General features: G+C 43.2%; 2 pseudogenes; one reads left to right on the top strand and one right to left on the bottom strand.

Moving 5' to 3' along the window:
* Nucleotides 1–33,301: 33,301 nt before the first annotated feature.
* Nucleotides 33,302–66,951, bottom strand: LOC148542967 (TOG array regulator of axonemal microtubules protein 1-like; annotated as a pseudogene).
* On the top strand, nt 56,097–56,214 carry LOC148542968 (5S ribosomal RNA; annotated as a pseudogene).
* Nucleotides 66,952–72,089: the final 5,138 nt, after the last annotated feature.

Here is a 72,089-nt window from a genome sequence, read left to right as displayed (position 1 = left end):
TGCCGCCCACTCGTGTCGCTTAGCATAGTCATCCAGCTACCTCGGTGCAACGTTTTGGACATAAAAACACTATTGTGAGGTGTGAGGTGTTCAGAATAGACTGGAAATGAGTGGAAATTAAGGTTATTGAGGTTAATAATAGCATAGGAGCAGAAAAGCCTACAAATTCTGTGATTTTAGCTGTTTTTATGCTTTTTTTAAAAAAAATACAGATCCAAAACACAAAACCCAGAACCCAAAACACGGAAGGGTGGTTTTGGCAAAACCAATCCAGATCCAAAACACGAAGAAAGATCCAGATCCAAAACCAAAACACAAAACACGAAAAGTGGCCGGTGCACACCCCTAGTATATATATATATATATATATATATATATATATGTACACACACACATAAATATATACACACACACACACATATAAATATATATATATTTATATGTGTGTGTGTACATATATATATATATATACACACACATAAATATATATATATATATTTATATGTGTGTGTGTGTGTATATATATTTATATGTGTGTGTGTACATATATATATATATACACATATATGTGTGTGTATATATATATATATGTGTGTGTGTATATATTTATATGTGTGTGTACATATATATATATATATATATATATACACACACACATATATATATATATATATATATATATATACACACACACACATATATATATATATATATTATATATATATATATACACACACACATATATGTGTGTGTGTGTATATATATATATGTACACACACATATAAATATATATATATATATATATGTGTGTGTGTATATATATATATATATATATGTGTGTGTGTGTGTGTGTGTGTGTGTGTATATATATTTATATGTGTGTACTGTACATATATATATACATACACACACGCACATTATATATGTATATATATATATACACACATATATATATATATATACTGTATATATATTAAATATATTCATATATATATCTAAAATGCATTTGATGGACAGGACAGTCACACTCACAGTGACTCTGAGACTGACACTCACACAGGCTCACACCACAGATACTCAGTGGCGGCAACGGCGCTCAGGCTCTTCCTTCAGTACAGCTGAGCCAGCCTTGCAGACTCACACGGAGTCACTGACTCACTGCAGTCACAGTGACTCACAGAGAGACACCAGAGCAGGCAGTCACCTGTCCCTCTACCTTGTCAGCGGCCTCCGTGCAGGCTGCACCCACACAAACATGGATGCCCAGCCCAGCCCCGGCTGCACCGCGCCCCACGCTCACCTCTTCCTTCCTGCTGCGTACTCCTTCCCCACAGCCAGGCCCCGCCCGCCGCTGCTGCACGGAGCCGCTGTCACACTGTCTGTGTACAACGCACACAGACAGTGTGCGCTATGATGCATCAACCCGACCACGCCATGCCCCGGGTCCGGGTAATCTGTACCCGCTCCCCCCCCCTCTCGGCGCCCCTGCCAACATCACTGCCGGAATAGCGTCACAGAATGCCGTGCAAACGACATTCTGCAGCCAGTGCACAGGGACAAAAGTGCAAGCATGTGCACAGTGTCATATTCGGAAGCTGGAAGGAGGCTACGAGGGAGGAATTGTAAGATCCCCTTCCTGCAAATGCACCTCCATAGGCAAAAATGGTTTACATCTTAGATGGCTTAAATAAAAGCTTCATTTTTCAGAGCTTGGTACATAGGGATCAGACTGCAGTCCCCAATGACATTAATGGAGACTGTGGTCTGTAGCCATACTTAGCCCTCTATAGGAGATTTCTTTGAAAATCTCCTGCATTAGGCTGTTAGTACATAGTTGGGATACAATCAGGGGTTAAAGTGGGCAGGAACGGGGTGGAACTGAGTTCCGTCAACTCTAATGGTACAGAACTAGTTCCACCTCCACCAAGTCCCTGCACAGAAGTCTCACAGATAGAGAGTAGGCAGCGGGAGAGATGAGTTCCACCACCTCTACAGGACCACTGCAAGCCCTGGATACAATTATGCAGAGATTGCAGTTTCTCCAAAATTTTGTGAAAACCAGCTTGATAAATCAGCCCCTTAGACTCATCTTATGAATCTCTTATGAACAAAGGGCTCAGCAATGATGTTTTAGAGAAATCCTCCTCCTTTCTCAAGCTAACTATACATATGTGTCTATCTATCTATCTATCTATCTATCTATCTATCTATCTATCTATCTATCTATCTATCTATCTATGGGCCTGATCCACTTGATTGCTATTGTGATCGCAGCTGCGATTATGCACTCAGGTCTGCTGCGAACATATACTAATGACTGCAATCGCAAAGCTAGTATAGTGACACCCATTACAGCTTTCGTACATCCGTAAACCTGTACATTGGTAACATCGGCCCTCACGCAGGGCCAGATTAACAATGGGGCCGGTGGAGCTGTAGTTCCAGGCCACCCATTGAAAATAGGCCCACAGGATCCCCTGTAGTGCAGTAGTGTTGACAGGAAAAAAATGTTTTCTTGTTACCACCGACAGCTTTCTGAAGCCCAGCACTTTAACCATTTGGCCAACATCAGCATCGCCTATTTACTCCACTTTTCCCACCCGCCAACCCTTGCAACCCCTGGGGCCACCCGAAGCTCCACCCCATGGCTGTTTGAAGCTCCGCCCCTGGGCCACCCGAAGCTCTGCCCTCGGGCCATCCGAAACTTCGCCCCTATGCACCTACATTGAGCCAACAGGAGGTATGCACCTGATTAAACGATTCTGCAGCAGGATTTTGCACTAGTTATAGAATCACAGGAGATTGCTATTTAGGATACCACATTGTTATCATATCCATTAGTGCCACTGTTAGCATCGTGATGTTTATCAGCAATTGTGCCCTATCAGGAACTGTAACCTGGAGTTTCATATAGACACTTATTTGTCTGTACTGTGAATTATCTCCAGTTTCCCCACCTTTCATCAATGGGAGCCCAATCCATCGCAGAACCTGTTTTAACTACACAAGGCTATGTTAGCTTCTTATTCTCATTAGCCTTGTTTTAACTACAGTATTCCTGCTCAGGCTTTACCATCCCCAGACTTATATTATCCACCATTTTCGGCAAGTATACAGTCACTGTCATCTCTACCACTTTTGAGATCCCATTATGTAGAGCAGGGGTGAGGAACCTTTCTTCTGCCCAGGGCCATTTTGATATATATAACATTATTTGCAGGCCTGGTGCTGGCCATGCCCCCTCCGTGTGAGCTCACATGGGGACAGGGCCACAAGGTGCTGGTTATGCCCCCTCCGTGTGATGTCACACAGGGACGGGGCTACAATTGCCTGTGATTACAAAAATGCCCGGAGCATCCTGAGGATGCTCGGGGCAGCTGTAAGGGCAGCGGTGTGACTGTGTGAAGCATCCTAAGGATGCTCCAGGTGGCACTGCTGCATAGATTGTGGCTGCAGGGTGCCATCCTAAGCACCCTTGAAGTCAGGTGAGGCTAACAGAAAAAGCTCAGAGGGCCAGACCAAAAGATTTCAAGGGTCTTATACAGCCCCTGGGCCTGAGGTTCTCCATCCCTGATGTAGAGCAACCATCCACTTTTAAAAAAAATTTTTTAGCTCATTAATTCAGTTATTTATATTTCATTCTGGATCATTGCTATTGTATTTGTAAATGTGTATTTTTTAGCTCTAGTAAAACCAATCATTTAATTCCAATTGACCCTATTTTTTCTCTAAGCGCCACCTTATATATTATATTCTGTTTGTTGGGAGAGGAGTGGCAATTCTCTCACTCAGGTTGGCAACTGAGATCCTATAGAGCTTTTAATGTGTTTGGGCTCATATGTCACCTATTTGTTTTATTATTCCCTTTTGTTAACGTAAACCTAAACCTAGAAATAAACACTCCGACACATATATGGAATTAAAAGAGGTCACAGTCAGAATTTATTGATCTAATTGAAATTTTAGAATAGGTGTCAGGAAGAAAGCAGTGATCCGAGGCCACAGCCCAATGAATACTAATACTAAATATTAGGGGCGGATCCCCGCCCTGTGCAGACCGACCTGATGCAGTACTATCCCTCCTTAATTGGCACAGTCTTGCCCCTCCCTTGGAATGGAGACCAGGTCCCCCCTTTAGGCAGTGACCAACTTGCCACTCTCAAAGGAAAGATGCTACCCCAGGCACTCCTGCGCCAATAATAGGCCACCCAAGAGCGCTGCTTCCCGCCAAGCTGCACCTCTATCTGTTGGGAGAAACAACAGAGAAATGCACAATCCAACAAAAATAATAAATTATACAAACCAGCTCAATTGGGTGGGTAAGGTTGAATAAACTGGAAAGAGAGAGATGGTTTCTCTCACCAGGCCCGCCAGCAAACTCTGACCCTCATGAACATTAAAGTAAACCGCAGAGGTCACTGATGAATAGCTGTAGCCCCACGCCCGTGAGGTGTACCCCATCAGGCCTATAAAAGCTCTCCTCCTCGTAACGCAAACATGGGTTCCATATAACACATCTGCCAACAATACTAACAAAATGTGCAATTGCCATATTGGCCTTCCGACGGACTTGATCTAATGCCGTGCCACCCTGGGATCCTTTCCAAAACCACCATGGTACAATGTCCGACCATGCAACCCCAACATCAGGCCAATGATTGACGAGCATGTGCAAGTAATCCCTAATAGTATGTATTAGCTCAGTGCCCTTGCACATGCTCAAGTCATTGCCTCCCAAGTATATGACTATCCAGTCAGAGGCCCCAAACTTCTCTTCTGCTGCCCATAAGGCATTTAGCAGGCACTTCCATGAACTACACCCGACAGCACTCCTGGACAACCCTGTATGAAATTTCACCTAGTCAGTAATTGGTACTTACAGAACAACAAACTAGGCCAAGGATAGGGAAACAATAGTTGGGTGACTCAGATTAAGGTGAAAAACATAAAAGCTCTTTGAGGACAAAACTAAAAATCCCTTCAACCTCCAAAGCGGCAGTAGGCATAAGGCCCCTGGGTTTCCCAACAAACTCGCAAGGAGCACATCTAATTGTGCAATTTATCCTCTCTTAAATAGGTTTTATAAACTGATGATTTCCACCGACCTAACTATTTCAATGTGTCGACGGAAGTAACTGCAACCGCTGCGCAACTTCTGCCCCTATCCTAAATGAATGAGTCCCGAAATGCTCCGCAGGCAATCCCAAAGCAATAAGCCAATTGAAAATCACCCTCGTAAACTGAAACCTGGACAAAGGGGTCAGATTAGCTTGGATTAACCACTGCGCGCCTCCAGGTGGGCAAACATTATTACAGCACCCTGCAAGAGCAACTGGGCAAATCACGGGATCTGCATGCACTGGAATAGAGATCCATCGCTCCCTGGCCAGCTGATCCATCTTAGACCTATGTATTTTGCATAAAATTTATGCCAGCTTAACTACTACATTATTCAACATTAAACCTATCAGCATGGAAGTCTTATTAGCCGCAACTAGCTCATCAATTCTAAAAGCCCAAAAGTAAGCTAATGAAAAGGCTAAACTAAAAAGTGCTTACCCAAAGCAACCCCCATTACCTCCCCCATTCTTGGAAGCCAAGAAACCTTGCCAATCGTCCCAGGCCTCCATGTAGGTCTTTAAGGCACTAGGACCCAGTGACTTAAACTTGATGCCTTTGATGCCGGCACGATGATCCGTCAGACACGGGAGGGACAGATTAAACCATGTAAACTAGCGAAAAGCGCAAGTGATCAAAACCTGTCCCACTGAAAACGAGATAAGGTGTCCGCTATTTCATTTGCAACACCCGGAACATGCCGCACATTAAACTCAATATTCCTTTGCAAGCAAAGAAGTGTCAAATGCCTCAATAACCACAAGGCCGGGGCTGGTTCCACCCTTTGATTATTGACAGCCAGCACCATGCCTAAGTTATCACACCAAAACAGGATTCACCTATTGCAAAGCTTGTCAGCCCACAGCTCAACTGCCACTACAATCGGGAAAAGCTCCAGAAGCAGGATGGTCTTGGTTAGGCCCAGAACCCTCCAAGAATTCGGTCAAGGCTTAGCATCGGAACCGGATGCATCCGTAAACAATTGAAGTTCGGAATTGGGTTCCGGTGCCGGGAGCCATATCCGGACACCCTTGAATTTGCTCAGAAACACCATCCAAATGCGCAGATCCTCTCTCAGATCCTACAATATGTGGATGAGGTGGTGAGGCTTCCTAACCCCTGCTGTGGCTCTCTCCAGACATCTACAGAAAACCCAACCTATAGGTATGACTCTAGAGGTGAAATTGAGGAGACCCAAAAATGACTGCAACTGTTTCAGTGAGACCTTTTTCACTAAAAAGAATGCTTCTAGCAACTCCCCCAAACGCTGCACCTTCTCCATAGGCAAGCGGCATAATATGCAAGCTAGCAAGGTATTGATTTCTATACCTAACTAAGACAGGTATAACTGGACCCTCTGTCTTGTCGCGAGCAACCTGGACGCCCATAATGGCGAACAAGACCTGCAAGGAAAAAAGTATATCCTTGCAAACCCAGGTATCTGCTGGCCCCACTAACAGAAAATCATCCAGGTAGTGGAACACACCAGTATGTCCTGTACCCGCCTGGACGCACCACTGCAAAAAGGAACTAAAACACTCGAAGAAAGAAAAAGAAATGGAACAGCATCAACATAATAGAGCCCCGCTACTTTAAACCCCATATATTTAAATGACTCTGTGTGAAGGGGCAACAGCAGAAAGGTATATTAATATCCACCTTAGCTAGTAAAGCCCTCCTTCCGAAACCTTGTACTATTTCCAGGGCCTGTTTAAAAGATTGGTAAGCCTGATATTGGCTGGAGTTATCTTGTCATAGAACACATAACTATATGATGACACCAATAATCTCTAATCCATTAAATAAGGAATCTCCCAATAATGATTAGTGCCCGCATAGACAGTAATCATAGAGGAGATCTATAATGAATAAGGTTGGACTAGTGAAGTTCATTAAGGATATATATTTCCAAGATGTAATTAAGGTGAGTTTTAGTGGATGATAGCTATATTCCCTATGTAATTAATGCTGGCAGTTTCTCATTTCATTATGCCAGAATATGCAATATAAATAATTGTATACATCAAATGTCTATGATGTAATCACTTACATATAATGTATGTGCACTTTATCACTAGCGCTGTTAATCCCTCATTTTATTCCATCAAATTAGATGATACATACAGCTTATTACAGTTGTAATCGTTATATTTATCGGAGGTACAGCAATTTAAAGTGTGTCTATTTATTTAGAGCTGATAATCATGGATCACAACAATGTAACATTTATTACACGGTCATCTAATGAGATTGCCGTTACAAAGTGTCGACGCTTCACTGCTTGTTACCTATCAGAGATGTAACAATTTAGAATATTTCTATTTATTTAGAGCTGGTATTCACGGATTACAGCAATGTAACATTTATTAAATGGTCATCCAATGAATTTGCCGTTACAAAGTGTTGACGCTTCACTGCTTGTTACCTAGGTGGTTCATACAGCCTAATATAGTGATAATTGCAACAGGGGGGTATTCAATGCTATTGCACCCTCACCTAGCATATATAATAACGCAACTTATTTACATTAGTTGTGCGCTAATAATCATCACATTTGAAGAAATCACATTAATGTGATATTTCTTTATTCATCCTTTTAAGGAGGCTTCCGTATCAAGTTATAAATGTAACATTAATTGCTTTATCAGTCACTGACACATATAGTGATGTTGGTAGTAGAAAGGCTATAAGGCGTAAATCATTTTTGTTTGGTTATATCATTCACCACTCAAGCCGTCTACTGTAAGTACTAGTCTCATATTCACAGGCAGTTTCTATAATCATTTCAATTGAGGACATTTGTAGTGGACCCGCTGAAATGCCAACGCGCGCGTTTCACTGCATGAACAGCTTTGTCAAGGCTAAATCCGATTGTCTTACCCGGCAAGATATTTAACAGGACAGAGACCTCCAATCGCGTTCTTAGTCACGTGATACGGCCATCCAATGAGAGCCTTTGTTTATCTCCTATTATGTCAGAGATCATGTGATCCATCCTTTAGTGCAATCATCATACATCATACACTGAATTTCGGTGGTATGTTTAAATGTTTTCTTATGGACTGAATAATACTTACTTGCCCCTATCTCTAGATAGTTTACTCATCATAATAAATACATAAAATATTATCTATATAATAAACGAAGCTCTGATCATTTGATTGGGACTTACTTCATAACGTTGTATCAATAGTATACACCGTGGGACAGATCACCGGACTTATGACAGAGTATAGATAAACAAAAGATCTTATTGGATGGCCGCGCCACGTGACAACAAGTAATAATATGATTGGAGGTTCAGTCCTGCTAAATATATTGCTGGATCGCACTAAAGGATGGATCACTGCGAGTGTAAGGGGGAAAGGAAGGGTAAGAGGGGGTTGAAGCATGTGAGGGGTTTGAGAATATGCAGCTGTGGGGCTGGGTGGCCGGGGAAGAGACAGCTGATATGACTGGTAGTAAGCCACCATCCCTTGTAATTATGGGCTGAACTGGGGTATGCAGCGGCCGTGACGTATTGCACAGGAGTGGGGAATGGTGGCTCATGGTACAGAGGGGGGGGGGGGGCAAAAGTTAAGGGGCAGAAAATTGCAATGGGAGTGTGTGCGGTGGCCCGGTGGCAGGGAAATAAGAAGACCAGCCAGGCTGATGTGATACAATTGGATTAAGCAGGGCAGGATTAATCAGCTGCATGCAAATACCCCCAAAGACAAGGTGGTATAACCCCCACTCATAGTTGCGGGGGAAATATTGGGGAGAAAGTTGGGGGTGGTGCACTTGGGGCCCCAGTGATGTGGGACCCCTCAGGGGACAATACACTAAGGAGGGAGTCACTGGGACTAAAAAGCAGTGGGGGAGAACTGTAGTACAGGAAGGGGCCCCCTTGCTCTTAAAGCAGTGGGGGCAGGGGAGGGGCCGGCGGGACTGCGCTGGCCACCATGAGACGATTGAGGGCTGTCCAAAATGTCCTCCACGTCCCTGTGGGCAGGACCATCCGCGTGTGCATGGTGCAGGTTGGTCTGGTACGGTGGAAGCGGTGCCGGTGAGTGGAGACCACCTGGGCTTTCGCGGCACTGCTGGAGAGCCAGGTGGCCAAAACAGAAGGGGAAGCCGTGGGAGTGACCGACACTCTGGAGCCAGTGGCGGGGGTGCAAGCAGGTGCAGCATAGCGGCCTGCATCGGCCCGCGGGCCGCATCTGACTGGTAATGGAACCGCGGAAGTGAAAGGCCTAGCAGCCTTTATCAAGCACAGTGGGGAGCAGAATGGCAGGGCCGAGCTATGTTGAGGACGCTGGTGATAGCACTGACAGGGGAGAATGGGAAAAAAGGAGCCGAATGCTGAAGGAGGTAAGGGGTGGGGGGCAATCAGGAGAACAAGGAAGGTAGGAAAGGAGAAAGAAAAGGGGAAAGAGAGGGTGGAATTACAAGGGAAAGCGATAATGAAGTGTGAAATTGGAATAAAAAACAAGGGAACACAGACAGCTACAGAACAATGTTTTAAGACACTTAAGGTGCACACCACTGGACCATTGCTCCCTATACTTTATTGTTAAGCAATTTTCCCTTTAAATTTCCCTCTACATATGATTTAGTCTGTGCGATTTGCAAATGATTTGTAAACAATTAAACAATATCGTATCATTCAAAGTGAGTGACAGGTTTCAGATGGGGGTATATACTGGCAGATATGTTTCTTGAGAGGTTGGTGGGGCTTTCATGAGAGAATAAATAGGTGGCGGCCATTATATTCTTTGCATTTATGTTCTGTGGCTAGCATGGTTTGTTTTAAATCTGCTGAACGCTATTGCATTGCTAATTTGCTGTGGTTTGTTTTTGGCTTGACTTTAAACAAACTGTGCTTATTTCTCATCATGGATCCTTCTTATCACTATCGTGTCATGACAGCATATGCTGGAGTCGTGCACTTGGCTGATAGGGAGAGGTCTGAGAAGCTGAGAAGGGTGCACTCATGCTGGACCAAGGAGTGGCTGCTGTAGAGGGATACTCTCACATGCCACTACTTATGGGACTTCTTGAGGACAACCCTGATGACTTCTGCAACTATCTGTGTATGGATGACGTCACCTTCCAGGACTTATTGAGTCTGGTGTTGCCCTACATCCAAAGGCAGGATACGAAGATGCAGAGGGCCATACCAACTGAGGAGAGGCTGATCGCTACCCTGCGGTTCCTGGCAATGGCAGATACCTTGCTGACCTGAAGTTTGGCACCTTGATCTCTGCGCAAACTTTGGGTCAGATCATCTCCGAGACCTGCAGAGAAATATTTACAGTCCTGAAGGCTCAGTATTTCAAGGTAATCATAATTTATATTGTCTCTATTTATCATCTGCTGCCGGTCCCTACTGTAATCCCCCTAAATGTGAATCATGTGCTATCCACATACTATATGCTTGCAGGTCCCCACTGTGTGCTCTAATATGTTATAGATCATGTGCTGGCCCTCTACTATATGCTGCTGGCCCTCACCGTAACCCCCCTAAATTTGAATCATGTGCTGTCCATGTACTAAATGCTTGTAGGTCCCCTCTGTGTGCCCTTATATGTTATAGATCATGTGCTGGCCCTCTACTATATGCTGCTGGCCCCCACTGTAACCCCCCTAAATGTGAATCATGTGCTGTCCACATACTATATGCTTGTAGGTCCCCACTGTCTGCACTAATATGTTATAGATCATGTGCTAGCCTTATACTATTTGCTTCTGGCCCCCACTGTAACCCCCCTAAATTTGAATCATGTGCTGTCCACATACTATATGCTTGCAGGTCCCCACTGTATGCCCTAATATGTTATAGATCATGTGCTGGTCCTCTACTATATGCTTCTGGCCCCCACTGTAACCCCCCCTAAATGTGAATCATGTGCTGTCCACATACTATATGCTTGCAGGTCCCCGCTGTATGCCCTAATATGTTATAGATCATGTGCTGGCCCTCTGCTATATGTTTCTGGCCCCCACTGTAACCCCCCCTAAATGTGAATCATGTGCTGTCCACATACCATATGCTTGTAGGTCCCCGCTGTCTGACCTAATATGTTATAGATCATGTGCTGGCCCTCTTCTATATGCTTCTGGCCCCCACTGTAACCCTACTAAATGTGAATCATGTGCTGTCCACATACTATATGCTTGTAGGTCCCCGCTGTCTGACCTAATATGTTACAGATCATGTGCTGGTGCCCTCTACTATATGCTGCTGGCCCCCACTGTAACCCCCCCTAAATGTGGATTATGTGCTGTCCACATACTATATGTTGCTACCAAACTACTTTTGTCTAACAAATAATATTTGGAAATGCTGGTATGGTACTGTATATGTTCTACTGCAATGTTTTTTTGTTTTGGTATTTATTTATTTTTGTTTTTCTAGTTTCCATCTTCCAGTGACTATTGGTGAATAGTGGCCCAAGATTTTGATGACAAGTGGAATTTCCCAAATTAAGTAACCAGAAAGAAAAAGAATTGTCGTTAAATGATGCACTTAAAATAAAACATAACCTTTATTGTCTGCATCTTAAAATATATCAGTATTCAATGTTAAAACAGAGAAATATAAAAAATAGAATTGTGTTAATAGAAAGGAAAATTGTGTAAATAAAAATATTTATTCTGACCACTTAGAGTTCCTCTTATGACCTAAATTACTGTTTGTTTATTAGTAGTATATTGTCCATAATGTTCCACATTAATGAATAAACACATATGTTTTATCAAATGATCACGTGTGAGTGTTTCTTTTCTCAAAGGGTAATTACTCTGATTGTAATACAGACATTGTTGCTATATGTCTAAATTCATATTCTAAAGAATAAATACAAATTCCTCAGAGATACCATGTGTATAATAAACAAAGTATACAGTGTATAACAAGTTTACACTTTTGTGTCCCTTGTTATGGATTGTCAGAGGGGCATAGTATCAGATCATCCATCAAATGGTTGGCTAATATAAGAACACTAGTAGATGAAATATAGTGTACTTCTTTTCATTCTGTGAAAAACTATAAGTGGAACTTGATGGAATATCAAATTATTTCCAGCCAGGTTCTAATTCATATTTCAAATGACTGCACATTCACCTACTATAAATATATAGGTGCTTTTCTGTAATTTTACTAGTTCATATTCATATACACCTCATTAGTGACTATATAAATCAATATCTTATGTTGTAGGGCAATATATATTGTCGCTTCTCTCTATGGTGGTAGAATTACATTCCCTTTATTTTCATGTGATCATAGGAATATACTAATAACAAGGCTTCATATCCAGGACGGACATCCTGATATACTGATTCGTATTATAGCAATAAGAAGAAGGATCACAGTTTATATAGGGTAGAGAATATTCTTCCTCTGTAGTACAGCTATATTAAATACTAGCTGTGCTACTAAATACCCTTTAAGTACAAAATGGTATACTACCGATTTTACTGTAATGAGAGGGATAGCATTGACTGTACTTATATAGCCCTCTTATATAGCAGCCACGCCCCACCCCAGTGCTCACTGGCTCAGCCAGCTTCACAAGTACCGCCGAGCAGCAGCAGCCAGCAGCACATCGGGGCAACTTGAAATTTACCTTTCCAGTGGCAGCCGGTGTTGTTCTGCACCATCGTGGCCACCAGTGGGGGAGGGGTTACTTTGAGCTGCAGGGTTAGGCAGAGAGGCAGAGCAGTACAACAAGAGGGATAGGGAGCACAGTGCTGGCTATAGCTAGAGGAAGGGGCACTGTGTTGGATGTAAATAGGGGAAAAGGGCACTGTGTTTGATGTTAATAGGGGAAGGGGAACTGTGTGGGATGTGAATAGGGTAAGGGGCATGGTGTATGATGTGATTAGGGGAAGGGGAACTGTGTGGAATGTGAATAGGGGAAGGAGCACTGTGTTTGATGTGAATAGGGGAATGGGCACTGGGGGTCATTCAGACCCGTTCGCGAGCAAAGGACGCTCGCAAACGGGTCGATGTTGCCCCACTGTGCATGCGCACGACGGAGGGAGCTCCATCGTGCGCATGCGCGAGACCCGGACTGCGACAGCCAAGCTGTCGCTCCGGGTCTCGCACCAAAGGGGGCGTGCTGTCGATGTTGATTGACAGCATGCCCCCTTTGGTAGGCGTGCCGGGGGCGTGGCGGACAGACGGAGGCGTTCCCATGGGAACGCCTACCGTCTGAAGCCAGCCCCACTGACATCACTAGTGATGTCAGTGGGAGTGATTTTGGCTCTGATAGAGCCAAAATCACTCCAGGGCTTGCGGCAGCGAGACCCTACCGCAGGGTCTCCGTCGCAAGCCCGATGGTCGCGATGGTCTTGACCATCACGACCATCATCATGGACGCTCGCTATAGCTGTGGGTGGTCACTCACAGCTATACGAGCATCCAGGAGGACGCTCCATTTTCATGGAGGAGGGCCCTGATTCAGAGCGAGCGCTCTGGTCAGAGCGTCCGGCTCTGAATCAAGCCCACTGTGTGGGATGTGAATAGGGGAAGGGGGCACTGTGATGTGAAGAGGGGAAGGGGCACTGTGTGAGATATGAATAGAGGAATGGGCACTGTGTATGATGTGAATAGGGGAGGGGTCACTGTGTATGATGTGAATAGGAGAAGGGGAACTGTGTTAGATGTGAATAGGGGAAGGGGCACTGTGTGGGATGTGAATGGGGGAAGGAGCACTGTGTGGGATGTGAATAGGGGAAGGGGCAGTGTGTGGGATGTAAATAGGGGAAGCGGCACTGTGTGGGATATGAATAGGGGAAGGGACACTGCATGACTTGACTAGAAGGGGGCACTGTGTATGATGTGAATAGGGGAAGGGGCACTGTGTATGATGTGAATAGGGGAAGGGGGCAATGTGCATGATGTGAATAGGGGAATAGGTACTGTGCGGATGTGAATAGGGTAATGGGCACTGTGTGGGATATGAATAGGGGAAGGAACACTGCATGATGTGACTAGAAGGGGGCACTGTGTGGGATGTGATTAGGGGAAGGGGCACTGTGTATGATGTGAATAGGCGAAGGGGACTATTGTGCCCAGAACAATAGTTGCACTGTGTGACCAGAACAATAGTTGCCATTGAAATATATTTAACTAAGATGGACAGGACTGGGAACCGATCAGGTGGAGGGCAGTTGGAACTTAATATTAATTGAGGGAGAAGGGTGTGTGTGGGGGGGGGTTGTCAGGTATGGGGGGCATGGTTGTTATTCAGGGAGAAGGGGGGTTGTCAGGTATAGGGGCTATAGGGGGGTTGTTAGGTATAGGGCAGTTCTGGGACATGATTTTAATTAAGGTAAAGAGGGGTTGCCAGTTTTAGGGGGTCATTCTGGAACATGATTTTAATTGAGGGAGTATGAGGGGTTGTCAGATTTATTGGGACTGTTCTGGGATACAATTTTAATTTAAGGATTTGTCACTTCTAAGACTGATTACAGTAACTTCAAAAGGAGGGTTCATGGTAGCTGAGGTAAAGGAGTGACACAGGGGGCATGATGGGTGAGGTAATGTCTGAGGTAGGTGTCTTGAGCCACCAGTATTTATTAAAACCTCCATAGACCACCAGATTGTGGGGCACTAGACCTGTAGGGATAATCAGGCCTTAGGGCTTTCGGCACTGATAGGCGGGCATTAGGTCCAGGTCATATAAATTTGCATAATCTGTATAAGGGGAACTATTGTGTGGCATAATGTATATAAGGGGCTCTACTACTGTGAGGCATAATCTTTACAAGAAGCACTACTACTATGGGGCATAATCTATATAAGGGTATCTACTACTGAGGGGCATAATCTGTATATGGGGCACTACTACTGTAGGACATAATCTGTATAGGGGCACTTCTACCATGCGGAATAACATGAATAAGACACACTACTGTGTGGTGAAATGTGAATGGGGGCATTTTTGTGTGCCATATGGAGTTTGGGCACTGTGAATTGGGGTTATTATATTACAGTACAGGCACATATAATATAACATGGATCTGGTTTTAATAATGTCACATGGATTTGGGTTTTTCAATGTATTTTATGTGGAACAGGGTTTTTCAAAGTATTTTAGTGGATCTGTCTTTTTCAATGTATTTTATTTGGATATGGCTTTTTCAGTGTATTCTAAGTGGATCATGGGGTTCACTAACCAAACATACGTATCCTTTTAATAAAACCTAAGTGAACTTTACCACATATATGTATATAGCAAATTGTAATCAGGATGTATTGGAGGAGGAGGACCCCAGGCTGGTATCTTGCCCAGGACCCCATGGTGTCTTAATTCCTCTCTGTCTTGCTCTTGGCCATGTTAAAGAAAACGGTGGGCCTGCACTTGTGACAGTCTTAAGGTGCCTACACACATAGTGATGTGCTCACGATCCGACATCGTGCACAATTTCCCTTGAAAACTCTCCTCGGCAGCTCTGCACACGATTTGGTGTTTGCAGTGTCCAATCTTCAAACGATCTATTGTGCATCCAGAGTTTCTCCAGTGCATTGGGTCCCAGATTGGCAGATCTGCCCTACAGCATGGCAGATCTGATGATGCGATGTACGACCTGTGGGGACGCGCATCCCATCGTGATCGTGAGTGGAGACTCACGATTTGGGCATATTTTACACGATCTGTCGTTCGAATTAGGGGTGTGCACCGGCCACTTTTCGTGTTTTGTGTTTTGGTTTTGGATCTGGATCTTTCTTCGTGTTTTGGATCTGGATTGGTTTTGCCAAAACCACCCTTCCGTGTTTTGGGTTCTGGGTTTTGTGTTTTGGATCTGTATTTTTTTGAAAAAAAGCATAAAGACAGCTAAAATCACAGAATTTGTAGGTTTTTCTGCTCCTATGCTATTATTAACCTCAATAACCTTAATTTCCACTCATTTCCAGTCTATTCTGAACACCTCACACCTCACAATAGTGTTTTTATGTCCAAAACGTTGCACCAAGGTAGCTGGATGACTATGCTAAGCGACACGAGTGGGCGGCACAAACACGTGACCCATCTAGGCGTGATACTGCAGTGGCAGACAGGATGGCAGTTTGAAAAACTAGGCCCCAAACTGTACATAATGCAAAGAAAAAAAAGAGGTGCAAGATGGAATTGTCCTTGGGCCCTCCCACCCACCCTTATGTTGTATAAACAGGACATGCACACTTTAAGAAACCAATCATTTCAGCGCCAGGGTCTGCCACACAACTGTGGCTGAAATGATTGGTTCGTTTGGGCCCCACAAAACAAGCTGGCAATTAATGTGTCCCTGCACAAACTGGCTCTACGGAGGCAAGATGTCATCCTCATCCTCCTCATCCACCGATTCCTCACCCTCTTCAGTGTGTACATCCTCATCCTCACCGATGTAATCCTCCACCATTCTGTCAATGGTGACAGTATCATATGCAGTGACAGTAGACATGTCAGAAATTGTTGCCAGGTCCTTCAGTCCGGACCAGATGTCCAAACTTGGTCCTGCCTGCCCTGCATCACCGTCAGTGGGTTGCTTAGGATACCTAAGTTTTTTCCTGGCAGCCCCAGTTGCGGGAGAAAATGAAGAAGGAGCTGTTGACATGTCACGTTCCGCTTCAGCTGACAGTGTGTTCACCAGCAGGTCTTTGCACCTCTGCAGGCTTGTGTCGGCCGGAAAGAGAGACACCACATAGGCTTTAAACCTAGGATCGAGCACGGTGGCCAAAATGTAGTGGTCTGATTTCAACAGATTGACCACCCTGGAATCCTGGCAAAGCGAATGAAGGGCTTCATCCACAAGTCCCACATGCCGAGCGGAATCGCTCAGTCTTAGCTCCTCCTTCACTTTCACCAGCTGCTTCTGCAAAAGCCTGATGAGGGGAATGACCTGACTCAAGCTGGCAGTGTCTGAACTGACTTCACGTGTGGCAAGTTCGAAGGGCTGGAGAACCTTGCACAACACGGAAATCATTCTCCACTGCGCTTGAGTCAGGTGCATACCCCCTCCTTTGCCTATGTCATAGGTGGATGTATAGGCTTGAATGGCCTTTTGCTGCTCCTCCATCCTCTGAAGCATATAGAGGGTTGAGTTCCACCGCGTCACAACCTCTTGCTTCAGGTGATGGCGGGGAAGGTTCAAGAGTGTTTGCTGGCGCTCCAGTCTTCGGCACGCAGTCGCTGAATGGCGAAAGTGGCCTGAAATTTTTCGGCCCACCCAAAGCGTCTCCTGCACGCCCCTGTCGCTTTTCAGAAAATTCTGCACCACCAAGTTTATTGTGTGAGCAAAACATGGGACGTGCTGGAATTTGCCCAGATGTAATGCCCGCACAATATTGGTGGCGTTGTCAGATATCACAAATCCCCAGGAGAGTCTAAGTGGGGTAAGCCACTGGGCGATGATTTCCCTAAGTTTCTCTAAGAGGTTGTCGGCGGTGTGCCTCTTACTGAAACCGGTGATACACAGCGTAGCCTGCCTTGGAACGAGCTGGCGTTTCTGAGATGCTGCGACTGGTGACGCTGCTGCTGTTGCTGCGTAAGGTGATACATCTACCCAGTGAGCTGTCACAGTCATATAGTCCTTAGTCTGCCCTGTTCCACTTGTCCACATGTCCGTGGTTAAGTGGACATTGGGTACAATGGCATTTTTCAGGACACTGAGGACACTTTTTCTGACGTTTCTGTACAGTCTCGGTATCGCCTGCCTAGTGAAGTGGAATCTAGATGGGATTTGGAACCGGGGACACACTACCTCCAGCAATTGTCTAAATCCCACTGCACTAATGGCGGATACCGGACGCACGTCTAACACCAACATAGCAGTCAAGGCCTCAGTTATACGTTTTGCTTCAGGATGACTGCTGTCGTACTTCATCCTCCTCGCTAAGGACTGTTGGAGGGTCAATTGTTTAGTAAAAGTAGTGGTGTTCCTACTTCCTCTCTGGGATGATGAACGACTCCCAGCAGCAGCAACAGCAGCAGCGGCAGCAGGAGGCGTAGCAATGCAGGATCCTCCGGAGGAATCCGGGATAGGAGAGTCAGTCATGCCAGTGACATGGCCTGCAGGACTACTTCCGATCCTGACTAAGGAGGAAATTGACGAGGAGGGAGTTGACGGTGTGGTTTGCAGGCGCTTGGATACAACAGGACAACGGGATTTAGGTGTCCCTGGACTGCTTACGGTCTTAGCCAAAGTTTCTGAACTTGACAGTAACTTATTATGAACGCGCTGCAGGTGCCGTATAAGGGAGGATGTTCCTAGGTGGTTAACGTCCCTACCCCTACTTATTCCACCTTTACATAAGGTACATATGGCAAGACAGTTGTTGTCCGGATTTGGATAGAAATATTGCCAGATCAAAGAGGTGGAATGTTTGGTCTTCTGCCCAGGCATGACCGTGATGGGCTTTTTCATCCCACGGACAACAACTGTCTCCCCCGGAGCCTGATTTAAACAAACCACATCACCATCAGAATCCTCCTCGCCAACTTCCTCCTCAGCGCCAGCTACACCAGTATCCTCATCCTGTTGTACTTCAACAGTGACATCTTCAATTTGCATATCAGCAAGTGGACTGTGGGTGCTCCTTTCAGCACTTGCAGGGGGCGTGCAAATGGTGGAAAGAGCCACCTCTTCCCGTCCAGTGCTGGGAAGGTCAGGCATCGCAACCACCACCACACTTGGACTCTCCTTGGGGATTTGTGATATCTTCTTAGAAAGCACAGTTCTTCGCTGTGCTTTTGCCAGCTTAACTCTTTTGATTTTTTTAGTGGGAGGAGGGCTTCCATCGTCATGTGAAGCTGAACCACTAGTCATGAACATACTAGGGATCGACCTTAGCCATTCCTTGCCACTCCGTGTCGTAAATGGCATATTGGCAAGTTTACGTTTCTCTTCAGCTGATTTAAATGTTTTTTTCAAGGTCATTTTCCTGAACTTTGTCATTTGGGATTGTATGTGCCCTCTATTATGACATTGGGCATCGGCCTTGGCAGACGACGTTGATGGCATGTTATCGTCTATGTCATGACTAGTGGCAGCAGCTTCAGCACTAGGAGGAAGTGGTTCTTGATCTTTCTCTATTTTATTTTTATCGGAGAAAGTTTGGTCCTCCATTTATGTTATATCGATTTGATATATACGTGCGGCTAAACACAGAAAATATTTCTTTATTTTTGCTGGAGAGTAGTGCACTTTGTGGGTTACACCAGCCTTTAAGAAATGAGCCAGCCGGCTCTTTACTTATGGGACACAGGCGCACGCTTGGCGCTGCTCCTTTGTTGATGCACGTGCGGCTACTGTGCACACAATTCACAAACACAGAAAATAATTTTTTTTTTGGTTTGGACTGGAGTGTACTTTGGGGGTTACAGCACCCTTTAACGGTCAAGCCAGCCGGCCCTTTACTTATGACACAGGCGCACGCTTGGCACTACTTTGTTGATGCACGTGCGGCTACTGCGCACACCATTCACAAACACAGAAAATATTTTTTTTTTTGGTTTGGACTGGAGTGTACTTTGGGGGTTACAGCACCCTTTATCGGTCAAGCCAGCCGGCCCTTTACTTATGACACAGGCGCACGCTTGGCACTACTTTGTTGATGCACGTGCGGCTACTGCGCACACAATTCACAAACACAGAAAATAATTTTTTTTTTGGTTTGGACTGGAGTGTACTTTGGGGGTTACAGCACCCTTTAACGGTCAAGCCAGCCGGCCCTTTACTTATGACACAGGCGCACGCCTGGCACTACTTTGTTGATGCACGTGCGGTTACTGCGCACACAATTCACAAACACAGAAAATATATATTTTTTTGGTTTGGACTGGAGTGTACTTTGGGGGTTACAGCACCCTTTAACGGTCAAGCCAGCCGGCCCTTTACTTATGACACAGGCGCACGCTTGGCACTACTTTGTTGATGCACGTGCGGCTACTGCGCACACAATTCACAAACACAGAAAATATATATTTTTTTGGTTTGGACTGGAGTGTACTTTGGGGGTTACAGCACCCTTTAACGGTCAAGCCAGCCGGCCCTTTACTTATGACACAGGCGCACGCTTGGCACTACTTTGTTGATGCACGTGCGGCTACTGCGCACACAATTCACAAACACAGAAAATATATTATTTTTTTAGCACTTGGGGGGAGCACCCCTGATGGACAGAGCACCCCCTGGACAACACTACAGCACCCCTTTAGGACTGGGACACTGCACAGGACTTTGGAGTGGACACAGCCCCTATGGAGAACTGACTGCACAACACAGTCCAGCCAGCCCCTATGGACTTTGAAGTAGTGGACACAGCCCCTATTAACAACAGCAGCATAGCACAACACAGCCAGCCCCTATGGACTTTGAAGTAGTGGACAACAGCAGCACAGCGCAGCACAGCACAGCACAACACTACTCTGCACTACACTATACTACACTACACAGCCCAGCCAGCCCTAACTCCCACCCTCCCTCTTCACTGTCCACAGCCGAGTGAGAAAATGGCGCCGACGCGGGTACCTTATATAGGATCCAAAACCCGCGAGACTTGGAAGGCGGGATGATGACGTTTTGCCTCGATTTCAGATCCGAGTCAGGCGGGAAAAGTCGAGCCTGACTCAGATCTGCCTCGAATCGGGGAGGCTCGGGGGGGTTCGGATTTCAGAAATCCGAACCCGCTCACCCCTAGTTCGAATGCATCGGAATCGTCCTGATTGTGTAAAATATCACTGTGTGTAGGCACCTATAGACTGGTCAGCTCACGGCAGGAATCCTTAGGGAACCACTATGTTATGCAGCAGTTCAAAACCTGACCCTTAGCACTGTATATCCAGTGTGTCTATTCCTGTATCAGAAAAAAACATTGATGGTCATTCGATTTTCATTTCTTTTCTAAAGTATGGTTTCTCTGTGGTTGCCCATCGGTTTGAGCTTTATTAGATATACAGAAACGGAAAACTGACACTTAGTAAATATACCTCTAACATACTGTATCTACTACATTTTTATGTTTGAGCTGTTCCTGCTTTAGTGAAAACCACTTTTAAATAAATGTAAGTTGTATGGATTGTGTACTCCTAGTATTTTCAAAAGAAGCATTATTGTGGATTGAATCAAGCAATTGTGCTAGTCTGCTTATTGGAATGAATAGATGATGCAAGTGAATACTGATCTTGGGTACTTGAGTAGAATCTAAAAATACTATTTGCATTTTGCAAGAAAAGAAACAGTTATTTTTAATAATGGTTATTGAAATATAACATTTTTTAGAAAAAAAAACCCCTAGAGTACAGTGATATATCCCCGTACTGTATGAGCACCAAAGCAGCAATTACAGTGCATCCGGAAAATATTCACAGCGCTTCACTTTTTCCACATTTTGTTATGTTACAACCTTATTCCCAAATGGAATAAATTAATTTTTGTCCTCAAAATTCTACACACAATACCCCATAATGACAATGTGTAAAAGTCTTTTTGAGATTTTTGCAAATTTTATTAAAAAAAAACTAAGAAATCACATGTACATAAGTATTCACAGCCTTTGCCATAAAGCTCAAAATTGAGCTCAGGTGTATCCTGTTTCCACTGATCATCCTTGAGATGTTCCTACAGCTTAATTGGAGTCCACCTGTGGTAAATTCAGTTGATTGGACATGATTTTGAAAGGCATACACCTATCTATATAAGGTCCCACACTTGACAGTGCATGTCAGAGCACAAACCAAGCATGAAGTCCAATGAATTGTCTGTAGACCTCCGAGACAGGATTGTCTCGAGGCACAAATCTGAGGAAGGGTACAGAAAAATATCTGCTGCTTTGAAGGTCCTAATGAGCACAGTGGCCTCCATCATCTGTAAATGGAAGAAGTTCGTAACCACCAGGACTCTTCCTAGAGTTGGCCGGCCGTCTAAACTGAGCAATCGGAGAAGGGCCCTAGACAGGGAGGTGACCAAGAACCCGATGGTCACTCTATCAGGGCTACGGCATTCCTCTGTGGAGAGAGGAGAACCTTCCAGAAGGACAACCACCTCTGCAGCAATGTACCAATCAGGCCTGTATGGTAGAGTGGCCAGACGGAAGCCACTCTTTAGTAAAAAGCACATGGCAGCCCGTCTGGAGTTTGTCAAAATGCACCTGAAGGACTCTCAGACCATGAGAAACAAAATTCTCTGGTCTGATGAGACAAAGATTGTACTCTTTGGTGTGAAGGCCAGGTGTTACGTTTGGAGGAAACCAGGCACCGCTCATCACCAGACCAATACCATCCCTGCAGTAAAGCATGGTTGTGGCAGCATCATGCTTGGCGGATGTTTTTTTTTTAGCGGCAGGAACTGGGAGACTAGTCAAGATAGAGGGAAAGATTAATGCAGCAATGTACAGAGATATCCTGGATGAAAACCTGCTCCAGAGCGCTCTTGACCTCAGACTGGGACGACGGTTTATCTTTCAGCAGGACAACAACCCTAAGCACACAGCCAAGATATCAAAGGAATGGCTTCAGGACAACTCTGTGAATGTCCTTGAGTGTCCCAGCCAGAGCCCAGACTTGAATCCGATTGAACATCTCTGGAGAGATCTGAAAATGGCTGTGCACTGATGCTTCCTATCCAACCTGATGGAGCTTGAGAGTTGCTGCAAAGAGGAATGGGCAAAACTGCCCAAAGATAGGTGTGCCAAGCTTGTGGCATCATATTCCAAAAGACTTGAGGCTGTAATTGCTGCCAAAGGTGCATCAACAAAGTATTGAGCAAAGGCTGTGAATACTTATGTACTGATTTCTTAGTTTTTTTAATTGTTTGCAAAAATCTCAAAAAACTTTTTACACGTTATCATTATGGGGTATTGTGTGTAGAATTTTGAGGACAAAAATTAATTTATTCCATTTTGGAATAAGGCTGTAACATAACAAAATGTGGAAAAAGTGAAGCGCTGTGAATACTTTCCGGATGCACTGTATATTGAGTAACATGCAGGGTCAGCATTTACTGTGCACTTTTCCTAAATTATTTTAAACTCCATTTAAGCTGCTGTTGCCTTAAAATGACTACTGAGATAAAATTGTACAGGTTTTTGAAAACTATTGCATTTGTTTGCATATCGGAATACTATATTATTGTTGCTAATTTACAAACTTAGGACCTGATTCAGAGATGGACATAATTACGGAGCCACATACAAGCGGCTCTGCAATTGCGTCCATCTAAAATGCAAATGCAGCAGAACATGTCTGTGGGAAACGGACACCTCCTTTCTGCATCTGCGATCCCAGAGACTGAGGCCCTCATTCAGAGCCGTTCGGTATTTGCGTTAGTTCGTTCAAAAACAAGGGGTGGCTATTCAAATGATCCGTTCGCACATTGCAGTCTGTTCACACCTCTAAGTCTGAACGAGCGAGCAAAACATACGCTCGTTTATTTGTTAAAAACGCCCCCTGGCCGCTCGCACCATACGTCATGTCCGCTATTTATTAGATTAATCGAGTACATCGAACAGGATATGAACTTCTCGCTATTCTTGTGGTTGGTTTTTTCAACCGCTATTTTGCGAGCAGTTCTGAGTTAAAAAAAACCAAGTGACGTGGTCAATGACGCTGCTGTATTAATTATGCACACCCATAAAATGCCCATTTTGACCTTTAAGCACGCCTGCGTTCTGATCTCCACTCCCCGTTTTCAAGCACCTTCCCCTGTTACCACCCACATACGCCTCATTCTGTCACTCAAAATAGCAGGCACGCGCTATATTGCGTACAAACGATTTTCGCCCGCACTGACTGGTTCGCACATGCGTACTAAAAACCGTACGCATGCGCAGATGTGCGAACATCGCTCGGAATGAGCGTACTGCCGCTAGCGAGTGGCTCTGAATGAGGGCCTGAGGTTGCAGTCTGAGATTACCATCGCAACCAATTGCGACCATCGGTTGTGATGGTTGCTCCTTTTACCAGGCTGCGGTAGCTGAAGCTTACCTTCCTGACCGGGTCCTAGCAGCTTGCGAGGCCAGAAAATCTACGTCCACCACCGCAGACCTTGGCTTCGTCCCACCCGGAAAACGGGGATGACACATTCCCATTTCCGGGAACGCTGCCCAGGAACACCCCAACTCCGCCTCCCAAACTCTGTAGCCTGTCAATCAAACTGGAGCTGGGAGTCACTGTGAACGGAATCACAGTTGGAGGGCTGCACATAGCAATACACATCTTGCGCAGTCCTCTAACAATCAGAGATGTGTGCTAACCATCGGGTTACATCTCTGAATAAGGCACATTTGTGCTATTAGCCTTAAGAACCAATCCGATATCAGCCTTGATTTTCTAATCTCTGCCTAAAAAATGGCAGCCATTATCTGATAGGTTGCTACTGTTTAGAGCAGGGGTTCCCAACCACGGTCCTCAAGGCACACTAACAGTCCAGGTTTTAGGGATAGTCATACTTGAGCACAAGTGACTTAATTAATGTCTCAGTTATTTTAATTTAACCATCTGTGCACAAACATGGATATCACTAAAACCAGGACTGTTAGTGTGCCTTGAGGACCGAGGTTGGGAATCACTGGTTTAGAGCTATATGTTATTAAATAAGTCACCATAAAGCCTTTTTTTAGCCTTGCTGAGGAGATTAATTGCTTCACTTTTCTAATTTAATTGATTTATGTTTTTTTTTTTTTAGCTTTAAAAAAAAAGGTTGTTATTGGATAACTCTGATGCCCTACCATAAGGATGACAACATCCAGATTGGCCGAAAGGTGAAAATATCCTGCCAAGTGGAAGCTGATCCATCAGAAGAGCTTTCATTGAGTTGGTTTAAAAATGGGAGGTCATTACTCAGACAGACCCTGATGTCTCTCAGGCACCACAAACTTGGATATAATTGACTTAAAATTTATGGACTTTGGGACATACACTTGTGTCGCTTCTTTTAAAGGGGGAGGCATACCAGACATCAGCAATGATGTCAATATATCCAGTAGCACAGGTAAGCAGTTTCATTTTTTATTTAATTTATTCAAATGTATCTAATTCCAACTATTGTAATTAAAAATGATTATGATTATTTATATTTTTCTGATAAAATTTAAATATGCCCAATCACCAGAAACCTCCCTTTAGATGTTATAATTATTGGTAGATGCCTACAAGTTGGTAGGTGCATAGTGGATGTGAGCAAAATTAGTCCACAAATTGATTCCAATCCAGAGTAGGTTTTATTAAAGATAACTGGATAAAGGTGATAGAAGATAGACAGCAGTCAATATTATAAGGTATCAATCTATTTTGGGCTAAGTACTGTACAGCTGTATAGCACTGTGACATTCCAATAACATAGTGACAGGTTTGGGCACATGCAGACCCTTTTATAAAGCCAAGTAAACAAGTCTTGCTTCTGCAGTCTAAACGGCCTGACCTATAAGTTTGGTGACTCAAAGCTCAAACATGTGATGTTATTGAGACTGATGAGTCATGTACAGTCAATAACACATAGTTAAAAGACAGCTTGTAGTGTTTAACCAGTTCAATAATGGTTCAATAATGGTCAACCATGTCAATAATAATTACCTCCTTAGAGGCTATAATGTGCTACTTATCCTCTAAAAGGATCCTTTACAGATGGTAAGTGACTCCAAGCACAATAAACAGGTATAACAAAGGTGTCCCGGCCACTCCCAAGTTGATGGTTGACGGTGTTAGAAAATTCTATCTCTGGCATTACGGTATGCTCTGTTGGTGTGACGTTGGGCACTGGTCAATGTATCATTTTAACAAGAAGAGCGAAATCGTCAAGGAATCTTTATGAACCTACTGTAGATGTACAGTAAAAACTTCTTCATTCCTTGGGGCTTGCAGTACCTTGTGTTTTTGTGTGCTAACTGATTACCAGTTGTATCTGTTTTAACAGAATATGGGATAGATGTACTAAGCATTGGAGAGAGCTATAGTGGAGAGAGATAAAGTACCAACCAATCAGCTCCTAATTGTCAGTTTACAGGCTGTGTTTGACAAATAACAGAAGCGGATGGGTTGGTACTTTATCTCCCTCCAAGGCTTAGTACACCTCCCCCTATATTTATTTTTCTTATAATAGTACGCTAGATGGTGCTATTTTTCACCTTTTGCAGTAACTTATTTTTCAAGACCGGAACAATAGTCCATAAGGGGAAAATTAGCTGCCGCATTGGGAGTGTCTGTCTTCTAGGACATTGAAAATTGTTTAGATTAGAAAAAAAATGACAATTCACAATCTTTCTAGGTGTAGCACTGTAGTGCTAATCAATACCCTATTCCTAACATCTATATAATAAGTTGATGTTTTAGGATGACACATATTGCCATGTTTTGAAATATAACTATATTCATTTTATAAGTCCTCTGAGTGCCTCGTGCATTACATTATACCGGATTGAATATTTGTTATAATAGCGGAGGCACCGAGGTGGATGGACATCTATTTAAGAGACCCATTTATCAATGAGTGCTATCATACATAACAAGTTTTAAAACTCATTGTATATGATAAGTGGTGCTCCAGCCAATCAGCTACAACTCTCATGTTTGAAAAATGACAGTTGGGAGCTGATTGGCTGAAGCATCATTTATCATATGCAAAGAATTTTATCACTAGTTAAGATAAATCTCGTTGATAAATGGGCCCCTAAGTTTGGTGGCAGATTCTTTGTGTGACTATATATATATATATATATATATATATATATACAGTCCCAAAATTACCCGCACTCAGCACTGTCCCAAAGCAAATGGCCCTGGTGCTAGTGTATGTTGTAATCCATGCCATCCAAAAGAACACAGCACTCGAAGGGCTCCAGAAAAATGTCACATACCAGTGTCTTTAATGTCTACATTTCAGGGCATCCGCCCTTTCATCAGGGCATACTTGCATAGGTATGTAAGTGTGTCCTGATGAAAGGACGGATGCCCTGAAACATAGACCTTAAAGACACTGGTATATGACATTTTTCTGGAGCCCTTCGAATGCTGTGTTCTTTTGGATGGTGTATATATATATATATATATATATATATAGAAAGAAGAACAACAGCAGCACTCGAGGGACTTCCAAAATGAGACTCAATACACAGTAGTGTTGTGAATTCAACGTTTCAGTCAATGAAAACTTTGATCAAGAACCATTCTTGATAAAAGTCTTCATTGACTGAAACGTTGAATCCACAACACTACTGTGTATTGAGTCTCATTTTGGAAGTCCCTCGAGTGCTGCTGTTGTTCTTCTTTCTGCATGCAAGGTTACCTACACTTGAGATGGTACCAGGGCAAGTATCAAGTTTACATGTGGACTTATATATATATATACACATACATACAAAGATACATACATACATACATACACAAGTTTTTCTGTTTGTTTAACTTATAGTCGAGGTCTCACCGCCCTTTAAAGCGTATCTACTGAAACATGTGGTGCATACACACTGGGCAATAAGGAAAAACAGTACGACTACGACATCATAATCGTGCAGTCTTTCCTGATCCTCAGTCGTTCAGTGTAGGTACCCTCCATCATTCCTGAACATGGCCAATCTGTTGTTATCGGCAGATTGGCCTGCATGTTCAGGCGATGGACAATGTCAGGAACGACCAGCGGGAGCACACTGGTTGTTTCCGACATTATAGTGCACAATTTGTGCATGATTACTACGCTCAGTAAAATCGCCCAGTGTATACGCACCATAATGGTGTGTATCCTCTAGGCCAGTGATTTTCAACCCTTTTCAACTTGAGGCACACAGCACAAGATTTTAAAATTGCCAAGGCACACCATCCGGCGAGGCGGCGTTCGCGACCGATGAAAAAACATACACATTGGCTCCCACATAAAAAAACACACTACATTGGGCTCCACAGGAATAAAACACACACATTGGCCCCAGGAATTAAAACACACATTCATTGGCCCCCACAGAAATAAAACACATACATTGCCCCCCACAGAAAAATATATCATTGGCTGGCCCCCTCAGAAAAAAAAAAAAAAAAACATTTCTCCCACAGGAAAAATAATTATATTGGCTGGCCACGCAGAATAATTATTAACCACATTGCTCCCCACACAAAAAAAACACTGGCTGACCCCTACAGAAATAACCCACATTGCTCCCCACACAGAGCTGTCAGCACAGCAGACTGCGGGCCGGCGGGTGGAGAGAGCGGGATGACTGGCTGGCTGAGCGGGCAGGCCAGCGGACGGAGCGGGCGGGATGACTGGCTGGCTGAGCAGGCAAGCCGTCGGGCGGAGCGGGCAGGATGACTGGCTGGCTGAGCGGACAGGCCGTCGGGTGGAGCGGGTGGGATGACTGGCTGGCTGAGCGGGCAGGCGTGACCTGTGATGTCACGCCGCCGCGCCTACAGAGGTTACGGCCCGGGTGCGCCTCAGCTTAGCTTCCCAGAAGAGCTCAGCGGCAGCGCTACCAGGGCCGCACTGATTGCACTGAAGAAGTCTGATTGGCGGCGGCACACTAAACAATCGCTGGTGGCACACTGGTGTGCCACGGCTCTAGGCGATTAAACAGGCTGATTGAACGATAGCAACATCGTTATCGTTCAATTGCTTGCTAATTGTCCACAATTTGGCCATGTAAATGTCAAAAACGACCAGCGATGTGCATGCCCGCTGGTCGCTTTTGACATCTATCATCGCCCGTACATGCTGGTCAACCTGACGATCACGTCAGGTTCAGCATGTACGGGATGATGGATGTGCCTACAGGGAACGACTGAACGTTCAGTGTAGGCATATGACAGACTGTGAAACGACAGTATGATTACACTGTTGTAATCGTGTTCTCGTTTCACAGTCGGGAAGTGGATACGCACCATTAGAAGATAAAAATTTGCCTTCTTATTTATTTTCTTTTCCTCTGGATGTGGAAGATATTACTTCAACATTATTTTGACACGAGAACCGCTTCTTGAATATTCTTAATTGGGTTTTCATTAAAGATCGCATTGCTAAAGGGATATTTATACAGGTTTTTCAGTAATTGTGAAACAGAGTTCTGTCAGTAGTGTCATATTAAATACACATCCCATCAGAGCCGGCGATTGCTTCTCTCAGTTAAAAAGTGATTTTTGCATTCTGGCTTCCTACCATTAATATTCTATACACGTTGTTAATAATGTTAGCCATTAGATGCTGGAAAGGAAATATAACAGGTTGAGCTATAAATCAATATATGATCCATTGACTTAAGGTGGCCATACATGGTGAGATTCAAAAGTTGGTAAGATCAGTTGTACGATTTCCCTTGAAATTATTCCCTTAAGATCCTGGACAATTTGTTTTGAAAATGCAACGATTTCACATAAGACTTCACATAAGACGTCACATAAGACTTCAAATCATACACGATAGGTTGAGGTCTCACTGCAAAACCATCTGATCTGCTATCCAACTAGACAACGGTGGGGACGCGCATCGGTGTCGCAGAAGACCCAAAATACAACTATTTTCATAAGATCGGTCAGTCCAACCTGTAAAAATAGCCCAAATCGTATGATCAATCGTCCCGTGTATGGCCAGCATTACTTTGTTTGGTATGCAACAAATGTCTCACTATTTCATTGTATATTACTCTGAGCTCCCAATTTTAATACCACAAGTACCAGCTCACACATGGCGTTGGTTTAGGTTGAAGCTCCTTAAGGGGAGATTTTTCTAGTTTAGCTCACAAGTAAGTTGATTTTGATGATCCTCATACATAAGCTCATTGTGACTTATTTTATTACATTTTCACACTGAATGTTGTTGGACAGGTGTTTTGGCTGAGCACAATAGACGGTCATTGTCTTGTTCTACAATAGGTCACCTTTGCTAGAGATGTTTATCTGCAGCTTTAGATCTCCTCCTTGGCCTTGGAAGAGGTCTGAATAACAGGCATTGCCTATAAAGGGTAGCTTTCCACCTTCTCACCTTCTGATTACTTGTATTATTGGTTTGTACGTGGCTTCTTGCAACTTTTGTCATAAGTTATTTTTTTATTTCTCGCACCCAGCTGTGATTTTCAGACCTGTCTTTATAACAATAGACAGAATTGTTTAATATTATTGCCATGGAATACAACGCAAGGCTATATTCCATGAAGAGAGCAGCAGAGTAACATTGTAACCTGTGGTACCGAAAATGTAGTTGATTTGTTTTAAGAGATGGCTGGAGAATCATACAATGAAACATCATCTGCGCCATGCTAATTTCACTGTCACTATGTATTTTACGTCACAGCCCTGCCTTATTTCCCTCTGTCCTTATCTCCTCCTGCAACTGACTATTCCTGGGATAAACCCCATGTCACTGCCCCTCAGTCTGTTCCTCATTATAAATCCCATTCATACACCCAGAAATTCCCTTATGTTCTTGCAACCCGATCAAACCATGAGCCACATCTCTACATCCTTGTATCCAGACTTATATCCCAGCACTCCCAAGTTACTCACCATGAACCCCATATCTTCATCCCTAAATACCCCTTTATGTCCCTGCATCCCCAATTTACTCAACATGAACACAAACCCTGTTCCTACACTCCCTTCCTATTCACCGTATCTCCCATCTCTATGCTCTTGTACCTCCTCTTACATCCCTGCTCCCGTCTTACTTACTATGACCCTATCTCAACGCATCTTTAACCCCCTATGTCTCTGCTCTGCATTTTAGTCACACATACCCTAACTCTATATCCCTGATTCCCCCATTTTATGTCACGTCCCCCAGCTTACTCAGTGTTCACCCTATAATTTCATGCACCCCAGTCTCACAGAAGATGAATCCCATCTCCACACCGCTGAATTCTCCCCATTTGTCCTTGTACCCTCATCTATCTCTCCATGTACCCAATACCCACAATCCTGAATCCCCCTTATTTGTCTTATTTACTATGTACCCCATCTCTACATGCCTCAATCACTTGTTAATTCCATGCACCTCCATCTCACAGAACATGAACAACATTTATATTTCCCTGTCCCCACAGCATACAACACCTAATCACACGTACAGATGGTGACCACCAGGATGAGAGGCGATAGGTGATGTCTCTTACTAGGGCCTGCAAAAGGTTTGACAAGTTCAAATGGTGGACACAAAAATGGTTTACACATTTTTTTGGTAATTTAAACCTAATCCTAACCCTACCCCTGGTGCCTTACCCTAAGCCTCTCTCCTTTTGCCTGACCATGACCCATCCTCAAGTGCCTAACCCTCTCCCTAGTGCCTAACCCTAACCGTCCCCTCTGGCAGCCTAACCTCTAACCTTCCCTCAAGTGCCATCCCTAACTCTTACCTAAACCTGTCGACCTTTTACATTGTTGACGATTACTTCAAAAATACAGTATGCTGCCAATTACAAATTTGCAAACATATGCAGATGGCCAGCAGGACAGCCCAACTGGCAGAACTTAAATGCAATAATATGCAGTTTGGGCCCCCTTGACCCAAGGGCCCATGTGCATCCATTATAGATATGTCACAGCAGTATGTGTAGGTTTAATTGGTTATATTGAGGGATAGGGGGTGTTTGTCCAAGGCATAAACATTCCTAGTTAAGCCCTTGACAGTATCCAATCAGCCATTAGCTTTCTACCAACATGTTAAAGAGCAAAATCAACTCCTCTCACATTCTGATCCAACCACCATAATGTGAGGCCCAGATTGACTCCCACAAAAATCTTTTTATTTTTCCAGGTATGTTTTATCCATCCAGTAGATAGAAGCAAAATGTTAGAAACTGTTCTGTGAAATACGAGCCTTGTCCTGCTCTTAGCTGTAGATTATCACATTTCTTTGTGTAATTTGACTTATAGTGATCCCAGTCCTACCCTAAAGACATCATATACTGTAGCACAGCTCTTCTCAACCCCAGTCCTCAGGGACCCTTTAATTTGGCATGGGCTAGTCCCCTGGAGAAGGGCCAGAAACCAGACCAATGTTGGGGGCCAGCCACTAATAAGCCATGGCTGGCCTTGATTACCTTGAAAAACTAAATGTTTGTATTTAAAAATATATCTGTTAAGGAGACCCAAACTTATTTAACCACTTAACTGATAAAAAAAAATTCTAAAAAGCTCAGAAATTGTGATTTTTTTTTCTGAGCGAATTAGGTGAAGAACATGTATTTTAACTTTACCAAAACGATTTCATATAAAAATGTATAAAAATGCAACATTTGTAAAAAATAGTTCTTTCAAACATTGGAACATTGGATCGCCATCATCGGAACATCGCAACCATTGCAACTTTCCTTTTCCCAGTTGCAGCCACCAGATACACAGTAGGGGGCTGAGGGTAGCTAATTTACTTTTCCCAGTGGCTGCTAATCTCTGCAGCTGCTGGGTGGGGGGTCTTGTTGTGCTGACTGATCAGCAGTATTCAACAGCATGCCAAACACTGGGGAAGGGTGCAGGGAAGCTGTTGCTGCAGCCCCCCACTCCGTGTATCTGACTGGTTGCATTGTTTGCAACAAGATCACATAAAAGACAGCCTGGTGTGGTTGCATACAATGCGACCATGCCAGGCATGTGATTAATAGGGGCAACCGGCCCACTGGGAAAACTCCCGGTGGGGTCTATGGCCTATTTGCCCCTGCAGCCTATACTAGGATTACAGCCTATACCTCACACTACAAAGCAATAGTACATTCCTTACCTGAAGCAGTTTCTAAAAGTAATCCTAGCATTAGCTAAATATAGACAGCACATGTGAGCACAGTAACAGTAACTGGTGCAGAGATGTGGGTGATGAGAGGATGAATCCTTTAGAATGTAAGCTCTTACGAACAGGGCCCTCTACCCTCTTGTGCTTCTCCTTACTTTACTTTCATCCACTTCTTACCCCCCACCAGGGCACCTAACACTTGGTTGCTTATGCTCTGTTGCATATCTAGGTGTTATGGTCACTAATGTAGCACTGTATATTATCAATGTCCTCGTCCTATATTGTACTGTAAGTCACATGTCTAATTATTTGTTTATGTACTTTGTAAGGCGCTGCGGAACAATTGTGTAGCCATATAAATAAAGGATAATGATAATAATAATTATACATTTATCCGACCCAAGTGCTTGATGTAGAAGTATAACAAGAAGTCCTGTGTGTCCTTCACTCCATCTATGCACTTGTAACAAACCCTTAATTACGACAACAACACATGAAACCACAAGTTATAGAAAAAAATCTACAGATGTTTTATTATATTCTTTATGTATGGCAAATCTTTGCTGGGGACATAGGTTCGCAGAGAGTTCTCAAAATCCGGGTGGGATTTAAGGTGGTTCAACATCTTTCTGCCATAGAACTTGCAACATAAAAACATGTGTAAATATGCAATAAGCCATTCTGAGACCAGGGATGTAACCTGACATACAGTAAGCATATGAAGGCTCAGGTCTGGACCATCACCTACAGATAATAAATCATTTGTGATGATTTCCTTTACATTTGCTGTGCTCAATGTTCTCTACATTAGCCCATCAGGATGAGCGTGTAACATGAATGAGCATGCCAGAATGAATGGGTCTATTAGTACAACAAAGATCCTGAAAACATGGGTTCCTGTGTTACCGAGTGGAGATGTAGTGGGAGAAAGAGTGAGAGAGATACGGGGGAGAGAGCACGGGACAGCATACAGCTGAAACCAAAGCCTCCAAGGTGAAATATGAGGGCGCGGAATCTCTCTTGTTGAACCTTGTGAGAATGATTTGTAGAACTGATCACATCACCACAGAGCATGGGCTGCATAATATCAGTTATTTCTCTTTCCGGGAGTAGAGCCGACTACTCACCTGGTGTCCTGAGAGCCATCCTGAGCACACCTAGCTACTGCAGGTACAGCTCTCTCCGTGATGGTCTTTGGTCCGGATAAGATGCGCTTTTGTCCCAGTCTCTCCACCAGATGACAGAAGTGTTTGGCTGCACAGCTCCGGATGGCAGTGTTCAAATGGCTACAGATAGAACATGAACAGGTATCAGCACCAACATGACGAATGACCAAGTACTAAACATAGAAAAAGAAATTAGTAATTCTACATAAGACTATAAAGTGACTATAAAGTGATAATCACAACGTGTAACATTACCCAAGTCCTCCATTTATGAGGGCTGTGAGAGACCTGACAGATGTTACATTGTCCACCATGGCCTGTAGTGCACGGTCCACCTCCTACCATATAAACAAGTTGGAGTCTCCCGCCCTGGAGAGCAGGACACGTGCACAATGCTCCACCTCTCTATCCATGGCCTTCCCCAGCTGTATGAGCAGGTCAGCTACACAGCCAATGGCAGCCCGGGACACTTGGGAGCACAGGTTCTTCACCTACAATGTATAAAATAGAAGGTGTTACTACAGAACGTACACACGGAATATATGCTCCGCAAACACATTTACATTCAGCTCTGCATAAGCCCCCAAATATCAAATGAGAATTTTATATTTTCATATAATACACCAAACACTGCTGCTGTAATAGAGAAATGAATATAATATATATATATATATATATATATATATATATACTGTATATGTATATAAAACACAAGAAGAAAAATTGCTACTAACAATTTACATAATGCATTCGGACACTCAAGCACTGATTGGGATGAAACTAGAGATGAGCGGAGAACCGGACCCACCCGGATTTCAGGAATCCGAGACACATATTAGCTGTTTTCCACAGTGAGACTGCGTGCCTAATCACAGCTACGATCGCAATAGCGATCCGTAATGAATCAAGCCCAATGTAGGAGGCCTGTCCCCGCACCCATCACCATCCTCCAGTGCTGCTGCATCTCAGGCTCCCAAAGGGTAAGTGTGAGTATGTGTTCTTATATGTAGTATATGATGCTCTGACATACACCCACACGTCCTCTCTCTTACATTACAGCTTAGGATACATTATTATCATTATGGAGACAGGATTCCTACCATGTACAGTACATAGCTAGTGATTATATATACTGTATAAACATAGAATTATGGGGCATGCTTGTGAATTATATGGAAATAAACAAATCTTTACTTGTTATTGTTATAAAAACACCTACATCAAAGTTAAAATGAATCAGCATATCACCAAGACAGGAATACAGGGTAACTGCTTATAAACCAGAAGCACTTATCCGGTTCATAACACCCAGTTTTCCTGCATAAATTAGTATTCACAATTATCAGAATCCCTCAGTGACGAATAAAGTTTAGCGCAATATGGACTATAACAAAAGATGTTTGAAATAAAACATAAAAAAATCAATTGTGCCATGAAGTGAATTAATGAAGAGGTTTATTACCGATTGTGAAATTATTTAGTCATTTACCATGCAAATAAATGTGGACCAGTATATAAGGAAGTCCCTCAAACAGTAACACACCCCCTGACGAAGTCCAAAGGAGTGACGAAACACATTGGGTGTGGCCAATTACTTATGCCGCATCAACGGAATGGGATTGTTATACCGGCGGCTGTTTAGCCGCTGGTTCAAAGCCTGCACATCCCTAGTTCAAACCCTGTCAAGGCTTGCCCGGCAGGACAGAATCCCGACAGCAGAGGTAAGTAACCCTAACCCTCCCTTAGGGGTGCCTAACACTAACCTCCCCCGTAGTGCCTAACCCTAACCTCCCCCCATTAGTGCCTAAACCTAAACCCCCCTCCCCGCTCCTTAAGCCTAACCCTCCCAGGGGGGGTGCCTAACCCTAACCTTCCCCCCTAGTGCCTAAACCTAACCCCCCGTTCCCCTAGCATAACCCTAACCTTCCCCGGGGGGAGTGCCTAACCCTAAATCCCCCCGGGGTGCCCTAAACCTAATCCCCTTATCCCCGGGCTAATTGAAGAGTTGCCCTGTCCGCGATGATCTGGATGGTGCGGGTCGGAGTTCCGGTGTCAGGAATCTCAATGCCTGTCATGAATCCCTAGCCGGCATTCTGCCATCAGGATTGTGTCACGTAACTACATCCTGCATCGACGTCACTGAGGGATTCTGGCACTTGTGAATACAAGTTTTAGCAGTATGCTGACTGTTATGAACTGAATAAGTGCTTACCCTGTATTCCTCTTTTGACGATATGCTGATTCATTTTAACTTTGTACGTGTTTTTATTACAAGTAAAAATGTGTTATTTCCCTATAATTCACAAGTGTGCGCCCTTATTTTATGTTTGCCCTCTGGGGAAGGTATCTGGATGGTGCTGCACTACATCAGAAGGATTGCATTTGTGAATTTTGCACATACCGACTTTAATATGCATATGTTATAGATGTAGAGATGTAGTTCATATCCCGGCTGTTGGGATGGTGGTGCGATTAGAATGCCAGCACCGGAATCCAACTCCAGTCAGCATCCCGATGGTAAGTATTGGGGTTAGGGGGAGGGTTAGGCACTTGGGAGAGGGTTAGGGTTTGACTGCGGGGGAGGGGAGAGTTAGGTTTAGGCTGCTGGGGGGATAGTTAGGTTTAGGGGTAGGGTTAAAATACTTACCTGCATGTGTCGGTATTCTAACCGTCGGGGTGCCGGCATTGGGATTCTGACTGCCAGAATCCTGAGCACCAGCATTCCATACCCAACCCTATGTATATATGTATGTGTGTATATATATATATATATATATTAGGGATGTGCAGGCTCGGATAGGTTCGAGTTTGCACGTGGAGTTCGGATTTTTCCCTCCAAAAAAACGGAACTCAGAACGAGGCAAAACGTCATCTTACATGGACGAACATCATCATTCCTGGACAAAAGACCAGGAATGATGATGTTCGTCCTTGTAAGATGACGTTTTGCCTCGTTCTGAGTTCCGTTTTTTTGGAGGGAAAAATCCGAACTCCACGTGCAAACTCGAACCTATCCGAGCCTGCACATCCCTAATATATATATATATAATGCACTCCCCCTACAAATCCAGCAATCCGGTTGATTTCCAATGTCGGATCTTTCAATTGGAAAGTGGACAGCCGGTTATGTAGCTACTGATTTTGAGCAATACGGGATTACTTAAAATGGCAAAGCATTTATTTAATCAACAGTAAATAATCAATGCTGCTTTGTGTCTGCAACTTGTCTACCCATTCGTAAACGCATCCATACCTACCCAACATATAACAAATGAGTGCAGAGAGGGGGCTGAGGTCAGCGTATCTTAGCTGGGTGGAGGAACAATAACATCCTTGTCACATTAGGTTCAATATATGTTATTCCGACTGGAGCATGGCCACACCCCCAGTAATGGCTATGCCCCCTAATAAAAAAGGGGTGTGCTGATGTCTTGGCAGCCCTGCTTGTAACCTTCCCCTCCCACACTCAGACCTTGTAAACTGGGGATTTAAACTGGAGAACAAAAATGGTTCTATTTTGTCTTATTTTAAACGGGATGTAGTCGGCGTGTCAACAGTCACAATCCCGACGTTCACTATCGGCTGCAGGATCCCGATGGGACAAAATGCAGACAACTTCAAATGGTAAGTATTAGGGTTAGACAGCAGGAAGGGAGGGTTAGGCTGCGACAGGGCAGGATTAGGGTTACGAAGGGGAGGGTTTGGTTTAGGCTGCGGGGGGAGTGGCTGTTAAGGCTAGGCTGTGGGAGGGGTGGGTTAGGATTGGGGTTAGGTTTAGCCTTAGAATACTTACTGAAAATTGCCGGCATTTTCACAGTTGGGATTCTACTGCCGGCATACTGACCATCGGTATTCTTACTGTCAGGATGCCATACCAAACCCTTTTATACTGTTTATCATGCAACTTTATGACAATTCTTATGGTATCAGGATATATCACAATACGCATCGTGGTTTTGCCTGTTACGATACTGATGAGCAGTCTGACTATAAGCTAAATTTTATTCATGGAGTAGATCTAGGAGAGCGGTGGACAATGAGACCCAGAAGGATGTAATGTACTTGTGTTACAAATACTGTAGCAAACACTAAGGACCATACACAACTGTCAGCCCTAGAGATATATATGTAAAATATATTTGCCTCTTTTGTCAGCACAACGCTGATGGCGTGAAGTCTCTCCAGGACAACTGTGGGATGGGACTTGGACAGTGACCTCACCAGATTGATGCCCTTAATCTTTTTCTCCCTGAAAACAATTAAACAGCAGATCCTGAGAAGTCCTGGTCACAGGTCATTGTGCAGTGTTATGGTATTTCTCATGTTACCACCAGGCAGCATAGTACAGTTACAGCCCCTGACAAAGGCACCTGCGGAGCACCTACAGTATACGGCCCTTGTGTTATTGGGCCTGATTCAGATATGGGAACAGAGCAAGATATAGCAAGTAACTGTGCATCTTGGCAAAACCATGCTACACTGCAGGTCGGCCAGATGTAAATTGTGCCAAGAGATTGAGATTTGGGAGGGGTCTGTCCAAACTGAAATGTATATAGCAGTGTAAAAATAAATCTGTCCAGCAAATTGTGGTCTACATGCAGAAGCAGCCAGTATTTACCCGCAAAAAAAAATATATATTTGCACCCCTTGCATTGCTACATGGTTTGTCCAGGTAAACAGCTACTTGCTATATCTTATAGTACATACACATAGGACGATCGATAACGATATCGTTGTTCGATCTCCCGGGTGTGCTGGATGATTGATATCGATCATCCAGCACACCATGTACCCACCAACGACTATAACGATTGCGGGTCCCTATAGTATGTGTGGTTGATATCGACCATGCGTGCCCATGCATCGCAGATTGTTGGTGGGCGAAAAATTCATGATATGAACATGACGATATGATCAATATCGTTACCATTCATATCGTCAATTTTAATCATACCGTGTGTAGTGTTCATTCTAACTCGAGCTAGAGAGGGCAGCCTTCTGCGCGCCCGAAAAGGGGGCGTGGTCATGAAAAGGAGGCATGTCTATAAGACGCGTCCCCTTTTCATCATACTTTGGGGCGTGCCTGGCGCTTACGGACATGCCGGGCAGCCCCCAAGCGCTGCAGAAAGGGAGAATAGATGCCGGGCACATGCGCCCGGCGACTATTCTCCGGCGGTGACCGGGACACGGCATGTTTCTCCACCCGCGGGCACTGCGTCCCGCCGGTGAGAATGGCAGCCGCAGGCTGTGAGGGCAGGGCGCTTTTTGCCCTCCTCCTGGAGGGCAGGGTGCTTTTTGCCCTCCAGGAGGAGGGCAGGGCGCCGCGCCCCGCTAAAACAGCCTAGCGGGAACGCTACGTGTGTACATACCATTACTCTACTCCCAAATCTGAATCGGGCTCATTGCTTAGTGACAGACAAATTATTATTAAATGTAAACAAATATTAAAATAAAATAATAAGAGCTAAATTTTGGCATCCAGTTGGAAAGCCATCTACATACAGCTTTCTCACATACAGTACATAACTCCACCAACAGGTCGTGTTTTAAGGATTTTCTTCACCATGCGCATGTGAATTAGTGGATTATTACAACTGGACCTGAAAACCTCAGTCTTGGGTGGAATTATATAATCCAGGCTTGCCTACCCTCCCAATTTGGCCGGGAGCCTCCCGATTTTCGGGTGCCGCTCCCGGCCCCCCAGAAAGGCAGGCAAGCCTCCCGGATGACTCACACCCTCCCCACCTCCCCCCTGAAAAAAACAGAAATCCCCGCAGCGGGGGGCCCGGTGACGCAATTCGCGCAGAATCGCGTCATCATGGCCCCGCCCCCTGCTTCACAATGCCTAAAATCACGGCATTGTGAAGAGGGGGCGGAGTCACGATGACGCGATCGTGCGGCTCCGCCCCCAGTGTGACCCAATATGGCCGCTCCGCCCCCAATGGCCGGCCCCGCCCCCCTCTATTAGCCGACAATCAGCTCCCTCCCGGAAGGCTGGAGCTGATTGTCGGCAAGTATGATATAATCATACTTAACTACTCTCCTGGAAGGAGTGGGAGACTCACAATTTTTCAGGTAGTCCCGCAGAACCCTACAAGTGTGGGTGGGGAGATAATTTGAGGTCTTTAGGAAGGGGCGGGGCTAAAACTATGTGAATCAACAAGCCCCGTCCCCAAAGTGGTCAGCTGCATCTCGTCTTTGGGCCTTTCAGAGAGGAGAATGCAAAACTATTCAAGTGTGTACTGTATATAATAGATGACAAAATTAGAAAATGAAAAACCTGCACTCCTTCCCACTCATAGGGCAGTGGTCTTACCAACAACCCTAACATAAGCTTGCCGACATTCTAGCTGCCCTCTTTGGGAAGGAGCAGCCAGGTTGGCATAGCAGGGGGGCGTGGCCAGCATAGGCGGGCATGGGCATTTGCAGACGGAGCGGGGGGCATGGTTGAGATTACTAGCATTGTGAATCAGAATGCAAGTCATGATGACGCGATTCAGAGTGAATCGCGGCATCAGCCATTGGAGGAGTTGAAGGCCGCCAGGAGGCTTGCCTACTTTTCCGGGGGGCCGGGAGCGGCACCCGGTTTTCGGGAGGCTCCCAACCGAATCGGGAGGGTAGGCAAGTATGCCCTAACAGTTCCACTGAGAAACACAGGATCTCCTGGTTGGACTGTAGAGGCATCGCTGTGTCTGAAGAGAGCACAAAAAGTAACACTTCCTTAGTTTCACTTTCTTTATTTGGGGGGGGGGGGGAATTCTCCTTTAATCCATTCGCCTGCTCCCACTGGGAGAAATTCTCAGAATATTACCTAAGGGGACCGGAAATGAGAATCCCTGTTCTAGATGACTATGAGGCCTATTTATCAAATAATATTAGTGGATATACCAGCATATATTAAGTATCCCCTGAATGTATGTACAGGGGAACGCAGCAGACATCAGAGTCCTCTGTCTCAGATCAGAAAAGCAGCCTCCATAGGTTTTCTATAGGGTGCTTAATTGCTGAATTTACCAGCAGACCGCAAATGCGCAGTAGCGCTGCCGGCCCCAGAAACTGATAGTAAAGTGATTGCTAATGCGATAATTTCTTATTGCCATTATAAGCAGTGATATGAGATAATTATCAGGACTAAAACTCACTAATTAATAAATGGGCCCCCATGTATGTATTTATTTAATTACTGTTCATTGCAAAGGATTCTTGTATACTATTTAATTACAACTCTGCTTTTTTATATTTATTTTTAATTACCTGTATTTCATTTATGATAAATTTTTCTATACATTGTATAAATAGTTCAGAGTTCCCAGAAATACAGTCACAGTAGAGGTGTCTGTACAGAAATATTGTGCTGTCTGACACTAAAGCCGGGTACACACAGAGGATCGGACGACATATTGGGCACATCGGCCTGTGGTCCTGATTCACACCTGCTCACGAGCGCTGATCGCTCGCAAGCGGGTCAATGTTGCCCTAGTGCGCATGCGCACGACGGAGGGAGCTCCATCGTGCGCATGCATGAGACCCGAATAGCGATGGCCAAGCCGTCGCTATGGGTCTCGCACCAAAGGGGGCGTGCTGTCGATGGTGAGTGACAGCATGCCCCCTTTGGTGGGCCTGCCGGGGGCGTTGCTGCCCAGATGGAGGCATTCCCATGGGAACGCCTACCTGGGTCCGGCCCCACTGACATCACTAGTGATGTCAGTGGGAGTGCTTTCGGCTCTGATAGAGCCAAAAGCACTCCTGGGCTTGCGGCAGCGAGACCCTACTGCAGGGTCTCGTCGCAAGTCTGATGGTCGCGATGGTCTTGACCATCGCGACCATCTTTTTGGCCACTCGCATAAGCTGTGGGTGGTCACCCACAGCTATACGAGCGGCCAGGAGGCAGCTCCAATAATAGGTAGGATGGCCCTGATTCAGAGCGAGCGCTCTTGTCAGAGCATCCGGCTCTGAATCAGGCCCTGTGTGTACCGGCTATGTCGCTGATGATGCACACTCCCACGCGCCGTCAACTACACCCATCAGTCCTGCATTGTCAGCGGGGGCCATGCTGCCGAGTGCAGCAAAGCTCCTGCTGTCGCTCCGTCACTGCCAACATCGGTGCTGGGTACACATCGCTAAGTGTGTACCCAGCATAATTTATCATCACAGAATTGGAATGACACTAAGTAATAGTATAGCCTAAAATAAAGAAAGCAACAAGCAGCAACACTGACTCTTCCCCTGTTCCTCACTTACCAGTCGTTGCTGGAAAGCAGATTAAATGCATCATTGAGTGATGGGTCCGGTCTGGGCAGCTCTCTGGACACAGATGGGCGAGTGACCTCTGTGCAATGATGAGTAGACAATTGGACTTTGTTGGAGCTTTTTGGTGCTAAGAACATAAAACAGGTCAGACAATGCAGGGCCAGTGCTCACATGCAGCAGTTACATGTACATGTACAGTTATCTTATTAGAAAACCATGTAATACGAGTTTCAATTGCAGGAGATGTCAGCTCACAAAGCTTTCAGTTACTCACTGACATCATGTTTGCAGGCATGTAAGTAGGTAAAGTTGCTGTACTTAGATGTGTGATAAATATTATTATATACAACAATCACAGCAGGGAGGGTGTGTCATCATGGCCCCCGTCCCACCCACATCACTGGGGAAGGGGGCCTGCTCTTCTCTCCCCCAGCCATGTGAACCTCCCTATTGGTTAGAATTACACGGGGACTCATATTGTTATACTGTGCCTGGATGTTCTCACAAAAGAAGTCAGAATATAATTATTGCAAATTCACTGTTCCTGTTCTGCAGTTTTTACCTGAGGAGTCTTTAGACTTCAAACCCTATTTAGGGGTGGTGGTCTAATATCTAGTATCTAATATGTAGTCTCACAGCAAAAGGGCCATACAGAGCAACCAGTTATGCCACCCAGGGAGTACAGGGGCAATGGGGCACTAGTACTGCCCAGTGGCACTTTGTAGTCTGGCAAGGAACTTGGCAGCACAGCCTTAAGATGTGACCAGCTACCTGCTCCCGACCCAACCATCTCTTCATGAGGTCATGATGATGTCACATGTAAGAGGGTTGGGGTAAGACAAAATATGCATATACTCAACTAAAACCATTTGCCCACTGACCGTATTATTATTATTAGGGGTGTGCACCGGCCACTTTTCGTGTTTTGTGTTTTGGTTTTGGATCTGGATCTTTCTTCGTGTTTTGGATCTGGATTGGTTTTGCCAAAACCACCCTTGCGTGTTTTGGGTTCTGGGTTTTGTGTTTTGGATCTGTATTTTTTTGAAAAAAAGCATAAAAACAGCTAAAATCACAGAATTTGTAGGTTTTTCTGCTCCTATGCTATTATTAACCTCAATAACCTTAATTTCCACTCATTTCCAGTCTATTCTGAATACCTCACACCTCACAATAGTGTTTTTATGTCCAAAAGGTTGCACCGAGGTAGCTGGATGACTATGCTAAGCGACACAAGTGGGCGGCACAAACACGTGACCCATCTAGGCGTGAAACTGCAGTGGCAGACAGGATGGCATTGAAAAACTAGGCCCCAAACTGTACATAATGCAAAGAAAAAAAAGAGGTGCAAGATGGAATTGTCCTTGGGCCCTCCCACCCACCCTTATGTTGTATAAACAGGACATGCACACTTTAACAAACCAATCATTTCAGCGCCAGGGTCTGCCACACAACTGTGGCTGAAATGATTGGTTCGTTTGGGCCCCCACAAAACAAGCTGGCAATTTATCTGTCCCTGCACAAACTGGCTCTACGGAGGCAAGATGTCATCCTCATCCTCCTCATCCACCGATTCCTCACCCTCTTCAGTGTGTACATCCTCATCCTCACAGAGTATTAATTCGTCCCTGCTGGAACCACAGGTCCCTCTGTACGTTCTGGAGGCTGGTCTCCCTGGAAGAGTTGATAATTCATTTTATGAACATCATCTTCTCCACATTTTGTGGAAGCAACCTCCTACGCCTTTCGCTGACAAGGTTCCCGGCTGCACTAAACACTCTTTCGGAGTACACACTGGAGGGGGGGCAACTCAGGTAAAATAGAGCCAGTTTGTACAGGGACCTCCAAATTGCTTCTTTTTCCTGCCAGTACAGGTACGGACTGTCTGACATGCCTACTTGGATGCTGTCACCGATGTAATCCTTTAACAGACAGACGCACGCTTGTCGCTGCTGCTTTGAGGATTCAAGTGCGGCTACAGCCCACACAATTCACAAAGACAGAAAAAAAAAAGAATATTTTTATTGTTTGTGGAGCACACTTTGAGGGTTACACCACCCTTTAACAGACAGACGCACGCTTGTCGCTGCTGCTTTGAGGATGCAAGTGCGGCTACAGCCCACACAATTCACAAAGACAGAAAAAAGAAGAATATTTTAATTGTTTGTGTAGAACACTTTGAGGTGTCACCACCCTTTAACAGACAGACGCACGCTTGTCGCTGCTGCTTTAAGGATGCAGGTGCGGCTACAGCCCACACATTTCACAAAGACCAAAAAAAAAAGAACAATATTTTAATTGTTTGTGTAGAACACTTTGAGGTGTCACCACCGTTTAACAGACAGACGCACGCTTGTCGCTGCTGCTTTAAGGATGCAGGTGCGGCTACAGCCCACACAATTCACATAGACAGAAAAAAAAAGAACAATATTTTAATTGTTTGTGTAGCACACTTTGAGGGTGTCACCACCCTTTAACAGACAGACGCATGCTTGTCGCTACTGCTTTGAGGATGCAAGTGTGGCTACATCGCACACAAGTCACAAACACATTAAAAAAATAGTTTTTTATTTTTTGGAACACTTTGAGAGTTACACCACCCTTTAACAGACAGACGCACGCTTGTTGCTGCTGCTTTAAGGATGCAGGTGCGGCTACAGCCCACACAATTCACAAAGACCGAAAAAAAAAGAACAATATTTTAATTGTTTGTGTAGAACACTTTGAGGGTGTCACCACCCTTTAACAGACAGACGCACGCTTGTCGCTGCTGCTTTAAGGATGCAGGTGCGGCTACACCCCACACAATTCACATAGACAGAAAAAAGAAGAATATTTTTATTGTTTGTGTAGCACACTTTGAGGGTGTCACCACCCTTTAACAGACAGACGCACGCTTGTCGCTGCTGCTTTAAGGATGCAGGTGCGGCTACATCGCACACAAGTCACAAACACATTAAAAAAATAGTTTTTTATTTTTTGGAGCACTTTGAGAGTTACACCACCCTTTAACAGACAGACGCACGCTTGTCGCTGCTGCTTTAAGGATGCAGGTGCGGCTACAGCCCACACATTTCACAAAGACCGAAAAAAAAAGAACAATATTTTAATTGTTTGTGTAGAACACTTTGAGGGTGTCACCACCCTTTAACAGACAGACGCACGCTTGTCGCTGCTGCTTTAAGGATGCAGGTGCGGCTACAGCCCACACATTTCACAAAGACCGAAAAAAAAAGAACAATATTTTAATTGTTTGTGTAGAACACTTTGAGGGTGTCACCACCCTTTAACAGACAGACGCACGCTTGTCGCTGCTGCTTTAAGGATGCAGGTGCGGCTACAGCCCACACATTTCACAAAGACCAAAAAAAAAAGAACAATATTTTAATTGTTTGTGTAGCACACTTTGAGGGTGTCACCACCCTTTAACAGACAGACGCATGCTTGTCGCTGCTGCTTTAAGGATGCAGGTGCGGCTACAGCCCACACATTTCACAAAGACCAAAAAAAAAAGAACAATATTTTAATTGTTTGTGTAGCACACTTTGAGGGTGTCACCACCCTTTAACAGACAGACGCACGCTTGTCGCTGCTGCTTTAAGGATGCAGGTGCGGCTACAGCCCACACAATTCACAAAGACAGAAAAAAAAAGAACAATATTTTAATTGTTTGTGTAGCACACTTTGAGGGTGTCACCACCCTTTAACAGACAGATGCACGCTTGTCGCTGCTGCTTTAAGGATGCAGGTGCGGCTACAGCCCACACATTTCACAAAGACCAAAAAAAAAGAACAATATTTTAATTGTTTGTGTAGCACACTTTGAGGGTGTCACCACCCTTTAACAGACAGACGCACGCTTGTCGCTGCTGCTTTGAGGATGCAGGTGGAATCTAGACGGGATTTGGAACCGAGGACACACTACCTCCATCAATTGTCTAAATCCCACTGCACTAATGTCGGATACCGGACGCACGTCTAACACCAACATAGCAGTCAAGGCCTCAGTTATACGTTTTGCTTCAGGATGACTGCTGTCGTACTTCATCCTCATCGCTAGGGACTGTTAGAGGGTCAATTGTTTAGTAAAAGTAGTGATGTTCCTACTTCCTCTCTGGGATGATGAACAACTCCCAGCAGCAGCAACAGCACTAGGAGGAAGTGGTTCTTGATCTTTCCCTATTTTATTTTTATCGGAGAAAGTTTGGTCCTCCATTTATGTTATATTGATATATATACGTGCGGCTAAAGCGCACACAAACACAGAAAATATTATTTTATTTTTGCTGGAGAGTAGTGCACTTTGTGGGTTACACCACCCTTTAAGAAATGAGCCAGCCGGCTCTTTACTTATGGGACACAGGCGCACGCTTGGCGCTGCTCCTTTGTTGATGCACGTGCAGCCACAGTGCACACAATTCACAAACACAGAAAATAATTTTTTTTTGGGTTTGGACTGGAGTGTACTTTCGGGGGTTACAGCACCCTTAACGGTCAAGCCAGCCGGCCCTTTACTTATGACACAGGCGCACGCTTGGCACTACTTTGTTGATGCACGTGCGGCTACTGCGCACACAATTCACAAACACAGAAAATAATTTTTTTTTTGGTTTGGACTGGAGTGTACTTTCGGGGGTTACAGCACCCTTAACGGTCAAGCCAGCCGGCCCTTTACTTATGACACAGGCGCACGCTTGGCACTACTTTGTTGATGCACGTGCGGCTACTGCGCACACAATTCACAAACACAGAAAATAATTTTTTTTTTGGTTTGGACTGGAGTGTACTTTCGGGGGTTACAGCACCCTTAACGGTCAAGCCAGCCGGCCCTTTACTTATGACACAGGCGCACGCTTGGCACTACTTTGTTGATGCACGTGCGGCTACTGCGCACACAATTCACAAACACAGAAAATTATTTTTTTTTTGGTTTGGACTGGAGTGTACTTTCGGGGGTTACAGCACCCTTAACGGTCAAGCCAGCCGGCCCTTTACTTATGACACAGGCGCACGCTTGGCACTACTTTGTTGATGCACGTGCGGCTACTGCGCACACAATTCACAAACACAGAAAATAATTTTTTTTTTGGTTTGGACTGGAGTGTACTTTCGGGGGTTACAGCACCCTTAATGGTCAAGCCAGCCGGCCCTTTACTTATGACACAGGCGCACGCTTGGCACTACTTTGTTGATGCACGTGCGGCTACTGCGCACACAATTCACAAACACAGAAAATAATTTTTTTTTTGGTTTGGACTGGAGTGTACTTTCGGGGGTTACAGCACCCTTAACGGTCAAGCCAGCCGGCCCTTTACTTATGACACAGGCGCACGCTTGGCACTACTTTGTTGATGCACGTGCGGCTACTGCGCACACAATTCACAAACACAGAAAATAATTTTTTTTTTGGTTTGGACTGGAGTGTACTTTCGGGGGTTACAGCACCCTTAACGGTCAAGCCAGCCGGCCCTTTACTTATGACACAGGCGCACGCTTGGCACTACTTTGTTGATGCACGTGCGGCTACTGCGCACACAATTCACAAACACAGAAAATAATTTTTTTTTTGGTTTGGATTGGAGTGTACTTTCGGGGGTTACAGCACCCTTAACGGTCAAGCCAGCCGGCCCTTTACTTATGACACAGGCGCACGCTTGGCACTACTTTGTTGATGCACGTGCGGCTACTGCGCACACAATTCACAAACACAGAAAATAATTTTTTTTTTGGTTTGGACTGGAGTGTACTTTCGGGGGTTACAGCACCCTTAACGGTCAAGCCAGCCGGCCCTTTACTTATGACACAGGCGCACGCTTGGCACTACTTTGTTGATGCACGTGCGGCTACTGCGCACACAATTCACAAACACAGAAAATATTTTTTTTTTTGGTTTGGACTGGAGTGTACTTTCGGGGGTTACAGCACCCTTAACGGTCAAGCCAGCCGGCCCTTTACTTATGACACAGGCGCACGCTTGGCACTACTTTGTTGATGCACGTGCGGCTACTGCGCACACAATTCACAAACACAGAAAATAATTTTTTTTTTGGTTTGGACTGGAGTGTACTTTCGGGGGTTACAGCACCCTTAACGGTCAAGCCAGCCGGCCCTTTACTTATGACACAGGCGCACGCTTGGCACTACTTTGTTGATGCACGTGCGGCTACTGCGCACACAATTCACAAACACAGAAAATAATTTTTTTTTTGATTTGGACTGGAGTGTACTTTCGGGGGTTACAGCACCCTTAACGGTCAAGCCAGCCGGCCCTTTACTTATGACACAGGCGCACACTTGGCACTACTTTGTTGATGCACGTGCGGCTACTGCGCACACAATTCACAAACACAGAAAATAATTTTTTTTTTGGTTTGGACTGGAGTGTACTTTCGGGGGTTACAGCACCCTTAACGGTCAAGCCAGCCGGCCCTTTACTTATGACACAGGCGCACGCTTGGCACTACTTTGTTGATGCACGTGCGGCTACTGCGCACACAATTCACAAACACAGAAAATAATTTTTTTTTTGGTTTGGACTGGAGTGTACTTTCGGGGGTTACAGCACCCTTAACGGTCAAGCCAGCCGGCCCTTTACTTATGACACAGGCGCACGCTTGGCACTACTTTGTTGATGCACGTGCGGCTACTGCGCACACAATTCACAAACACAGAAAATAATTTTTTTTTTGGTTTGGACTGGAGTGTACTTTCGGGGGTTACAGCACCCTTAACGGTCAAGCCAGCCGGCCCTTTACTTATGACACAGGCGCACGCTTGGCACTACTTTGTTGATGCACGTGCGGCTACTGCGCACACAATTCACAAACACAGAAAATAATTTTTTTTTTGGTTTGGACTGGAGTGTACTTTCGGGGGTTACAGCACCCTTAACGGTCAAGCCAGCCGGCCCTTTACTTATGACACAGGCGCACGCTTGGCACTACTTTGTTGATGCACGTGCGGCTACTGCGCACACAATTCACAAACACAGAAAATATATTATTTTTTTAGCACTTGGGGGGAGCACCCCTGATGGACAGAGCACCCCCTGGACAACACTGCAGCACTCCTTTAGGACTGGGACACTGCACAGGACTTTGGAGTGGACACAGCCCCTATGGAGAACTGACTGCACAACACAGTCCAGCCAGCCCCTATGGACTTTGAAGTAGTGGACACAGCCCCTATTAACAACAGCAGCACAGCACAACACAGCCAGCCCCTATGGACTTTGAAGTAGTGGACAACAGCAGCACTACACTACACAGCCCTAACTCCCACCCTCCCTCTTCACTGTCCACAGCCGAGTGAGAAAATGGCGCCGACGTGGGTACCTTATATAGGATCCAAAACCCGCGAGACTCGGAAGGCGGGATGATGACGTTTTGCCTCGATTTCAGATCCGAGTCAGGCGGGAAAAGTCGAGCCTGATTCGGATCGGACTCGGATCGGGGGGGCTCGGGGGGGTTCGGATTTCAGAAATCCGAACCCGCTCACCCCTAATTATTATTATAGAATATGTACTCCACACTATGTGCAAGTGGTAACACTGTACATCATAGATCTTTAAATGTTCATAAAACAATAAAACCAGCATTGGGCATTCCGCGGGAGGATATGCTTGGGGAAAATAATATTTGGTGCCCATAGCTCTGTTATGGTGAGGCTCACTGACATTTTGCTAGGCCATTTAATTCAGAGTAGACCAGAGTTTCCCAAACTCTACCATTACAGTCCTGGCTTTAGGGATATCCCTGCTTGAGTCCAGATGGTTAAATCAAATTGACTCATCTGTGCTCAAGCAAGACTGTAATGGCGGAGATTGGGAAACTCTGGTGTAGACAATAAAAACAAATATCTTACTGGCTAGTACAGCAATTAGGTAATAAATGAATGGGGGGGGGGGGAGCGGAGTGTAGTGAATTACCCCTGGAATAAATCTCAACACAAAATATAAGATTTTTTTTTTGTTTTGTTTTCAAAGGGCAGAAGTTGAAAATGTTTAAAAAACTTACGGTCTTTGGTCATCTTAGCCTTTGGAGGTGCAGGTTTGGACCACTTAATTTCTGTCTGTCCTGATGGTCTTAGTCGTACTGGGTTATATATCTCTGCAGATGTAATACATACAGGGAATTGACAAAAGCTCATGTGTTAAATATATAATAAATGAAAAATAAATACATAAAAAAGTGGAAAAAGTAAAAGTAAATAAACATAGATTGTAAGGAAACCCCACTATTGTTGGTATATGGAGTGTGCTACTGCTCCTCCGCCATGATGCTCCACTCCATGAAGCATCTGATCCTTTACCAAGATGGCCACCATTCTTTAGTCTACGCATGCGCAACTCCATCTTAACTCACTGCGTTTGAGCACTACAGTAGATCACAGTCATTTACTGCTTAGCTCTGTGGGGGACCCTGCTAAATCCTGTGCTCTGCTCCATCACTGCTGCCTGTATACATAACTGTGAGTACGGCTGTACTGAAACTGTGCACTACAATAATTACAAGCTCCTGGTTAACTCTGTCTGGCTGGACTGCCTATCAAACCGCTGGAGTCTACTATTTAATAACCGTGTACAGCACAAAATAGCGTACACATTTCAACAATTATGACCTAGATCTTTGGGCGAATGTTTGGGTACCAAAGTCCCTGCAGCTTCTGAGTACATATAAAAGGCTGGTGGAATATACAACATTCTGGGATCTACATAAGCTTAGGGCAGATCAGGGCTGTGCAACTGGCAGATGCTGCCTTCCACACCTCTGCAGACCAACATTCTCTGACAGCCTCCATAAACTCTTTTGTATGTGTTTATCTTATTAAACATTATTTGATCTGTGAGCACACACATGAGACCCACTACCCAGGCAGCACTGGGCTATATAAATGGTGCCCGGAAACGGAAGAAAAAAAACTATTTACCAGACAATGTAGGCAAAGTCTCCAGTTGGATGTTATAATAGGCAGGATTCATGTCCTCAACATCTGGGATTCTTCCAGTACTTTTACGGGGAACATTAGGAATTGCGGGCAGCTGCAATCAGTAACATACAGGACCCAGCATAATAAGGAACATACAATATAATAATAACAACACATACAGTATTATAACAGAGATGATGAAGTGAAGAGCAGCTCAATAGGACAGCAGAAGATAATATGTAATAATATACACACTCATATCAGAAACTAGCTGAACTATATATACTAGCTGTAGTATCCAGCATCACCCAGGTTTAAATCTTCAAGTTATTAAGTTATATTATGTGATATTGTCCAAATCCATCTACTGGAATGCCCAGAACAGACTCCGTGGGTCAAAGTTCCACCCAGCCTCCCCGGGTCAAAGTTCTGCCCAGCGTACACCAACAGGAGGTCTGACTGGGAATTCAACCACCTTGTATGTCTTCTGTGGGGGTTGGTATGGGATCCTGGCTGCCAAAATACTAACAGCAGCATCCCGACAGTAAGAGTCACGATACTTTAGGTAAGTATCCTTCCACAAACTTACCCCTACCCCTAACTCTCCCTCCCGGTGCCTGAACCTAACCTCCCCCCTAGTGTCTAAACCTAAACTCCCCATCCTCGCACCCTAAACTTAACCCTCCCTCCTTAGTGCCTAACCCTAACCCTCCCCCCTAATGAATAACCTTAAACCTAACCCTCCCCCTAACCCATGATATTTACCTTCAGGATGCCGGCGGTCGAGATTCTGGAGCCGGGATCCCGACATTGTTGGGATTGCGGCGCCAGTATTTTTACGGTCGGCATCCCGCATGCCGGGATGCTGACTACATCCCCTTATGGGATCCAATGTTACCACTCTATGAAGTTTCCATCCAAATCCATCCAGTGGAAGACTCAGAACAGACTCCTGGGTAAAAGTTCTGCCCATCGTACACCAAGCATCACCCAGGTTTACAAGGGAGGTCCGACCAGGACACTAAACCCCTAAAACCTGGCAAACTCATAAATTTCAACTAAATGTATTGTCATTTCATAATTACTACTGTAAGTCATTTACATACATTGTAAAGTGTCATGTGCAATGTTTGACTATTTTATACTACAGAACTTAAATTCTTATTAGCGTTTGATTACAGACAGACAGGTAGGTAGATAGACAGACAGACAGACATAGATATATAGATAGATAGATAGATAGATAGATAGAGAGAGAGAGAGATAGATAGATAGATAGATAGATAGATAGATAGATAGATTTTACTTTCTAACTAACAGATATATATTTAGTGATTTTCTAATGTTACCAGAATTCTGACCCGTGGAATAACAGTTGGGCATTTTTTTTATATGTTTTTGATGCAACAAAAAAAGTAAAATATAGTAAAAACATGGCTCACAAATGTTGTATATGAACTTTTTGCTGTTGAACAGTCTGACTTGTAAATAAGTTTTGTGGTCAGCACCCCATAAACATATCAATGCATACTTGGTTACCCTCCCGGTACCTGCGGGAGGCTCCCGATATCTCAGGTATCTCCCGGGAAAGCAGGCACTTCTCCCACATTTTGGGGAGAATGGGGAAAGTTGTTAAATAAAAGTTAAACAAATGGTTTTTATCCCATGGCGGATATAATAGAGATAACTACAAATATAAAATTTTCTAAATGAATTGACAATAGCACAAAATCCAGTAGAGGCTGAGGAAAACATGAAATCATCACGACTCACCTGGTCACAGGTCTGAGTGCCTGGAAAGCTGAGCTTAGCCTTTGGAGGCTCAGGTTTGGACCACTTCATTTCTGTCTGTCCTGATTGTCGTACTGGGTTATATATCTCTGCAGATGTAATATATACAGGGAATTGACAAACACACATGTATTTTACATATAAATGAAAAATAAATACATAAAAAAAGTTGAAAAGTAAATAAACACAGATTGTAAGAAAACCACACTATTGTTGGCAGTGACGTGCAGTGAGGTAAATGGCTGGGGAGGCACTGGCTAGTATCAGCGTAGATTTACAGATACATATATGAACCCAAGGGTTCATGTGGGCATTACACATAGGTGCAGTAGTATATAGTGCTGGAAATTTGGTGTGTTTTGATCAGGGATGTGCGGAAAAAGTAGACAGGGGAGGTTATTTAATAACCGTGTACAGCACAAAAAATAGTATACACATATCAACAATTATGACATAGATCTTTGGGCGAATGTTTGGGTACCAAAGTCCCTGTTGCTTCTGAATATATACAAAAGGCTGGCGGAACATACAGCATTCTGGGAACCAATGGCGGAATATACAACATTCTGGGAGCCAATCAATATTATAATAACATATACAGTATAACAGAGATGATGAAGTGAGGAGAAGCCCAATAGGACAACAGAAGACACAGTAATATGTAATAATATAATATAGGGATTACCACTCATATCAGAAAAGGCGCACATTAACATATAAAGCATATATATATATATATATATATATATAGATATATATGTGAATTCCAAAAGGGCGGCACTCCCATTACCACAATAACAGCCTTGGTTCCCTCCGTAGGTGCCCCTATTCAGGAGACCAAACATACAGAATTCAATTGCGGCGGCACTCAGGTATATAATAATCAGCACAGGAGAAGGCTAACCTGCTCCTGTGCTGATTATTCTATACCTGAGTGTGGCCGCAATTGAATTCTGTGTATATATATATATATATATATATATATAAATCAATAGAAGAAAACAGCGCCAAATTTGTCCACTCTGTTTAACGTGAAATACCTTTCACAAGTGTGTGTTTTTTGTTTTTTTATATTGGTAAATCTAATAGAAATATAATAGAAATATTATACATACATATATATATATATATATATATATACATATACTATTTGTATATGTAGCACTCCCTTGATAAGTATAAGGTGTCTGCTTGGTCAACAAAAAATGGTGGCCATGGCTAGGCCACCTTGGTACAGGAAACAATATGACAATATAGCTGACCACAAGCGCCTCCTAGTGCATATACAGTGAACCAATTAAACCTGTGCAAATCTCGCAACCTGTGCAAAAACAATTTTTTGTGTTTATATCCTTGTCCTTATCCAGGACCGTGACATACAAGTGACTTTGTGCAATAACTACAACCGTGTAATATATATGAATAAATATATTTAAAACTGCATAAATAATGTGCATAAAATTTTTTAATTAAATAAAACAATTCATAGACAACACACAATGACATAAATACACAGAAATAATGGATAAAAAGCTAGTACTAAAAGATATTAAATAGCGATTTTTAGTGAAAAATAAATATATATTTTCTAAAATAAATCGGATTTATAGCTTATCTTTTCCAGCAGTATTTTGGGAAGAGTTCATAAAGTGCAAGGTCAGGGTGTCAACGCGTTTCATCCTCTGGACTTCATCAAGGGGAAGTGTATGCATAGAGACAGAGCAGGGTTTATATACCTTAAGTACAGGAAGCACATGTCCTCATTTCGTGACATCATTTCCTGTTACCTATTTCAGGTCAAAAAGCCATATAATGTCCAGATTTTAACAATAAAATTTGTATTATGGCACTCATTATAAACAATATAAAACATAGAAAGCAAATAAATTATGTGAGTCAATGTTTTTCTGCTTCATGATTATAGTTCTGTCCAAGTGGAACGCATGTGAGGCGCACCCCGTCATTTCCGGTCATGTGGTCCGCGGGCTGGTATTGGTTTAACATAATGCCAGTCTAGGTGGAACGCAGGGAGAACACAGGATGAGCGCACCGCGTCACTTCCTGTTCCATGTAGTATTGGTTAAGTGACTACCAGTCCCCATATTACATCACCACTAAATAGCTATTAAGATGTTATTTTTCCATCTCCAGGTCCCCACCGGAGGATGTGTCGCTCGCTTGTAATTGTATTAGTAGACCATGAGGTCGTTTTAGATGAAGGCGGCAGCCATTTTTGTAGTTTTTTTACATTAAAGCGGCGGCCATTTTTGTAGTTCTTTTACATGAAGTCGGCGGCCATTTTTGTAGTTCTTTTACCACTTGTAGCAGTCGTCTTTATGGTTTTGAGTGCTATGTCAAACACTAATTGGGGTCAATCGGAAAACAGAGGTTTGCCATTCTTAACATAAGATGTTCAATGTTTTTCCTTGACTGTTTGTATTCCATCACTGTTCTTCCAATATTTATGGATCGTTATAATACTTCGGATAGGGACGGCGGCCATCTTGGTAGTTCTTTCATAACCTGTGGCAGCCATCTTTGTAGTTCCTAGATGCTATGACCAGTGCCATTCAATAAAGAACTGGGAGGAATTAGCATTCTTATTCTGGGATGCTAAACGTCTTTATTGACCATTAACACGTATCCTGAAAAAGAGGAGAAAATTAAGGCAGACACAAATATGATGAGCTATTTAATCAGAGACTCCATTCCCTGATTGTCAATGCAGAAAGTGAACTATACAAAAAGACAATAGTCTATGGATACCAACTAAATAATAGGTTTATATTCATAAAAATTACATATATCGTTAAACCCCATGGGAAATAAAGTGTTTAATTCGAAGATCCAGAACATTTCACGTTGGGCAAGAAACTTGCTCAACGTGAAATGTTCTGGATCTTCGAATTAAACACTTTATTTCCCATGGGGTTTAACGATAACTATGAAATAGCTCCTTTTATATGACTTAAGACACAATGATAGCGGTATAATATACGTTATCATGTACCAAGGCGATTAAAGACAACTTTATAGATAAAAAAAGGAAGCAAAAGTTTGGACTACAGTATTATTATTAAAACATGTTCTTATTTATGATATGGAGGGTGATGAAGCTGAAATGCGATTGATTACAGGTCCTCGTGGAGCAAAGTCCATAAATCTATGCATAAGTGAACACATACCTACAACCATACCAACATGTCAATGCCCAATCTCGTCTGATCTTGGAAGCGAAGCATGATTGGGCCTGGTCAGTACTTTGATGGGGGACTCCTAGGAAGACCAGGTGTTGTAGTAAAATTGTGAATGGGAATAAAATGGCATATAGAATATGATATGGCTCCGAGTCTTGTTTTACAATTTTGCACCTGCATCAGTCACCTTTCCATCTAACATGTAATTTTTATGAATATAAACCTATTATTTAGTTGGTATCCATAGACTATTGTCTTTTTGTATAGTTCACTTTCTGCATTGACAATCAGGGAATGGAGTCTCTGATTAAATAGCTCATCATATTTGTGTCTGCCTTAATTTTCTCCTCTTTTTCAGGATACGTGTTAATGGTCAATAAAGACGTTTAGCATCCCAGAATAAGAATGCTAATTCCTCCCAGTTCTTTATTGAATGGCACTGGTCATAGCATCTAGGAACTACAAAGATGGCTGCCACAGGTTATGAAAGAACTACCAAGATGGCCGCCGTCCCTATCCGAAGTATTATAACGATCCATAAATATTGGAAGAACAGTGATGGAATACAAACAGTCAAGGAAAAACATTGAACATCTTATGTTAAGAATGGCAAACCTCTGTTTTCCGATTGACCCCGATTAGTGTTTGACATAGCACTCAAAACCATAAAGACGACTGCTACAAGTGGTAAAAGAACTACAAAAATGGCCGCCGGCTTCATGTAAAAGAACTACAAAAATGGCCGCCGCTTTAATGTAAAAAAACTACAAAAATGGCTGCCGCCTTCATCTAAAACGACCTCATGGTCTACTAATACAATTACAAGCGAGCGACACATCCTCCGGTGGGGACCTGGAGATGGAAAAATAACATCTTAATAGCTATTTAGTGGTGATGTAATATGGGGACTGGTAGTCACTTAACCAATACTACATGGAACAGGAAGTGACGCGGTGCGCTCATCCTGTGTTCTCCCTGCGTTCCACCTAGACTGGCATTATGTTAAACCAATACCAGCCCGCGGACCACATGACCGGAAATGACGGGGTGCGCCTCACATGCGTTCCACTTGGACAGAACTATAATCATGAAGCAGAAAAACATTGACTCACATAATTTATTTGCTTTCTATGTTTTATATTGTTTATAATGAGTGCCATAATACAAATTTTATTGTTAAAATCTGGACATTATATGGCTTTTTGACCTGAAATAGGTAACAGGAAATGATGTCACGAAATGAGGACATGTGCTTCCTGTACTTAAGGTATATAAACCCTGCTCTGTCTCTATGCATACACTTCCCCTTGATGAAGTCCAGAGGATGAAACGCGTTGACACCCTGACCTTGCACTTTATGAACTCTTCCCAAAATACTGCTGGAAAAGATAAGCTATAAATCCGATTTATTTTAGAAAATATATATTTATTTTTCACTAAAAATCGCTATTTAATATCTTTTAGTACTAGCTTTTTATCCATTATTTCTGTGTATTTATGTCATTGTGTGTTGTCTATGAATTGTTTTATTTAATTAAAAATTTTTATGCACATTATTTATGCAGTTTTAAATATATTTATTCATATATATTACACGGTTGTATTTATTGCACAAAGTCACTTGTATGTCACGGTCCTGGATAAGGACAAGGATATAAACACAAAAAATTGTTTTTGCACAGGTTGCGAGATTTGCACAGGTTTAATTGGTTCACTGTATATGCACTAGGAGGCGCTTGTGGTCAGCTATATTGTCATATATATATATATATAAATTATATATATATATAATATATATAATGTATTATATATACTAGCTGAAGTACCTGGCATTGCCCGAGTTTAAGTTATTAAGTTATATTATGTGATGTTGTCCAAATCCATCCAGTGGAAGGCCCAGAACAGGCTCCCTGGGTCAAAGTTCTACCCAGTGTGCACCAACAGTAGGTCTGAACGGGAATTCAACCATCTAGTATATCTTCTGGGGGATTGGGTATGGGATCCCGGCGGCCGGGATGCCACCGGTCAGAATACCAACAGCGGCATCCCAACAGTCAGAATCCCGATACCATTAGGTAAGTATCCAGTACTAACCCTTACCCCTACCCCTAACCCTCCCTCCTGTGCCTGAACCTAATCTCCCCACTAGTGCCTAAACCTAACCTCCCCCTGCCCGCATCCTAAACCTAACCTTCCCCCCTTAGTGCCTAACCCTAAACCTAACCCTCACCATAACCCCTGATACTTACAGTTGAGATGCTGGCAGTCGAGATTCTGGAGCCAGGATCCCGATTCTGTGGGGATTCCGATGCCGGTAGTTTGACCGTCAGCAGCCCGCATGCTGGGATGCTGACTACATCCCCTTCTGGGAACCATTGGAGTATTGCCACTCTATACAGTTTTTGTCCAAATCCATCCAGTGGAAAGCTTATAACACGCTCCCCGGGTAAAAGTTCTGCCCAACGTACACCAAGGGAGGTCCGACCAGGACTCTAACCCCTAGAACCTGGCAGGATCCAACTGGACCACTTGGTTTCATCCCAATCGGTGCAGGAGTGTCCGAATGCTGAGTAGGACAAACAAGCAAACAAACAGACCAATATTTATAAGCAAACTCATCAATTTCAACTAAATGTATTTTCATTTCATAATTACTACTGTAAAGTGTCATGTGCAATGTTTGACTGTTTTACACTACATAACTTAAATTCTTATTATTGTTTGATTTTATATTTGCTAAAGGTGACTCTCTCTCCCTCTCTCTAGATAGATAGATAGATAGATAGATAGATAGATAGATAGATAGATAGATAGATAGATAGATAGATAGATAGATATTTTACTTTCTAACTAACTGATATCTTTTTAGTGATTTTCTAATGTTACCAAAATTCTGACTCCTGGAATAACAAATGGGCATTTTTTTTGTTTGTTTTTGATGCAGCGTAAAATGTAAAATATTGTAAAAACAACATGACTCACAAATGATGTGTTTGTACTTTTTGCTGTGATTTCTGAACAGTCTGACTTGTAAATAAGTGTTGTAGTCAGCACCCCATATACACAGGGGTGCCAAAAGGGGGGGTACTAATTAAACCGGCCCGGGCTTGCTGGAGGAGCCCATCTTACACCACAGCAGCCCAGCATGCGTGAAAACTATTTTGACTCACTACATTTGAGCACCACAGTAGTACACAGTCGTTTACTACTTAGCTCTGTGGGAGACCCTGCTAAATCCTGTGCTCCTGCCTACATATGCTCTGTATGCTCTGCTCCATCACCGCTGCCTGTATACATAACTGTGAGTACGGCTGTACTGACACTGTGCACTACAATAATTACAAGCTCCTGGTTAAGTCTGTCCAGCTGGAGTGTCTACCAAACCGCTGGTGTCAACAATTTAATAACCGTGTACAGCACAAAGAAGTATACACATATCGACAATTATGACCTAGATCTTTGGGTGAATGTTTGGGTACCAGAGTCCCTGTAGATTCTGACTATATACAAAAGGCTGGTGGAACATACAACATTCTGGGATCTACACAAGCTTAGGGTAGATCAGGGCTCTACAACTGGCAAATGCGGACCAATGTTCTCTGACCGCCTCCATAAACTCTATTGTATGGTTTTGTCTTATTAAATAGTATTTGGCCTGCGAGCACACACACAAATCTCACTAACCAGATAGCACTGGTCTATATAATTGGTGCCCAGAGACATTAGAATAAAAATTTATTTACCAGACAGTTTAGGCAAAGTCATAAGATGGATGTTATAATAATAGGCAGAATTGTGGCCTCCAGCGTCTGGGCTTTTTCCAGTACATTTACGTGGAACATCAGGAATTGGGGGCAGCTGTAAGCAAAGAAACATGCAGGACCCAGCATAATAAGTGATAAGAAGATAATAATTATTATAATAACAACATATACAGTATAGCAGAGATAATAAAGTGAGGAGAAGTTCAATACGACAACAAAAGATAATATGTAATAATATAATACAGGGATTAACACACTCATATCAGAAAATGTGCATATTAACCTATAAAGCATACATATATATATATCTATATATCTATCTATCTATATATATATATATATGTATATATATATATATATAAACACACCGTATACTAGCTGAAGTGCCTGGCATTGCCCGTGTTTAAATCTTTAAGTTATTAAGTTTTATTATGTGATGTTGTCCAAATCCATCCAGTGGTCCAGAATAGGCTCCCCAATTGAAAGTTCTGTCCAGCGTACAGTACACCAACGGGAGGTCTGACCGGGACCTCAACCCCCTACTATGTCTTCTGGGATCCAATATTACAACTCTGTGAAGTTTTCATCCAAATTATATGATATCATCCAAATCCATCCAGTGGAAGACCCAGAACAGACTCCCTAGGTCAAAGTTCTGCCGGCGCACTCCGCTGGGAGGTCCGACCAGGACCCAAACCCTCCTAAAACAAATTAATCAATTTCAACTAAATGTATTGTAATTTTACAATTACTTTTGTAAGTCACTTACACACATTGTAAAGTGTCATGTGCAATGTTTGACTATTTTATACTACAGAACATAAATTCTTATTTGCGTTAGATTTTTTTATTCGCTATAGGTAACTCTGTATGTATGTATAATATATATATATATATATATAGATAGATAGATAGATAGATATATCTTTTACTTTCTAACAGAGGTGTATTAAGAGAGGAGGGGGCCGTCCGGGGCCCCCTCCTCTCTCCTGGGTGGCCAGCAGCAGGCTGACGGCTGAACGCAGCAGCAGTAGACTCTGGGCACTAGTCTGTGCCCAGGGTTTACTGTGCATGCAATTTCCTCACTGCACATGCACAATAATGCCGGGTAAATGGCCGCGCCAGCCATTTTCCGGCATCTTGTGCATATATTGTAAAAACATGGCTCACAAATGATGTGTTTGGGCTTTTTGCTGTGATTTCTGAACAGTCTAAAGAAGTATTGTAGTTAGCACCCCATGAAATACCAATGTGATCATAAGCTGAATACCACTTTCAGCCAGCAGGGAGGCTGCTCTGGTAGAAGAATGGTTTCAGGCTGACATATACATTGTGTTGTCACTGTCAGCTAGGCCCAGGACAGAAATTTGTTGAATAAAAGTTAAACAAATAGTTTTTATCTCATGGTTAATATAATAGAGATAATTGCAAATTTAAACTTTTCTAAATTAATTGACAATAGCACAAACTCCAGTAGAGCTGAGAGTATGATGTTAATCAGCCATTTACCCATTTATATATTTATGTAGAATTGTTATTCTCTGTCTCGTCGTTTAGTTGCAGCACAAAAGATTTCAGAATTAAGGCTGTATTCTGATGTGTAGTATAGCAAGTTGGCAAAACAAAAGACACGCCTACAGTAATCGGTATGCAGTCGGGAAGCCGGCGGACCTAATCCCGACAGCCGACTTCCCGACTGCTTAATCCCAGCGAGGGTTAAATGACAGGTATCTAAATCTAGACGCCTGTCATTTTACCGATGCCAGGAAACCGGCATCCCGATTGAAAAGATGCCGGGCACCGAGTGCGGACAGCCGCTGGGGGGAGGGTTAAGTTTAGGGCTCCAGGGGGGACTTGGGGTTAGGCACCCCCCTGGAGGTTAGGGTTAGGCTAGGGGGAGGGAGGGTTAGGGTTAGGCACCCCTGGGGGGACTTAGGTTTAGGCGGCGGGGAAGGGGGGGTTAGGTTTAGGCACTTAGAGGGGGGATTAGGGTTAGGCACTGGGGCGGTAGGTTAGGATTAGGCACCCCTAAGGGAGGGTTAGGGTTAAGGGGTAGAATTAGGTTAGTGAATACTTACCTAGGAACGATCAGGATTTTCATCCTTATCGGACTGCCGCTGTCGGGATTTGAACCGCCAGCCAGGGGTCCGGCGGTAAATCATACTGATTCCCAGTAATCTGATCCTCAGTTACTGTATTAACAATTGAACCACAAATGTAGTCTTATGCCACTTGTGTACCTGTAATGTTATCACTCATTAAAACCACAATATTGATAAATAATGATATCCCTTTTTACTGATTAAAGCTTAGGGCAGTGTGACCTGGCACTGTTTTACTAAGTGACTACTGCATTCATAGATGCTCATATACCTGTGAAATGACATGCAAGTGATACTGGCCACATCCCCTCCAGTGGCTCGGGGGCTACCAATAGGCCCTGCATATTTCCCAGCTCCAGGCCCCTGTGGCCCTTATCTAGCCCAGCCCTGAAAGGAGAATGTTCTCTGTTTTATCCTCAATCTCTATGGACAGCATGAAACTGAAAATGATGAACCATGGGTGCATAAGTAGTGCTTGCGTTTATGGGCCCTTAGGGTCAGGTCCATGGGCGCTGTACAGTATATTGTATTAAGTGAACAGAAGAGAAATAGACCCTAACAAACACTGAGCATCCACAATATAAATCCTATGTACATACTGGCAGATCTGTGAATTCCAGGTAACCTGACAGTATATAGGAACTTTATCCTGCAATAATGCTGTAATGGTGCATTGCTATAGTGCCATCAGCCCATGCTCCACAGTCATTACAGTCACTATTTATCATATCTCTATGGGGTGAGATCCTGCCCAGGTCACAGAAATATTGTTGTGAGGAATAAATAAAACCAACAGGGGAAAAATATGAAATTATCATGACTCACCTGGTCACAGGTCTGAGCGCCTGCAAAGACATCAGCTGCCTGTCCTGGACGTCCCCAGGGAAATGCATATTTCCCCTTCACAGCGCTCAACATTCTGTGAGCATTCGGCTTAATTTGAGGGAACATCCCTCAAGCACAGTCGCACTCTCCTTACTCCTCAACTCGACGACTAGCACTGACCTATGCTTTGGTAGTTGGTCAGCTGATTCTGTGACATCACCAGACATTGTATTCCCTGACTGCATGAGACACATTATACAGCCACCTATTTAGCACTACGTAACACATAGGGACAGATTGGGAACTTAATGTAGCCTAGAAAATATTTTAAAAGTGGCCTCATGTTCTAGGCAACAAAGGCTGCAATAACTTACTATTAGTAATCCCCCTTATCTCTCACCATCAACAAGGTTATAGCCAAGATCCAATACAAAATGGTAACCATAGGTGTCTTATACTCTACCTCAGCCTCTTCTCCTAATATCATATGGTACAAATGGGACATATTAGTAATGCAGTGGGAAGACTATGGTAAATCCATCATATAATAGCCCTGACCCATCACTCATTACTCAAATTGCATTTTAATATGATTAAACATGTATCATGGATTTTAAGCTTTGGCTCCAAGTACAGTACAGCATTATATTGTGTGTAAACATCTCACAGGCCTGTTCCTCCCCTGTATCCACCTTTTTCTCTTATTTTGGTTTTGCAAAACCATCCTCAAGTGTAAAAAAAATGATAAATAGTTTTTAAAAACAGCTAAAATCATGTAATTTTTGCAATCAAAAACTGAAAATTCGGATTTAAAATCCGAATGGTGAACCATAGAAAGATCAGAACTGCGACTCGGATTATTCCTGATTCTCGAAATTCTGGTGGTTTCGGACTTCTGGAGATTGAACCGCACATGTCTAATTATATCTTTATATATCTTTTTTTCTATTGAATAAATCTATTTAATTCTATTTATTAAACTATACTACCATATGTTAAATTTGCACCCAAATCTGAACTCTGATTTGGAAGCTGTCTGTTCAGCGGGTAGGTATTTATGTCACTTATCATAGCAAGCTCAAGCCTTCATGTGCTTTAGGAGTTCTTACAGTAACGCGGATATTTAAGCAGAGTGAATGTTATTTTCCTGTTCTCTATGCTGATCAGTGACAAATGCTTCTTATTTATCTTCTCTAATATCGCGTGCAATTTATAAATATATAGTCACATTTTCAGAATAGAAAAATCATATAGAATAGGGGTGACCTGACCTTTGTGACCTGGGATCTACTTTTTGTTCCTGCGAGATCCTCTAACTGTACAATGGCAATCGCAGTTGCTTATGGGATCGCTGGCATTAGAGATGGTGACTGCATCATTTTGCAGATGTAAATGTATAAGAAATGGCAGCTTTGCATAGACAGAGTCCACCTCTGATCAGGCTCATAGGCACTATGCTGCACACAGGTGCACTGATTTTATTCCCAATAGCTCTCACATACATAAAATACAGTATTATTATACAACAGCTCTCACATACAGTATATAAAATACAGTATTATACAACAGCTCTCACAAACATAAAATACAGTATTATTATACAACAGCTCTCACATACATAAAATACAGTAGTATTATACAACAGCTCTAACACATAAAATACAGTATTATTATACAACAGTTCTCACATACATAAAATACAGTATTATTATATAAAAGCTCTCACATACATAAAATACAGTGTTATTATAGAAAAGCTTTCACATACATAAAATAAAGTAGTATTATACAACAGTTCTCACATACATAAAATACAGTATTATTATACAACAGCTCTCACATACATAAAATACAGTATTATTATTATATAAAAGCTCTCACATACATAAAATACAGTATTATTATACAACTACTCTCACATACATAAAATACAGTATTATTATACAACAGCTCTCACATACATAAAATACATTATTATTATTATACAACAGCTCTCACATACATAAAATACAGTATTATTATACAACAGCTCTCACATACATAAAATACAGTAGTATTATACAACAGCTCTCACATACATAAAATACAGTATTATACAACAGCTCTCACATACATAAAATACAGTATTATTATACAACTGCTCTCACATACATAAAATACAGTATTATTTTTATATAAAAGCTCTCACATACATAAAATACAGTATTATTATACAACAGCTCTCACATACATAAAATACAGTAGTATTATACAACAGCTCTCACATACATAAAATACAGTATTATACAACAGCTCTCACATACATAAAATACAGTATTATTATACAACAGCTCTCACATATATAAAATACAGTATTATACAACAGCTCTCACATACATAAAATACAGTATTATTATACAACAACTCTCACATACATAAAATACAGTATTATTAAACAAAAATGACAAGCACAAAAAATAAAACATAACAGAAAATACATCCAGTCATTTTGAGGTGTACAGAGGTGCCACAAACTGCAATCTCCTACATTCCCCCCATACCATAAACTTGTAATGAACTCTAATTATCTCCACTGCTTAATAATATAAGGGGTTGTTTTATTTACAAAATAAATAAATCAGTTACTCAGTGTCTGTGTGTGCGGCGGGGAGCCGGTGCTTGCGGTGGCATGGTACCACAGCAGGAGGAGGCAGTGCCCTGGCAGCGTCAATATAACACAAACACTCCCCACACACTACCTCCGGGAGTGGATTTGGCACTTGCAGCAAGTTTGCTGCTATCAGTCCGGAGACGTGCTTGGAGTTGTGAGGAGCCTATGTGCTAGTGGAATAGCAGTTCCACATGACGCTCAGCACGCTCTGTGGAGCCAGGCAGGCGGACAGCAGCAACTGTGAGCTCCATGTGAGGATGTCATGATGTCACCCGCTTGCTGCACTACTGGGAGCTGGGCTTCTAAGGCACCATAAGCTGATTCAGGTTTATTTTGCTTCAGTTGATCGCAACCTACTGGCAGATGCCCAGTGAGCTACCAGTAGATTGTGATCTACTTTTTGGCCAGGTCTGATATAGAATAATGGAATATTAAGTATACAATTCCAGAGAAAAGTGATTTTGTTTTCTCCTCCCCACTGTATGGATAGCATGAATCTGAACACGATGGACCATGGGTGCATAACTAGCACCTGTGTGAATGCGCCCTTAGGGTTAGGACCATGCGCGCTGTATATTGATTTAAGTGAACAAAAGAGAACAAGACCCTAAGAAACACTGAGCATCCACCATAAAAATGTTATGTACATGCTGGAAGATCTGTGAATTCCAGGTAACCTGACGCTTTATACAGATGTGTCCACATACATCTAGCCTCCTTGTGCATTAAACAGCCCTTCTAGTCGCACCATGCTGTGGCGTGACTCGGTAGCACAGAGCGCCTATTCGTGCAACTTTTTACCTTAAAAATGCATCTCATTGACACCAATGTGAATAGAACACACAAGATGCTCCTGCTGATTAAAATGATATGTGACATGCCTCTAGTCTGTGTGCGACTGCGGGTGTATCTGCATGCGAAACTCTACATTACAGTGCCACAGCCTCTACGTTACAGTGCCACAGTCGCAGACGCACACAGAATATAGGCATGACGCATATCATTTTAATCAGCAGAAGCTGCTTGTGTGTTCTGCTTGCATCACTGTACGAATAAGACGCAACTGAAGCTGAGAAGTTGCACAAAAAGATGTCCGGCACTGCCAAGTCACATAGGGCTCACACATAATGTGTAGTGCAACTTGTAGCGCATGGAGGATAGATGTATGTGGACATAACTGTAGGTACTTTATGTTGCAATAATGCTGTAATGGTGCATTACTATAGTGCCATCAGCCAATGCTCCACACTCATTACAGCCACTATTTATCATCTATCTATGGTATGGGGTGAGATCCTGCCCAGGTCGCAGAAATATTATTGTGAGAAATAAATAAAACCAACAGGGGAAAAATATGAAATCATCATGACTCACCTGGTTACAGGTCTGAGCGCCTGGAAATACATCAGCTGCCTGTCCTGGATGTCCCCAGGGAAATGCATATTTCCCCTTCACAGCGCTCAACATTCTGTGAGCATTCGGCTTAATTTGAGGGAACATCCCTCAAGCACAGTCACACTCTCCTTACTCCTCAACTCGACGACTAGCACTGACCTATGCTTTGGTAGTTGGTCAGCTGATTCCCTGTCTGCATGAAACACACTAGGCAGCCACCTACTTAGCACCACGTAACACATAGGGGCAGATTGGGAACTTAATGTAGCCTTTGAAAATAATGATATAATGTTGCAGGCAAAAAAGTCTGCAATAGCTTATTAGAAATCCCCCTTACCTTCCACCATCAATAAGGTTATAGCCAAGATTCAATACAAAATGGAAACCATAGGTGTCCCATACTGTACCTCAGCCTCTTCTTCTAATATCAAATGGTACAAATTTGGCAAATTAGTAATGCAGTGGGAAGACTATGGTAAATCCACTATATAACAGCCCTGACCCATCACTCATTACTAAAATTGCATTTTAATATGATTAAACAGGTATCATGGATTGTAGGCTTTGGTTCCAAGTACAGCATTGTATTCAGTATAAACATATGATAATTTGGCACAATTATACTTTGGGCCTGTTCCTCCCATGTAATGTATTCACCTTATCTTCATGTGTTGGTTTTGCAAAACCACTGTCAAGTGTTTTGGATCAGGGTCTTTTTTAAAAAAAAAAAATGGATAGTTTTTAAAAACAGCTAAAATCATGTAATTTTTCCATTCCAAAACTCAAAATTAGGATTTAAAATCCGAATTCTGAACAGTGGGAAGATCAGAACCACGGCTCGGATCTGTCCTGATTCTCCAAAATTTGGGTGGATTCGGATTTCTGGAGAACCGATTCGCACATGTCTAATCATATATATTTATATATTTTTTTCTACTGTATAATCTATTTATTCTATTTATTACACTATACTACTGTTAAAGTTTCACCCTGACCAAATCTGAAATTTGGAAGATGTCTGTTCGGTGGGCAGGTATCCTACAGTAACGCGGCTGTATAAGCAGAGTGAATGATTCTTTTCCTGTTCTGTATGCCGATCAGTGGCTAGTGCTTCTAATTTATCTCTTCTAAAATCATGTGCAATTTATAAACATATAGTCGCATTTTCAGAATATGAAAATCATATAGAATAATGGAATATTAAGTTTATATTTCCAGGGAGAAGTATTTTTTTTCTCCTCCCCTCTATATATATAGATTACTGCTAAGTATCATTGTGTAGGATTTACTTTAACACGCTAATTTTTATTTCATGGGCACTGAGATCCAATCCATCACGTGAGATTAAAAATGTCACAAAAGGGCATAACTGGTTGGCACTGGGTAGCAATGGGGCATTTGCTCGTAAGAAAAGCATCCAGTGGTCATTTCATGGGTTTGTAGAGCTGTGCATATGGATTGTGAATGCCATTTTCAGTTCCATCTTCTACACACAGCGTGGCATTGGCAATCCAAAAACATTGGCCAGTTCTCCACTTGGACAAAGACCTATCCCAGATATTAGATAAGAAAGTAGCTATGGGATGGCGTCGATCTGGAAATCTTCGAGATAATTTTGTTCAAGGTCATTTCATCAAGTTCCCCAAGAAAGAGAATAAAACATATGGGTCATTTGCATGTGGTACATGCAAGGCATGTCAATACATGATCAGATGCAACACTGTTATTGATAAATAAGGACATGAGAATAAGATAAAAGACTTTATAAATTGTAATACCAAGGGTGTCATATATTGCTTAACGTGCAGTTGCAATAAGAGGTACGTAGGAATGACCTCGAGAAATTTGAAACTACGCATTTTGGAACATGTTGGGTCCATTAGAAATGCCTCTTCGGATGTGGCCAAATTTAAGAAATTAACATCAGTGGCACGACACTTCTATCAGACCCTCCAACATGACCCATTCCATTAGGTACAAAATGCTCTGCTCCTGGACTTCCTTCTTAATTTATGATTGCAACCACCTGAGGTGAAACACCTGTCTCATCAATTACCTAGTTCAACACAGGTGGCTGCAATCAATAGTTAGGTGGTAAATCCAGGAGCAGAGCATTTTGTACCTGATGGAACGGGTCATGTTGGAGGGTAGGTTCTATACATACCACATTGGGAACTATAAAGAACTTCAGGAGTTTGGTTTGGAGAAAGTTAATATAGGAATTTGAGGTGGAGACATTATGCAAAAACTGATGAAACGAGAGAGTCTGTGGACATTCAAACTAAACTAGGTGCCCTTACTCCAGAAGGGATGAATGAGTTTATTATGATACATCAAACATTAGCATGATTCCCTCTCATAAGTGTTGAATTTGTAAATAAACCTTTTAATACATTCCTGCCTATAAACCTCTAAGATTCACCTGCCTAGAACCTCTAAGACAAAACCTGCCTATAAACCTCTAAACACAACGCTAATTGCGTACGCAGTATGACCGCAAATAAAGACAGGAGTGGAATCTGTGGTTCCAACGCACAAGTATTATTCAGGTAAAAGTACAGTCAGTTACACGCAATCTATACATACACAAGTTAGGCGTAAAAGGAAATAATACAGACCCAAGTACGGTTATACATACGCTGTGCCTCTGGACCCAGAGATAGACTTCTGACTAGATATCCTCAGTTCACCCAAAATTCAGCATGAACTGCCAAACCAGTGTTTGGACACATGTATTTATTCCCCCCCAGACTGAAACAGGACAAAGGGGGAACTTCCTGCTGATCTCATTGGTTCCCAGAGGAGAAGCATATGTAACGACACATTTAACAGGTTGTTTCAAATAGACTTTCCCTGCCTCTAACAGCCGGAGTCTTTCTGGTAACGCCTCCTGTAACATTCCATCAACTAAACATTTTGTTGCTTGTAAGTTCTGCGATCCGTAACTTGAGTTTGCATGATGCGATCTCTCCACCGATAACACCGGGATTCTGTAAAAAGCGTACGCATCAGAACGAAACCAAACACACCTTGCTTATCATGTATAATACCTTAGATATCAAAAACCTCTATTTCTTAGCATTTAAACTAACTTAACCAACTTGACTCATACAATTTGATGCTAATGGAACCTTGTGTGCGAATATGTAGTGTGTGAGTATTCGGAGTTTGATATAAGGACGCTAGTTATTAATGGGTGAGATTTAAGTGCATAATTTCTCATACACGAAGTGAACATCCAGCAGTGTGGATGGCTGAGGGTTGTAGTTCTACATGCCCTTTGTCAGCAGGCCCCCACCAGTTGTGTGTTCAAAGGAAAACAAAACCTCTTTTGTTCTCACAGACTCTTGTGTGAAGTGCAAATGTATTATCACCTCAAACTGTGGAATTTGGGGCCATTCTGTCTAGGATTCAGACAAATCCAATTGTGTAGATATTATATTACAATTGCCACAACTATACTTTATCTGCATCCAGGGATTCCCAATTTGTATGTAAAAATACCCATTGTCTCTTCTTATTTACTTTTACTCAGAAAGCTTGTTTTTCCAGTTGCCCTTGGTAGGTTAACAAAAACATTGCCATCTGTTCTTAGCTCCTGAGTTATAACTTGAATTGGCTGACCACAAAAATGGTGTCTTGCGATCTCATTTCCAAAATGGAGTCTTGCGGCCATTCGTAAGATGGCGTCGCCGCGATTAAATTTTAAACTGAACTTGTCTCAGCCAATTATTCAACTTTGACAGTCCACCCTTTGATAGCAAACAACATGCTATCACAATCTGCTATTAGAATTTAATTTAGGCTTACATTTACATATTATTTGGTGTTGGCACAAGGTGGTTCTTAATCCATCAACAATGTGTCTCTAGGCGGGGGCATAAAACTACTATTATACGCACACCGCGGATCTTGGGAGATCATGTGACAGATGTGGGGATGCACCAGTCTTATAACAGTAGTTTTGAAGGGGAATTTGAGACTTTACATTGTCTGGGTGTTCTATAAATAATATTTCAATAATATCTTCTATGCATGTCTAAATATTATACATTTAAATGATGGTACTTCCTAGCTCAGGGTTGTAGTGCAGTTCTGTATCTACCTCGGTATACATATTATCATTTCTGACCACCATCATAGTTTCATCCCTTCGTTTCACTCTGTTTTCACATTTTCCACACTTCAACACAATAGGAACACACCGGATGCATATGCCAATTACTATGATGACAATCAGTATAAGGATCAAGAATTTGCCTACGCTGGCGACCACTTCCTAGACCCACTCTCCTAGACCCGAGAACCATTTCACTGGGTTCAGCCATGACACCCATCCTTCTATCTTTTCCCCTGCTTCAGCCACTGATGCGTTATGGTTCTTACGAAATTCCCACTTTAGCTGCAGAATCTCATCCATCTTCTGGTCTATCACCTCCTTAGGGTCGCTGGTATCATTGGTGACATAAGTGCAACACTTTACTCCAAATTGGGTGGCTAACTTTACGCAATACCCTCCAGTAACAGCAGTTAAATAATTCAACACTAGCCTGTGTTGCACTAGTTCTTTCTTGTACGCTTGCAATTCTCTCCCTGTGTACCTGAATGTGTCATCGTACATCTCGGTGATATTATCTATTAATTTAGCAAGTTCCTGGATATATCTAAAATTGAATGTACCCCTAGCAATTCTGGTGGGATCCAGGGCGACTAAAACTTGGAAGCCAGTTGTCTCACTGATTAACTGAGCGGCTTTATGCATATCACCAGGTATCATATTTCTCTTGCCTCTGTGTTCATATTGTGTGTGAAGATATGGTGACGGTGTGTTTTTTATTTATTCCCAACATTTCAACATGTGTGAGGGTCATAACTTCTGGAAGTATTTTTCCCAAATAACATAACAATTACAATACTAAAATTGGTCAGAAACTCCCCTGATTGGCATTGCACTCCTCCTGACTCCATCAGCTCCGCCATCAGCTCACATCTCCTTTATCGGTCCCCCATCACAGACACTGAGTATCCCCAAACAGATCATCATGACAAAAACTCTGGAAAGAAAAAGAACTAGGATGACCACAGCAGACCACTCCATTGCTGGAAGCACTGATCTACACATTTCTTTAGCTCAGATATCTCACCGTCACCTTTTTAATCCTTCAGGCACAAGCTCGCAATCGACAGGTCCACGTTATCGGCCTTGTCTCTGCCTTGTATCTCCACCGGTTGGTTAACCTCCC

Source organism: Taudactylus pleione, unplaced genomic scaffold, assembly GCF_031769625.1.
Source record: "Taudactylus pleione unplaced genomic scaffold, aTauple2 ptg000007l, whole genome shotgun sequence".
NCBI classification, from domain to species: domain Eukaryota; kingdom Metazoa; phylum Chordata; class Amphibia; order Anura; family Myobatrachidae; genus Taudactylus; species Taudactylus pleione.
This window is presented reverse-complemented; position numbering and strand designations above follow the sequence as displayed.